Source organism: Pinus tabuliformis, chromosome 3_2 (genome assembly GCF_031772625.1).
Source record: "Pinus tabuliformis cultivar Carrire ecotype Pingquan chromosome 3_2, CPIR1, whole genome shotgun sequence".
Lineage (NCBI taxonomy): Eukaryota > Viridiplantae > Streptophyta > Pinopsida > Pinales > Pinaceae > Pinus > Pinus tabuliformis.
Window position 1 is genome coordinate 587694527 of NC_142302.1, and position 72089 is coordinate 587766615.

General features: G+C 36.3%; 1 protein-coding gene across 1 annotated transcript; it reads left to right on the forward strand.

Annotated features, from left to right (window-relative positions):
* Nucleotides 1-12059: 12059 nt before the first annotated feature.
* Nucleotides 12060-34418, forward strand: LOC149181934 (serine/threonine/tyrosine-protein kinase HT1-like). Its single transcript, XM_089416721.1, has 3 exons — nucleotides 12060-13641; nucleotides 25560-26006; nucleotides 33657-34418. Exons 1-3 carry the CDS (start codon nucleotides 13171-13173, stop codon nucleotides 33903-33905), a joined length of 1167 nt encoding a protein of 388 aa, XP_089272847.1. The 5' UTR covers nucleotides 12060-13170; the 3' UTR covers nucleotides 33906-34418.
* Nucleotides 34419-72089: the final 37671 nt, after the last annotated feature.

A 72089-nucleotide genomic window follows, 5' to 3' on the forward strand; every position in this document is an offset into this window, starting at 1 on the left:
TAGAGAAGTTCCATGACTTGAGAGGGAAGGCCAACAACCTACAAGTTCTTCGTCGTGACTCCAAATGTGTATTCAAGGTATGCTTAATCCTTATCATCTCATAAACAATAGTGGAACATATGTTTAATTCATTAGTGGCAATTATACAATTAAAAATCTGATATAGTGACACTTTGTATTCAACCACCTTAGGGATGGGGAAGGCCAATCTCATCTCAAAATTCTTCTTAAGAAGTGGAAATATGTGAATTCCTTCAATTGGCGGAGTCTGCAGGTTTGTGAGCCTATGCAGTTTTGGGGGTTAGTGGCATCGTATTATTGTAACTTTGTCCTAACAACATCCTTAGTTTGCCTCAAGCCAACGTGGTTTAGGCTCATGGGTATTCTGAACTAGGTTTCTTTGTGTTGGGAAACTCTCCATCCTGCTTTGTCAAGTAAAAGGATAAGACTGCAAGAGGATTGGGTCGTGGTCCAAATGGGCAATTCAAAAAATGCAGAAATCAGGCTTCTCTAGGAAAAGGTAAAGTAATTGCAAGAGGAATTTCTCACTCTGCAATTGAATCATAATCAATATGTCTCAAGCATCACAATAGTCACAAACATCTTAGTGGAGAAAGGGAGCATCATCAATGTAAATGAGGATGAGATGTTTGTTTGCGTCATAAAATTGAAAACCTCCAATCAACATTAGATGGATGACGAACTGATCCAACTCTATCTAGCAACGAATAGCCTACCATAGCTCAGTTAGTCCCAAATGTGGATGTCATAGAATGATCTCACTAAGAAAAAACCAATAAGCAAGACGGTCCCTCTAAATAGACTTCTTACATGTTTCTCTGTAAATGTTGTTCAACTTTACATGTTTTTTTGGCATATATACATGTATAATGAAAGGAGGATATATGGGAAAAAACTTTGAAATTTTGAGGAAAAGGGCTTTATATGATATCAATGTCTTAAAAGTTCTATATGGTTTAGGTCCTAAATTTTATTTGATTCTCTTGACGCAATAGCTTCATTTTTGCACCAAGAAGTGCATTCTACAACCTTGATGAGGGCAATGCGTGATTCCATTCGTGCTCATCATGAAGTTGACAAGTGTCCCTAAAAAATACTCTAAATAAAAAACAATGTTGGCTATAATAAAAACAGAAATAATTATATGTATTTGGTATGTTATAATTAAAAGCATTATAAAACATTAATAATCCCATTTTCATTGTGCTCATTTGGTTCATTGTTAATATTACAACACAATATGAAGGAGATGTGATAACAATATTTCATTTTCACTCTTAGAGTTATAAATAAAATATTTCATTGTCTATGTTAAATAATATAATTTAATATTACAATATAATATGAAACGGATGTGGTAATATTATTTCACTTTCACTCTTAGAGTTATAAATAAAATATTTCAATGTTTGTGTTAAATAACATAATTTTAGATCAACTTCACATATTTAAAGTAATTAAAAGCAAAAAGTTGACCCTAATATAGAACTTAAATAAATTGTTTGAATATCAATATTAACATATATATAGAGAGAGAGAGAGAATAACTGTGTGAATTTAAGTATGGGGGATTTTCGCAGTGCATTATATTAGATATCATTTTTGGGATTCAACTGCGTTAAGTAAGTCATTCAAAGTATGACCATTTCCATGAGAGGTAGTCATAAAGTGACTAATTTCTCATGATTTTTGAATAGTTCACTTAGCACTCATTGCATCGGGTGATGCTCACAGGGGTGAAGAAGTGGGATTGAAACTAGTGAAATGTGGAGAACGAATCACATAGCATCAATCATCACTTCCGGGGCTTGCACCCGGTAACCAGGACTTCCCAGGAGGTCACCCATCCCAGAACTCCTCTGGCTCAAGCGCGCTTAACTGTGGAGTTTTTCCCCACAATCAAGCCCACTTAGCTTGCTACCCCATTTGCAAAACCTTAGCAAGTATTGTGCCTCATGAACCATTCAGGAAGAGATCCCTTGACTCTTTTTGAATTTAAGTATGGGGGATTTTCGCAGTGCATTATATTAGATATCATTTTTGGGATTCAACTGCGTTAAGTAAGTCATTCAAAGTATGACCATTTCCATGAGAGGTAGTCATAAAGTGACTAATTTCTCATGATTTTTGAATAGTTCACTTAGCACTCATTGCATCGGGTGATGCTCACAGGGGTGAAGAAGTGGGATTGAAACTAGTGAAATGTGGAGAACGAATCACATAGCATCAATCATCACTTCCGGGGCTTGCACCCGGTAACCAGGACTTCCCAGGAGGTCACCCATCCCAGAACTCCTCTGGCTCAAGCGCGCTTAACTGTGGAGTTTTTCCCCACAATCAAGCCCACTTAGCTTGCTACCCCATTTGCAAAACCTTAGCAAGTATTGTGCCTCATGAACCATTCAGGAAGAGATCCCTTGACTCTTTTTGAATTTAAGTATGGGGGATTTTCGCAGTGCATTATATTAGATATCATTTTTGGGATTCAACTGCGTTAAGTAAGTCATTCAAAGTATGACCATTTCCATGAGAGGTAGTCATAAAGTGACTAATTTCTCATGATTTTTGAATAGTTCACTTAGCACTCATTGCATCGGGTGATGCTCACAGGGGTGAAGAAGTGGGATTGAAACTAGTGAAATGTGGAGAACGAATCACATAGCATCAATCATCACTTCCGGGGCTTGCACCCGGTAACCAGGACTTCCCAGGAGGTCACCCATCCCAGAACTCCTCTGGCTCAAGCGCGCTTAACTGTGGAGTTTTTCCCCACAATCAAGCCCACTTAGCTTGCTACCCCATTTGCAAAACCTTAGCAAGTATTGTGCCTCATGAACCATTCAGGAAGAGATCCCTTGACTCTTTTTGAATTTAAGTATGGGGGATTTTCGCAGTGCATTATATTAGATATCATTTTTGGGATTCAACTGCGTTAAGTAAGTCATTCAAAGTATGACCATTTCCATGAGAGGTAGTCATAAAGTGACTAATTTCTCATGATTTTTGAATAGTTCACTTAGCACTCATTGCATCGGGTGATGCTCACAGGGGTGAAGAAGTGGGATTGAAACTAGTGAAATGTGGAGAACGAATCACATAGCATCAATCATCACTTCCGGGGCTTGCACCCGGTAACCAGGACTTCCCAGGAGGTCACCCATCCCAGAACTCCTCTGGCTCAAGCGCGCTTAACTGTGGAGTTTTTCCCCACAATCAAGCCCACTTAGCTTGCTACCCCATTTGCAAAACCTTAGCAAGTATTGTGCCTCATGAACCATTCAGGAAGAGATCCCTTGACTCTTTTTGAATTTAAGTATGGGGGATTTTCGCAGTGCATTATATTAGATATCATTTTTGGGATTCAACTGCGTTAAGTAAGTCATTCAAAGTATGACCATTTCCATGAGAGGTAGTCATAAAGTGACTAATTTCTCATGATTTTTGAATAGTTCACTTAGCACTCATTGCATCGGGTGATGCTCACAGGGGTGAAGAAGTGGGATTGAAACTAGTGAAATGTGGAGAACGAATCACATAGCATCAATCATCACTTCCGGGGCTTGCACCCGGTAACCAGGACTTCCCAGGGGGTCACCCATCCCAGAACTCCTCTGGCTCAAGCGCGCTTAACTGTGGAGTTTTTCCCCACAATCAAGCCCACTTAGCTTGCTACCCCATTTGCAAAACCTTAGCAAGTATTGTGCCTCATGAACCATTCAGGGAGAGATCCCTTGACTCTTTTTGAATTTAAGTATGGGGGATTTTCGCAGTGCATTATATTAGATATCATTTTTGGGATTCAACTGCGTTAAGTAAGTCATTCAAAGTATGACCATTTCCATGAGAGGTAGTCATAAAGTGACTAATTTCTCATGATTTTTGAATAGTTCACTTAGCACTCATTGCATCGGGTGATGCTCACAGGGGTGAAGAAGTGGGATTGAAACTGTGTGAATATTGACCCTACTAAAATATTTCAATATTCAAAAGGAAAAGTAATTAAAAGTAAAATAATTTAGTTATGAAAATGTCTAATTCATTCAACTTTTAATATAAAATATTATTATAACAATTATATATATAATATATTAGCCACTAATCTTTAAGTGCCCAAAGGGATCAAATCTCTTGATATGCAAATCTGTTTTCAGAATATATATATATATATATATATATATATATATATATATATATATTAACCACTATTCTGTAAGTGTCGAAAGGGATCAAATCTCTTGATATGCAAATATGTTTTCAAAATATAAAACTTGAATAAAAGTTTTACATCTCAAGAGATTTAATTCATTTTAGTGCTTGATAAATCGGTAGTCATGATAGAAATATAGTGATTAATTTACTTTGCTTGATAAATATGTAGTCATGATAAATCTCTATCATGACTATAGATTTATCAAGCACAAAAAGGGATTAAATCAAACCTTTTTTTTTTTAAGTTTTACACTCTGAAAGGAGATTTGCATATCAAAAGATTTGATCCCTTTCAACACTTGATAAAGATGTGGTTAAAATATATCTATATCGGTCTATATATGAGAGAGCGAGAGTAATCACTATAGATCCGTCTTCACTACATATTTATCAAGCACAGAGAGGGATTAAATCTCTTGAGATGTGAATTTGTTTCAAGTTTTACACTCTGAAAAAATATTTACATATTAAGAGAGAGATTAAATCTCTTGAGATGTAAATTTATTTTCAAATTTTACATTCTGAAAAGAAATTTGCATATCAAAAAATCCCTTTCAGCACTTGATAGATCTATAATTAAAATAGGCTTATACTAACCTATACAAAAAAAATAAATAATAATAATAATAATAATAATTTATTCTCTTACTTTTAAAAATAAATAATAACATAATAACTTACCAAAACTTTCCAAAATTAAAAATAGCCACTGATACTACCCATAATGATAGAGAGCCCCTACCTAGAATAAATCCCATAAAATAATTACTCAAAGATATAATCTTCAAATCCAACCATTTTATAAAAATTTTACTTTCTTATAACTTTATCACTGTAGTCTAACGATTAGACTTTTTTGCCCTGAAAGTTATGGAAATTCCGATCATATTTTAAAAAAATCCAGTAAAAATTATTATCGAGTTCGCTCCAAGGAAGTCTCCATAATTTCCAAAATTTTTGACAAATATTCTGTTAACACCACCGCTTTGTCATTTATGTGTTTTCCAGCCGTTGAAATGGATGCGCTCGTGTCGAACCCCAGACACTTTCGGTTTTCTTGTCTGTTGTTCCTGGCGTGTCATGTGACTGGTCTGCTTCTATTTTTACTTTCTAGTTTGTACATACATACGTACGGCCATCGTGCGGTGCATAATAGGGCTTACTTCTCTATCTGTCTACTCTGCATGATGCCCACTAACCAACATGAAATACATTCACACATTATTTAATTTAAATATTAAATTAAATTGGATAGGCTCATACACGGGGCTTCGGTTACTAAAACGGTTTTGGCCTTATTCTTTGAAAGGAACATGTTTGTCATCATTCTATCAATGAATTTGGCATGAGACATGCATTTTGATAAATAATTAAAATTTAGGAGAGATTATGGTAAAATTAAAAACTGATTTTATTATTAATATTTTTTTTTAAATGGTTATTTTTATTTTCAGTGAAAATGAAATAGGGATAGTGGTCCGTCTCAATGAGTAAACTATTTAAATTAAATATAATTAATTATTACGGAAATTTTACTTTATTTAATAAGTGATAGTTGTTGGTTTAGGTAAATTATTTAAATTAAATCTAATTAATTATTAATGGAAATTTATATGGTTTATTTTGATTCATCTATCAAATAATAGATTAATCAATGTTTTTGTATGTTATTTGTCAATGATTAATCAATGTTTTTGTATGTTATTTGTCAATGATTTACTTTTAAAGGATTATCTGGTTTATATAATTATTTTTGATCAACCATGTAAGCATAATACATTTAAACAATGATCTTTACACTTTTCACATAATTGCTAATTGCGATTTCGCGGTGGGCGCTGATTGCGATTTCGCGGTGGGCACTGATTGCAATTTCGCGGTGGGCGCTGATTGCGATACTATGATAAGGGGCCCGGACCCGAAATGTTATACAATGTGATTAATAAACTCGCTTGGTCCACAAGTTTTGTAGAGTGCTAACCATTGCGCCAAGGGTTTCACGCCGATTGCGATAATGCGACGGGAGTGCCGGACGCGAAGACATTATGTTATATGGTGAATCTTCCTGTTGGGTCCATAGTTATCGTAGGATGTTGTGTCTAGGCATTGGATTTTTCATTGATAAGCTGGAACCACTAATGAACCCATCACCGAGAGTCATGTGTCGTTGAAATGGGTTGCTGGATAGTGGCTTACTATTGCGGAAGGGTGGTTGCCATGAATCCTTCAGGCCCACTCCCGCCTGCTAACCTTGGGTATTATGTTGAAACTGCCTCGATTTTGAGGGATGCCACCATGATCTTATATATATGATTATTGTGTCGGAGAAATGCAAGAGAGGATTGGCCGAATATAGAGATTTTACTGCATACAACAGGCCCTGACCCTGGCAGCAAGCGGAACCTTGCCTTGAGCAGTAGGGAGGTTCCGAGAAGGTTGCAGAAGGCCCGATTATCCAAATTGAGAGTTTGGATAGGTGTTTTTGCACTATTTTTCGCTAGGAGTTTAGTAGTTCTATATGTTTTCAAAGCTGGGCTCCCCATTCCCTGCCCATCTATCAGCTTGGAGGTGTAAGGGTTGAAATTGCTTGTTGTTGTACTTTTATCTCGTTTATGCCACTATTAAAAAGAAAGCCTCCCCACTATTGAGCAGGGCCTGAAGACATAGTCCAAATTGGACGAACTCCATAATCAAATCATTGTGTTATAGTTTTTGTGTTCTTTTGATTATTTCTGCATTGTTTATGTGCTTTTAAGTTCCATGGTCAATTAACTCTATTATATGTAATTTCGATGCATCTGAAAGTAAAATATCTTGGATCAACCATGTGACTCGAATCCATGGTGTGTAAAGAAAAACCCATCGTCGAGTTGTCAAGATTAACTTTTGAATATGGCTTCAAACATATTTATCATCGAATTTGAATTACAAAGGACATAGTCCCATTGTGTGGTATACTCTGTATTAATTTTGATGTTGTCATAGATTAGATAACAACCTTAGGCTTGAATAAAGCCTTCACTGGAATCAACAAAAGTATTGGTTAGAATTGTGTTATCGATTTTTCCAACTTCTTTTCTATAAGCACTGGTTATTTTCCTGATCAAATAGCAATGGTAGTCCATTATGTATGAGGACAATGTGCCAAGAATAATGTAATAGTCATTTACTTAAAAAGGAAACCTTGTATGACCAACGGTACAAGCAATATGACCCCAATTTGGGTCCCTTCCATAAATTACAACCTTAGTGAGTGATGAAGATGTAACTCATTGGAAAATCTTTGCTAAAGTGTTCACACCATATCCCTGAAACCATCCAAATCTAAACAATGATTAATGATAATGGTAAAACTCATAGCAATGTTGACCTGTCTTAAGCATTGAAGAAGGTGGTATAGTTACAATCCGTAAGTGAAATGCAGAAGGGATGCTTAATGGTTTGCGCTGGGGTTGTGCAATTCTCCCAGAGTTGCCACGTTGGAAAGATAGTTTTGATAAAAGTCAAATTTTTGCCCAAATTATAAATTTTTACCAAAATTTATAAAAAAATTGCATATGTTCAGAAGTCTAGTTAGGCAACAAACTGGCATATTTCAAAATTTTTTGTAGCATTTCTTTAACAAGAAAATGTTACAACACATTTCAAAAGATTTGAGCATTCTCCAAAACTAGTATATTTACAGTTAATATAGATCTAGGCTGGTTTAAGTATTAATCATTAATTTTATATTTTTCATTTCATTTTATTTTATTTTTGTTTTTATTAATTTGATCGAGTCAAAATGTGTTATTGATAATTATAATTGTTAAAACATAATTATAATTATTAATTATTTTATTTTTATGTAAATTGATTTTGTCAAAATGTTTAACAAAACATTACATTATAACATCTCTAACATACTGGGTTGGAGAGCGCCTCTTGGCACAATGATCCTTTCACCTTATACATAATTTTTATAGATGTCCACATTTATATAATTTTAGACTTAATAAAATATCTTTATATTTTTATTTTATTTTTTAGTTTATTTACAAAATAAAAGATTAACTAAAAATATGATGATTGTCAATTTCTTACCATGTAATGTTGGAAAGATGAGAGTCATGATGTGATTATGCAAATCAAAATCTTTCATCATAATTTTAAGATTACATATTTTTGGGTTTAGAGGCACTCTACAGTAGTGTTATAAATAAATGTAAACATTTAATGTGGACTCAATATGGGAGTGATAACACCCCATTGTACCAACCAGAAGAGACAACATTAAGTTTAAGCTTTACTAAAAGGCACATGACTACATTAAAGATAATTTGAATAATGACCATAAAAGAATTTGACTTTCTTTTAAACATAATTTCTGATGAAACTACCTTTTGGTTCTAAGGTAAGACCTAAAAGTTCATTTTCATGTTCTCTGAATCCAAGGAAATAGTTTTTTAGAATGAGTAAATGAGACTACCATTATACTCCTAAGCTTAGGACAACTACCCACAATCCTCATTAAACAAATAAATAATGTTTGGCCCCAACCCATATATTGGTTGACAAACACATTATGGGACATACCAGGAAATAGATTAACAACCAAAAACCTAAAAACACCCGTTAATAAAAAACATTTGACATATATATATCAGCATAGATCCATCTTAACTCCCAATCTACCAAGTGCAGAGGGGGATCAAATCTATTTTCACTCTAAAAGAGGTTTGCATCTCAAGAGAACCTCTTTTAGAGTGAAAATAGATTTGATCTCTCTTGGGGCTTATGCTCGTTTAACTTCCCCCTTTAAAGAGACTCCATTCCACATAAATACCATGGGTTCTCATAAACGTGGACCTCAAAAACCAATGATAATCATTTATAAAAATAATAATATATTTTTGCTTTTGTTTTATTTTTATTGTTTATTTTATTTTGACCAAGTTAACATATTTATAAAACATTACATTGCATTACATCTCTACCATACTAGGTTAGAGAATGCCGCTTGACACAATTAATTTTATTATCTTATTTTAGTTTTTTAATTTTAATTTTATACAATTTGATTAAGCCAAAATATTTACAAAACAAAACATTACAACATTTCATCCCTAAAAACTTTTAGCTCATTATCAATTAATTATTTTATTTATAATTAATTTTTTTTTATAAATACTTTTAAATAATTTATCAATTTAAAAAAAATACAAATCTTGTCATTTGAGACCACATGGCAATGTATTCGGAACATAAACTTGCTATAGAGTGCAATCATTGAAAAAACAATGAAAGGACATATATGTAATGAGTAAACAAATCAGCGTTTACAACTAAAATATCCTACTAGTAACATTTCAACTACAACTTAGTTATCAAAGAATGCATTTATAATGTCTCTCATGTTTTCTATATATAATTATATTTTCATGGGTATTATTATAATAAAAATAATTTCCGATTAATAAATAAATAACATTTCTTTTCCCTTATTTAAATTTAATTTAATTAATAATATTAAAATTATATATTATTATATAAAATAATATTTATAATAATATTGATATAATTAATATAATAAAATTTTAAAACATTATGATTGTAATGTTACTAAGAGTATTAATTTTTTTTAATATATTATATTTGGTCGTTAATAAAGGTATGGTTAAAGGAGTGGGAAAGGTTAAAAATAAAAAAAATGGATGTGAGTTTTATTTATATTTATTTTAGCTAATAAAAAATAAAATTAATATTAAAATGAATTTAGACTTTTTTTTTTGGGTAGGTAAGCATTCAGGGGTATTGAACTAGTGACCTATCGCAAAGAGTGCTTTAACATTGCACCCATTCACTGTTAATCCAAAGCCCTATAGGCTAGACTAATCTAATTATTAATAACTAATTATTTTAATTTTTTATTTACACTTTTTGTTAGCATATTTTTCTCTTAAGTATACTAAGATATGGAAATGTGTTTTGGATGAGATAACTCATTCACATATTTTATGCTATAATTTATGGATATTGCTGCAATCTTCATAAATGATTTTTAGATATTTGTGTAGTGAATTTTGATTCTCAAGCTTTGCACAAAAATTATCCAAAAATAATTTCTTGAAAATAGCTCATAGTAACATATTTACCATTAGTCATTTCCCACCATAATTTAAACAAGTTTTTGCATAAAAAATAGATAAGGATAAGATGTAAATAAATATACTTAATAGGAGTTACTTCCCACTATTATTTATTTTTTCCTTAATAATTATGTACGAGTAAAACTCTAAATGTGTATACTTACTAGTAGTTACTACCCACCAAAATTTACGGAAGCTCGTGAGCAAATAATTAATTTATCTACTTCACATCTCAATTTATTAGTTTGAGCCAAAGCAAAACTATTGACTACCATTAGTTTAACACTGACTAATGTAGATTATAATTTTTTATACAACTTTTCTTAAAACATAATTTTTAACTTGAGTGGTAGGGACAAAGGTGCCTTGTATCACTTGTTACCAAAGGCATTGACAAGTGGTGGCTTGTCTTTTAAAAATTATGAAATTAATTGCCATGTAAATATTGTTTAACAATGAAGACTAAACATTATGTTTTGGTCTTTTATACCAAAATTTAATATATATTTTTTTTGAAATAACAAATTTTCATTATTTAAAATATATTTTTAAATATATAAATAGATTTAATACACTCAAAAACCCTAAAAGACTGAAATTCTATAAACTTAATTATTTAAATTCACAAATTCAATGATTTTTAATTAAGTTTTAAATAAAATTAATAAAAAATATATTTATGCACAATAATAAAAGAGAGTAGTTTAAGGAGGCCACAATTTCTCTCGGAAAATAATGGAAATTTCAACAAGATTTTGACAAAATTTGATTGAAATTTTTGGAAATTCAGGTTGCCTCAAGGATTCTTGATGGTGTTGAAGCTTCACCATAAAAAAATTCTAGTTATTTGAAAATTTTCTAGTTGGATTTAGCCAAGAAATTTATGGTATGGGTGAAATTGTGGCCTTGGTAGACAATGGCTAATAAAAATACACTTATTTAAACTACATTTTATTGATGATGATGATTAATTGTCCACTAAGACAAGATTAATTGAGATTCTTTGACATTTTATTTCTATGATAAAAAAGAAGGGAGAGAAGAGTCACCTAGTTTGGCTGACTTAACAAGGCAAGAAGGTTGGTAGTGTGACAAAGATTTTGAAAATTAGAGTGAATGTGAGTAAGAGCTGGACAATCCACGAAAAAATATTTTTCATCGTCAACCCTCTTAATATAGCAAAAGTAACATTCTTTCGTCCTAAATTTCACTTTGAAGTTGATGAAAATTAACCCTAATCTTCACACTGTTCATTTTCTTTTTAGTACTAATCAAAGTGAAAAATAATTTTCAACTTAAAATTGATTAGGGCTTTATAACACGTGTAGTTCTTTATCATTCCACACTTTTCTATATTTAAAAATAATACAAATAATAAATATAATTATAATATTAAAAAAATAAATAATAAATACCATTATTATTATTATTTTTAATAACACAGCACTAAAGAGAGACTATTTCTCCAAAATACAATACAAAATTCAAATTAACAATTTGACTGAGAAACTTAAAATAAATAAATTTAATAAGAATATCCATACTGAAAGATCCTTACAGAAATACCTTACAAGTAAATATTCCGCCAGTATCGCATCATTCAGTCCCGTGACATCGCCAGCAATTTCGTTGTGTTAGCTTTAACTAATAGTTATTGCACATAATATTCATATTTGCTAGCTAATAATATACTGTCACATTGAGTGTATGTTACAGATTTGTTCCAGATTATCATGTTTTCTTTTTGTTTCAACTTTGATTTCAGTCCTTCTTCAGCCCTATCGCCAAGAAACTGGGTCCCTCGGCTCTCGGTCGCATGGAAAGCGAGATCAACCGCTAAATCCCAAACTGCACTGACTGCATTTTAAGGAGGCAAAAAAAAATCTCAGCAATTTTACACAAAGCAGTGCCAATGCTGATGGCCACAGGCTCAAATCCGTTCCAGGCTCATCGAAAATGTCTGGGATTTCCGGGGCGGGAATAAGTTCCGCTGGTCATTTAGTGCGTTCTGGTTCAAATTCGGGAAAAATTGCCGCAGGTTTGTGTCGGTTTGGCTAAGTTTGGCAGTCGGTTGAAGGGACTCTGTAATGGGAGCCATTGGCGCGTTCTATGATCGATTTTCCAACGCAGGACAAGACAGCCTGAGATATCGGACAGTTGTATTGATTTTTTTCGTGTCCAAATGTGGCTGGTTGGGTTGTAGGCCACATTAGATTAAGATTTTTGTTCAGGTTGAATTCCTCATTTTGCAAAAAGGAGCCCGGAATTTACTTTTCCCGCTTTCATAAGATTATGAAGCTTGAATCGTTTTGAAGCTCGTGGTGAGAATGCATGTTGTCTGCTGTGAAGATTTCGAAACCGAGTTAGAGGAGGGTTATATTGAATTTGAAGCTGTTTTCGAGAAACTTCGCACAATTTATGTGACGATTGCGAAGATTCTCAAGCGATTGACGATTCTGAAGCTTTTTGCTAATGCGTTTGGATGTGCCTGTGAAGATGTTTAAAACTTTGAAGATTTAAACTACACTGTTACATATCCAGTATTTGGTGAGGGGAGATAGTTGCGCTTGGCTAAATTCTCCAGCAAAATGGAAAAATAGAAGATTTTAGGTTATGTTCGGGGCAAATATCAGGATTTTAACCTCAGATAGCAGTGCTTTATTGTGTATGATAGAAGCTTTTCAATCTCTTGAAATGTCTTAACGGGGAGCAGTTTCTGCATTTTGTTTCGCTTGAAGCTTTGCTGTTTTTTCTGGCAATTTTCGATATTCAGTGACGGTCCTGTCCCCCGAGGTCCCGGAGGTTCGGCACAATGAAGAATGTTTTCAAGCATTGTGATCGCAAAATAAGCTCAAAGCAAGTTAAAATTGAGGATAAGAGCAATTTCTCGTCAGTTCCAACTGATCATTCAAGTGGCAGATTGAATGGCACTCGGTCTCTTCCTTTACCCGTTGACAATGAAACCCTGGATGATATCAATTTTGCAAAGAAAGAGTATAGAAGAGTGTCTTCTTGGTCTCATTATTTGGATTTCATTGGAGGAGAGCAGGCTATTGGAGATGGTGAAGAATGGATGATTGATATGTCTCAGTTGCTCATAGGCACCAAGTTTGCTTCTGGGACCTACAGCCGACTATATCACGGAATTTACAAACAGAGGCCTGTGGCTGTTAAGGTGATGAGGCAACCGGATGAGGATGACGCTGTTGCTACTTCATTAGAGAAGCAATTTACAGCGGAAGTCAAATTGCTATTTCGGCTAAGGCATCCGAACATCATAGATGTAAGTTTTCTGCATATCCGCAAACATTCTCTTTTTAGCTTTTAGATTAAACATTTCATTGTCTCCCCGAACAGCAGGGTTTTGGCTTAGATAAACAATTGTTCAGTAGATATATAGAAGAAGAAGGGCTAAAATTGAATATGTAGCCCTACTTCTTAGTTTTAAGGTTCTAATTGTTGAATCAGAGCCCTGATAGTATTGAACATCAAATAAATTGCCCTGATGTTAATAGATTTATTTTACATATAAAAATGATGATTTTGGTTGTGGTTTGGGGATGGAAGGAATTTACAATCAACTTAAAGCACCAGGGACGAAAGTGACGAAATCCATCCTCGGTATGTTCACCCCATATCTAAGGAGATAGGTTACATGCACCGTTCGTCACCGGGGATACCGGGAAGGGTCTCACTGGCCAATTAGATCTGCGACATCCCGAGCACGAGCTACTGTGCAAGGACAACGAACGGCTGCTTGGCTTAATGATTAAACATGCAAAAATCATAAACTCAAAATCACTATGCCAGAGGTACACGTCTAGGATCCAAAGCATAGATAACATTGGTTTTGTCGTTTTGATTAGGGGAAAAAAAGAAAAAAAGCCTCGACTAGAGCTTGCAAAAATTTGTCTCTTTTCAACGCAATTTCTCATTCTCAGATGTCGAAGACAATCGATCCGATCACCATATTCCACTTAGTTTTCTAAAGCAAAATTTTCAGAAGCCCATTAACAAAATGTGTCACAATTATTTCCATGGTTACAACTTGAGTTGAAAGAAATTGAATACCCAATCAATAAGTGCGATAAAAGTTCTTCTCTACGTTGTTTTTTGTTCGTGCAATCTTTGGGTTAATTGGTTGAAGGAAATGGGATATATTACAAAATCTACCATAACGATGCTATATCAGATGTCTTCAGTTGCCGTAAGCTTTGATTCTGCAAGCTTTGATGTCTTTAGTTGCCGTAAGCTTTGATTCACAATTGAAGCTCATTACAAGATGCACCATAAAAGGTTGTTTCTCTTGTTTTATTTGGAATGATAAATTTTGTTGTGTTGATTAAAGCAGTGTTGAAAAATCTGGCATGGGCAAAAAACCAGCAAAGGTCCAGAAAACATCTTCTTGGAAACATCGGTGGAAAAATTGGCAAACTGCTGTTGATATTAAAAAATACAAAATATATTCATTTTTTTCCAAATCAGGAAAAATCGGCAAAAAAATGGAAAAAATTGGAAAAATTCACCAAAGGAAAAAATCGTGATTTTTTCAACGCTGGATTAAAGTATATCAATTGTCAACTAGATGCCTTCTGCATACTGTACGTTTTGAACGTTTTGATTGTATTCAGATAACATGTTGAATTCATCACAAACTACATAATGTGTTGTTTTTCGTGGCCATAATTCTTTGTTCTATTGATTGCATTGAGAGTAGCAAGGTGCCTCTATAACCTAGAATGATAGAGATGGTGTCATGTGAGAAATGTTTACATTATTATATGTCCTTAAAAAAATACTATTTATAACAAATAATAATAGTAGTACTATATGTTAGATAAATATACATTTGTGAAGCACGGGTTCACGAACTAGGGGGTTTGAAAACTAGGGGGTGGGGTTCACGAACCCGTCTCGGGTTCTCGTCTCCACGTATCGGGCGCTGGAGCGGGTACTTCCTAGATGAACCCATACGAACCGGGTTCTTCCGGTAGTCAATAATTTTTCCCTAGGTTCGTTTGCTTAAATGAGTTCACCAAACCTCGAAAATGGGTCCGTGAACTCCGAAAATGGGTGCGTGACAGCTTTTTACGTGGCGCCGAGCAAGAAAAATTAAATCCTTTCTTAGTAAAACATTTCAAATTTAAAGTTCTGAGGTCTTAAAGTCCCATCATTTCGAAATAAGTACAGGTTTTTGTAATTTCTTTGCCATGATTTTTATCAAAATTCCTATCACAGTAAAACATTTCAAATCTAAAGTTCTGAGGTCTTAAAGTCCTAGCATTTCAAAAGTACAAGTTTTTTAATTTCTTTGCCATGAATTAGTTTCTAGATTTTATTTCTTAATGATAATTAGTAATGCATGCCTCTAATTGAGATACGACATCCTTTTATAGAAATACCATTAAGTACAAGTCATCTTAAGAAGGATACATGCATTTAAAAAAACATAGAAATACCATTAAGTATAAGTCATTTGAAGGATATATGCACTTAAAAAACTACTTTTTGCTATCTTAAGCATTCACTAATTTCCTTGCGTTTCTTCCGCTGATCTGAAATTGATTGGAGGTGAGGCTCTCTTGGCTCTTAGAGAGCCTCACCTTTTAGCTGCATCTTCCAAAAACTCGACTCATAAACAAATGAATCAAACACAATCACACAAGATATTTTAGAACACAACCACACAAGATATTTGAGAACTTGCCTCCTTTGTTGTGAGTTGTCAAATAGGAAAAACTAAATACATTATTTAGATATTGCCTTTCTTGATATAAGTTGCCTAGGACTAGATGTTTTCTTCCTCATTAGATGTTACCATTATGAGCCAAGCAACCTGGCTACCCACTTCCTCCTGTTTTAGATGGAAAGCGTCCCTTGCTTTCCGCCTCCCTGTTTAAGTGCGAAGTCATGGCTGAAATGATTTTTGGATGCTGCTTGAGTTGATGTGATGTGATGCTGACTGTTGATAACAAAGCAACATAGCTTGGGGGGGGGGAGGTCCCACCTCCAAATGAACCCGAGGCGAATGCTGCTGTGCTGATTGTTGATGAAATAACGGGTGCCTACATAGCTTGGGGTGGGAGGGCACTTCTCCAAAGGAACCCAAGACAGATGTTGTTATGCAGAAACTGATGTGCCTACTAAAGCGGGGTGAAAGGGCACGTCTCCAAAGGGAATTTGCTCCGAATGCTGCTCCTGATATAAAAACTCATGGGTTCTGGATAGGGTGCGGAACCAGGCCACACCAGAGATATACTTGAACTAAATGTGTTGCAAACTTGTAACAAAAGTGGCCATGGGTGTTGTAGATGTTGTCATGAGGCAGATAAATTGAGACTAAAGGACCTGTAGTGGCTGGAAAATAGGAAGGATGCTAATAACAAAACTTTAGAGCAACAAACTTTAGAAAAGAAAAAAATGCAGCATGGAAAATGTGGCAGCCGCATGAAAAGAGTGCATTAAATAAACAAGCATTTAAAAAAATAAAAAAATAGATCAAGCCTCAAGGAGCAACTTGCTCTGATACCAATGGATCTGCAATTGATTGGAGGTGGGGCTCTTAGAGAGCCTCACCTCTCAGCTGCATCTTCCAAAAACTAGACTCAGAAACAAATGAATCAAACACAATCACACAAGATAAGATAAAAGACTAACATTCACTTGTATTATCATGAGGATTGATAGCCTTTTAAAGAGATTACAAATACATATTTTAGAACTTGCCTCCTTTGTTGTGAGTTGTCAAACAGGAAAAAAATTAGATACATTATTTAGATAATTGCCTTTCTTGATATAAGTTGCCTAGGACTAGATGTTTCCTTCCTCATTAGATGTTACCATTATGAGCCAGGCAGCATGGCTGCCTATCCGCCCTGATAAATTTCTCCACTATGTCAATACCCATATAATATAAATGTTTCATCGCACTCAACACAAAACTTCGATACTAAGTTATTTATGTATTCAATAGTATCCATATGTGAGGAATTTGGTTTTGTGGTTTAAAGTTCTTTAAACAGATATATTAATTTTATAATCTACTTTGGTTTTTATTTTGAAGGGAGTTATTGTCTTCATTTCAATGTGTAAATTGCAATTTCCACTTGATATCAAATTTGAAATTTCAAAGTGAATGCTCATGTTTAAGTCTTTAAATGATTTTTTTTTGTAAGTTGGAAGATTTCAAAATTCATATATATTATAATTTATAAAATATATAAATTATAATATACCCCTGACGAACCCATGTATCTTGTTTCAAAAAGTGACACACCCGTCCTCGAACCCACGTTTCCTGGCAACATAGATATAGATACAAAGTAAAATAAAAAACTTTCTAGATATATGAAACAGAGAGATTTGATCGCAAATAAAAATATCTTAACAATAATCAAAATTGTAATTTTACATATCCATCTGAGTTTTGTGAAGTTGAGTGATGCTACAACCAGCCTATATCCATATGGATTCTTAAATGATCAAGAAATTTACACGTCAAGAGATTTGATCCCTTTCAGAGCTTGATAGATCTAGAGCGAAGATAGATTTCTAGGAATCAAATATGATGGAAAAGGATCTTCTTTCAACTCGAAAATTGTTGAAGCCTGAAGACCATTGACATTTAGCTTGTTATTGCTAGATTGAGGTTAGGATTTTCTTCTAATTTCTGCTTGGACTAATCAAATGCGTTCTCCTTTATAAAAAATCTTTCTTAGTTGGCACCTTCTTTGACAAAAAAAGTTTCATTATAACATTTTCTTAGTGACAAAATATCATCCCATTGATTACAAATAAAATGGCCTTTTGTTGGGCATTGATGCCTTAAAATTCGATCCCTGCATACTGATAATGAGATTGAAATAAGTTGGAAAAGCGTGATGTGATATGCTCTTTTATAGTTTGTCTGCTTGCTCCTTGATTACCAAGCTTCTCCATGTGTCTTCCTCATTGTAGATTGCCGAAAGCTAGAGATCTGAAGGATTTCTGGCATGCATTAAACATCTTCTCCCTCAAATTTTTGTCACCATTCCCTCGCACATTAGAAGAACTGCAAACAAGCTAGTCAACAGGTTAGCTAATGAGGGTTGTAGTAATTGTCTGTTGATAAACCAATCCTCTTGGTCTTCTCTCCCTCTACCTTGAAGCAAGAATGCCAAGAGATTTCTACAATACCAAAGCCCCTATGCGGGTGTTATTGCTGAAATAATGGAGGTAGGGCTTTATATGATGGGCCCCCCCATTGCCCCACCCCCTCACACACCACACCACCCTAGTACATTAATGAGCCCTTGCCACCCAAGGAGGGTGGTAGAGGCACTTTGGCACATCTTAATGTTAAGCTTTGTCAGATGCAGCGCATGCGCTGCAAGCAACATCATGCTCCTCCTCCTTGGCAATTTGATTGCCCTTCTTCTGTTCTTTCGACGCTTGCTTCAAATGCTTTCTTCGTTTACCATGACCTTTGATTATTGTATTGTTGCTTGCATGTGGGGGTCCTCTTTCGCCCCTCTGTTTTTTCCTCCACCTATAGCGGCGTTTTGCGATGAAGATGGACTTGCCCCAATGTCACACGGTTCGGGTTCAACAATGATTGGCTTCGGTTTGAGTTCGAATTTTTTGATGAGGTTTGCTATTAGGTTCGTCTATATATATAAACATATATTAATTTAAAATGAATCATAGGATAAAATAGTAACAAATCAACATTAATAAACATAAAATATGCTATCACAAACATGGAAACTGCAAGGATAAATTACAAGCTTGAGTTGTGACATGAAGTTATGAGTTTTGATCTATGGACTTGGTCATTGGCTAACCTCATCGAACCTCAAAACATTTTTGAGGTTCGCCAAAATTCGAACCTCAAGGTTAAAGTTCGACGAACCTTGTGACATAGACCTGCCCTGAGTCCATTGATTGTGCAACCCTCCTGATGTGATCTTCTGGTTAAGTTCTTTCACCACTAGCTTTTGCAACTTCCAATTTAGCTCTAGTTAGGCCTCAACAAAGTCTTACTGCCTTTGGCAGCCATGACGTGCCAGCGCGCTTGTTGCCACCATGGAGGGAGAGGTTGAGGAGCATTGGGTGGTTTCAGAGATCGACTACGAGCATAGTCTTTAGCTCGCAGCTTTCATGAGCACCACCCCACATATTCAGGAGGAAATTTGATTGGTCGAGGCAGAAATTCAGCAGGAAAAGTAGGAGATTTTGGACTTGGATGTCATGGCAGGTATTGCTCCTCGGGTTCCTGATACGGGCGACTCCCTTGGAAGACAAAATCATTATCTTAATACTGTGAACCTTTATTGGCATGTTAAGTTGCTTTTGGGCAAGATTCTTGTGGATAGAAGATAGACCCAGGTGAACCTCATGCACTGTTTGGATGAGCTTAGGGATCTCATGTTAGATGTGGAAGGACGGTTGGCCATGCTAGATATGGGATCTCCACCCAGCTCACCAATTTCTTGGCCATGCAAGGTCGAGGAACAACCCATCAACTGCAACACCTCACTCTCCTCCTGCAGCTCAGGTTTCTCATCTTTCATGGTTTTATTTCTTGGGTTTCTATGTTTTCCCACCAGGGCTGATGGCACTTTATTTTTAGAGTTTATGTTTAGTTTTCTTAGCTTGTTTTCTCAGACTCTGAGGAATTCAAATGGCGCACCTTTTGTTTTTTGTTGCTGGTTTCCCTTATGGTGGGGCAGCAGTTTTACTGTGAACTTTCAGTCTCAGACTGTAAGCTATGTTTCAATTATGCTGCCCTAGACTCTCTATTCTTCTGTCTATGGTCTGGTTTCCCATGTGGCAGGCCAGAGACAGTAAGACAAGTATTGTAGTTGTAATTATTTGATATTTTCATTGCAAAAATTAACTTACAAAAAGATAATAATCTGTTTGTTTGCTCCAAGGTTTGGTTCTATTGTTGAGATATGATCCAGTAGAGACCTGCAATTACTATTAGAAGGAAAATAAGCCACAACTATTGAAGCGAGAGAATAATACAGAAGAACAAGGTAGAAGATTTGCAGAGTTTGTTGGGTAAAACCTGCTTGGAGTTGGGTCCCCAAGTTTAAAAGAAAAGTTGTAACCTGAGGCAGCTTTCTTGTCACATTAAACTTTTGGTCAGTTAGAGCTTGAGTCAAATTGTTATGGCCAATTTATTGATGTAATGTCTTTATTGCAATAAGAGTGTCCATGTGACTGTCCACATTAGACATACAGTGGATTTCACTGCACACCACACAAATCAGGTTGTGGGCTTGCCATTAAACTTCTCATCAAGTGACTTTTAAATATATCCTTGGTTTTGTTCTATCCAAAGTAGACTTCAAAAGTGGACTTACGAGTGGAAGTGTGGACAACCCTGTTATAGGACTGCTGTATATAATTAAATTTTCATCCCATGTCTTTGGATGCTTTTGATTATATCCTCTCATAAGCTGAACCAAAGTCCTATTCCCTACCTCTGTCCTGTCCATCAATTTGTGGGTGAAGGAAGTGGATCTCTTCAATTTAGTATCCAACTCCCACAACAAAGTTCAAAATATATCTACTATTGAGAAATCTAATATCTCTACTAGAAAGGATGCTTCTCGGAACCCAATGTGCATCGAAACCATTTCAAAGAACAAGCATGCAATGTCTTGTCCTCTGACGGTCTTTTCATAATCCATCAGAACACACATCATATTGAATCTCTTGAGAGTCATGCCCTCTCCATGTCCTTGGCAGAACTCCATGGATATTCTGTCTCATGGCCATGTAGGCATCAAAATTGACTCTATAGTCTTTGCTTCATGTTGCTGTTGCTAGATTTGCTTGTACAATGCAATATACACATTTTCATAAACTTAGCTACTTGTTCTTATATCTTGGCCAATAAACATACCTCTACAAGTTAGGCAGTCTTCCCAACATGAAAATGCCCAACTACCTTTGAGGTATGAGCCTCCCTTATTAGTTATTAGTGGTACTCTTTCTTCGTTTGGTACAAAGTGCTTCTCCATCTTGTAAAGAAATCCATCTTGGAGATGATAATCAAGACGTGCATGCTCCTATTGACACTACAGTTGCTGATACACCTTTTGAATTCCTCATCTTCTACAAACCCCCTCTTTGTATTCTTCATTGGTGAATGGCTCCATGTGCATAGTGTCTCCCAAAGCTATGACTTTTTGTGTTGGCTAGATTGGCAAACTTGTTGGTAATGCCCTTATATTTAATCACTAAATGAAATTGTTGCAGAAATCCCATCCATTTAAAATGCCTTTCTTGCTGAAGCTTACTTTGAGTCTGCAGCTATTGCAGTGGCTGGTGTTTTGTATGGATAATGGTTTTCTTACCTCACAGAAAATGTTTCCACTTCTTTATTGCTTGCACCATGCCATGGAGCTCCTTACCATATGTAGGGTAATTCAATTCTTCTCCATGAAATAGTTCCAAATGGTAGCAGACCATCCTGCCCCCTTACATTAACATTGCACCCATAGCATACCCAGTAGCATCGATTTTCACTTCAAATGACTTTTGCAAGTTAAGTAGTGTTAGGACAGGGGCTTGACTAGTCATCTGCTTCAATTCTGCAATTTTCTTTTTTGCTGATTCTTACCCCACTGCAAACTTTTACCATTGGTTGTCATAGCATGAAGTGGTTTTGCCACAACTGAAATTGATGCTATGAACTTTCCTAGATATTGGGCAGCTCCTACAAAACTCCAAACTTTTGTGACATTAATAGGAGTGGGCCATTTAAGGGTGGCCTCTGTTTTTGTAGGACCTACCTTGAACTTACCTTCACCAACCACATGCCCCAAATACCAGTGATTGCATAGCAAACTCACATTTACAATGGTGGTAATCATACTTTCTAGCTTCTCTATTTTTCTTCCTAGTTATTGCTACTCCTTGTTTACTACCATTATGTTGCCTGTTCTCGTCATTTCTTCTCACATGCAACACTCGTCATCTTCTCTAAAACCTTCCTCTCATTCAGTTTTCTCTCCCAGAGTTCAACCTTTTGGTCAAGCCTCATACCATTGATGCTAGCGGGTTGTTGTGTCCCAAGTCTTCACCTCTTCACTTGCATGATGCATCTAATGGCCTCATAGAACAATGCTAAGCATCAAACATTCAGTGATTCATTCACACACAACAATATAGAAGTAGTTACATGGAGTTTATGGCTCTCTTTATACTTGAATCCCTATCCGACTTAATTGGCTAACGTTCTAATTTTTATCCTTTTTATTTATGCTCATGACTGACTCATCTTCCATTCTGGCTCTCTAGATTCTCATTTTGACTCTCTAGGTCAATCTCCCTATCCTGCTTCTCTTCTTCTTCCATCCATACTAAGATTTTCTGTCCCTATCATGCCATTTTGTGTGTTCTGCCCTCTTGATCATCTTTTATGTGCCTTCAGACTATATAACTGTTGTGTTGAATGCTTGATGTCATGCACGTGTTCTTCCCTCACATGTTGTGTGCTTTCTTTCTTTGTGCCAAAATTGTGCATTGCACCATTATGTTACACTTGTGCAGCTGTGCTATTCCATGATCCATCCATTCTTCCTTCTGTCGCACTTTTCTTGTACACACTTAGATCCTTTTGGAATGCTCTGGCATCAAGTTGATTCAGGATTCTATGCAGCAACTCCATTATTCTTGATTAAAAGCTTCCCATTGATATGAATGTTTGGAGCTGGGGCTTTGATATACTCAGCTCTTCCCATATTCTTGGCCACTCAATAGTCAATACTACAGCTAACTCTTTAGAAGCTCCATTGAGCCTCTGTATCTGCACTCAAACTGACCACCAATCCCTTCTTTGCAGCTTTGGAATCCAAAAATTTGGCAGAGGTAAAAGGAGGCTACTCTTTTTCTGAATTGGGTGCCAAGCCTGCAACTCCATCAAAATTTGCATTTAAAGAATACACCACATTCCTCCCAGATTGATTAAGATCTTTACAATCCAGTGCCAGAAACTCCAACAGAGAACAATCTTGAGATTGAATCTCTCTGGAGAAACTTCAATCTTCATCTTCAGCTGCTCGTGTGTTTGAATGCCCTCTGTCTGCAATTGTAACAACCCCATCAAGATATCGTGTTAGGTGTTGGCTGTGATGAATGCGGTTTGCTGTGTCCGGCACCCATCTCCACGCAGTCCATATGGCTGTGGGTCCTTGAACGAAATAACTGAAGTTTTGAACTCTGTGCAAAAATATAATATAAACTCTAGAATTCCCTGATAAACACTTTGCCTTCCCAAAATTGCTCAATCATGAACAGACTCAAAGTGTGTAATAAATTATACCTTTCACAAAAACCCTCTGATTGAGCCTCGCTGCAATTTGAGAAACGCGATCTGAGTAATGAGATTTGAGAAATACAATCTGAGAAACACGATCTGAGTAATTCCAATCTTTTCGCCAACAGAAATGTGATCTGAGAAATGCGACCTTAGAAATGCACTTTGAGAAATGTTATCCATTTCATTCCTAGGTGCTTTTTTTTGTTCATTTCAAAACCTGTTGTAAACATGCGAGATTGGGTTTCAAAAAAAAGTTGCCATGCTCAGACTTGACGAAAGACAGCTGGCCAGGACTCGACAAGACTCGGTCACTCAGGAAATATTCAGCGAATACAAAAACAATTCAAAATATTGTCTTGGTGAGTCTAGCAAGTCTTGGTGAGTTTAGCAAGTCTTGGCGAGTCTGGCCAAGTCTTGGTGAGTGGTGACTTCAGGGCTGAGTATGAGGTGAGTACCCAGCCCAGCTAATAATCGGTAAGACTCAGCAAGACTCACGAGTCTTGGCTGACTCAAACTACACTGGTTTCAAAACCAGCAGATGTACAGAAATTTTGTTGGGATCATACTGCTGTAGCTCTTTGAATCTTTTATAGAGAATGTAGTATAATGTAAATGGATTCAGTATTCACATTCCAACCTGTCCGCAGTTAGTTACTTGCCATTTAAGATTTTCAACTGCTTATTGTCTTTACAGGTTTGCCTAAACGACTTGTTCTCCGGTGATCACTTAAATTCATATGAAAATATCTGAAGTCCATGTACATTTTGCATTGTAAAGGCCTAATTTGAGATGCTTTTTCTGGTTATCTTAAAATCATTGACAAGAAGATCTACCTTCTTCCAAAGGAAAGCCTTGAAGGGAAACCCCTGGGCACTTCCCAGCATTTCAAAGATAGAACCAAGTGTAAACCCATTGGTACTGATCACAGTGCTTCACCCAGTAGGGACATTGAGTGAGGCACACAAGAAATGCAGTCAGCCCAGATGATCGACCTTGAGACTCCCTGCATGATCTTTGAGCTAGCCCAGTGCACTGCAGGAAGCTCTGTTGTTAAAATATTTCCAGCAGTTCTGTTTTCATTGCATTTTTTAATTCAATGGATATGAAAATTTGAATTACATCAACATAAATAGCAACGCTACATTTTAGATATTTATCTTTTACAAATTGGTGCTTCAGAGAACATTGGTTGGATTGCGCTAACATAACGTGGCATAAAGTCTATATCAGGCATTTTCTCTTGGATAAAGAGTTTTTGCTTACAACTAATACTGAATGCTGCCAATAAACGTAAAGGCTATTTTATATCTCTAAACTAGTTGTGAGCTTTTAATATCTATCAATTCAAAAGGTAGCAGTTTGGTTCTAGAATGTAGAAACTTGGGTTGTCTGATAAAGTTAATTTCTGATGTCTCTTGTTCTTAGTAGGACTCCCCTGATAATTCTCTGTTGGCTATTCATCAGTTTCCAATTGACTGTCAACTTTTCTTTCTTGTAAAATTTGTGTGTGTGGTTTTTTCATGTTCTATTCATCAGTTTCCAATTGACTGTTGACTTTTCTTTCTTGTAAAATTTGTACGTGTGATTTTTTCATGTCACTTTGAAGTTAAAACTTGCTTCTTTCCTCTCAAAATTGAGGTTCATTTTTCACCATTTGAAGACATTGCAATTAATGACTTTGTTGAATTAGTGTTTTGCTTTTCAAATTTGTACTTTTGGTTCTGATTTGTCGACTGCCTGGGTGTCATTTCTCTTTTGTTCTGGCTATTGATTGTGTAATTAATAACTTTCACATGACACAAGCAGTAAACCTGTGGAATGGTCAAAGCAGATAGCAATTTTATTTCAACATGTTAACTGACCGTGACGCAACTGGATTTTACAGTTTGTTGCAGCATGCAAGAAGCCTCCTGTATTTTGCATCATCACTGAATATTTGCCTGGAGGTTCATTGAGGACATACCTTCATAAGCAGGAGCCGCATTCAGTTCCACTGAAACTTGTTTTGAAGATGGCCCTTGATATTGCTCGGGGAATGAAATATCTTCATTCTCAAGGTATAATGCATAGGGATCTGAAATCAGAGAATCTCCTCTTGGGTGATGACATGTGCGTGAAAGTGGCTGATTTTGGGGTGTCATGTTTTGAGTCCCAATGTGACAGCTTTATGGGTACTTACCGCTGGATGGCACCAGAGATGATCAAGGAAAAGCCATATACAAGAAAAGTTGATGTGTACAGCTTTGGAATTGTTCTTTGGGAGCTCTTGACAGCGCTGATCCCATTTCAAGATATGACCCCAGTACAAGCTGCTTTTGCAGTATCACATAAGGTATGGACTTGGTGAAAATAAATATTCGAACCCTCATGAAAATTACCTTTTGCATAAGTTAGTGTTTGGTCCAGATGGGGAAAAAGTGCTTTCTTTATTTGTGGCCACATGAATGCCAATGTAAACAGTTCTATAGATCTGGGTTTGCTAATGGCACCTGATCTTCTTGTGAGGTGATTGAGGTCTGTAGTGGCAATCTGCATATACCTTGCATAGTAATTGAAGATAGGTCTATATCCTGCATCCAACAATGTAGCAACACCTTGAGTTGTCAAATTGACCTTTTCTTGTTTCCTAAGTTTTATATGATGAACTGTAATTTTTAATGGTTAGGTCCGTCTTGCCCACTGGGTGTAGAACAGTTGGTGAATGAGTATGCTGTTAAGGCATTCCTTGTGTGATGGTCACCAATTTGAAACCCCGAGGGTAGTCTCACTCCCCTAACCTTCAAAACAAAAGGAAAAAGAAAAGAAAAACAATTAGGTCCTTCTCAAATTGCTAGCTTTGCAATCCATGACAGATACTGAACCAGCATAGGTATAAATCTTAAGTGATTCTTCTAGTGAACATATGACAGATATACCCTTTCTAAAAAACGTTGGTAACTGTGACTAATATGTACCTGCAAGCTTCAAATCCTGATGCTCTGACTACTGACATGACTTATGAAAAAAAGGGGGATTTCAGTTTCTACTTAAAAACAATATGCCCACATGACCATAAACAGGAAATGGGAAATGAAATTCAAAATGTAAACTGAACAAGAAATGGGTCTAGACTCTAGAGTGTTTTGGGGGTGAGCAGTGTGAATCCGTGCTCCATCCCAGCTTGTATTTGTATTATAAACTGGTTAATAATGTACTAAATATACTATCAAGATGGGAGTGGAACAAGGACAGGGATGGTAATTGAAACAGAAACGTGTCTGCTGGTCAGGCTTCTGGTAGCATAGTGATATATAATATCTCAAAAAACAATGAATAAAACAGGAATTGAATAAAAATAGAAGTTTGTCTATAATCCTAATGACTATTTCACTTTTGGTACACTGGCGGGCTAACTGCATTACATGCCTTTATGAAGTCTTGAAAATTAATTAAGATATACACTGGTGAACCCTATCTGAGAATCTGAGATATGAATAATTTGTTATTCCAAAGGAACATCCCCCTCCCCGACCCATTTCATTTTTATTGCTTGTTGAGGCTGGTTCAATATGGGAGGGTGGTGAATCTGTTCCTGAATGTTTTCCCTCTACCTAGTTGACGGTTTAACTATTTGACTGTCCAAAGTAACGTGTTCAATCATCAATGACCCTTTGAGTAATTGAGTTCAAGCAAAGGATCTACCTTTTTGTTTGGCACTAGCGAAATGGAGTTTCTCTCAAGTTACATTATATTAACAAGGATGGTTCTAACAAATATTTGACATTTTGTGTTAACATTCAGAATGTAGTATAGTGAAACACCTTTGTAACTGCATGTGGTGAAATGGATCCCAATATGGGCTTGATCACTTTGTATGGATTTTCCCTGGATATGTGGGTATGGCGGTATGCTGGATATGGGTATGGATCCTTTAAAACCTGGTATGTGGATGGGAGATTTAATGTTTCAATTAAAACTTTAAACCCTGAACTTTAGAAGTTTGAAATTAAAATTTTCAAGAATGAAAGGAACAGAACTACAACTTTTATGAACCGAAACAAAAATATCTGTTTTCAACACCATGTAATAATTCGAGTCAAGGCCCAATTGTGAAGACAAAAGTTTTAGTGACTCCTTACCGGAAAGAAACAAAAGCACAGTGATAAGAAAGAAGCATGACATGAACAGAGAAGAAGGTTATTCGTCGAGATCACGATGAATGGATCCTTTAGGACCCTCATTTATAGCACATACTCTTTCATAGTAAAACATGAAGTATGCTACATTAAATGCTATTCTACGTGCATAAAGAAAACATGCGATTGCAAGATCGTTTTTTTCTGTGTTCCTTGCTAAACAATGTTGAAGGGAACAGCTTGTGTCTTTTAGTGGGATACTAGGAGGTTGCATTCTTGAAGAAGAGCTCACATGCACAGTACAAGAAGTATCTTCAAGTTCTCCAGCAAGATCAAGTTTTCAACAAAAGAAGAATGAGAAGGCATGTTTCCAGTAGTGTCACATTTTTAATCCATCATCAACTTCATTGATGTATGGTCAACTTTAGTGCTTAGAACTGGTGTAGAGCTCGGTGAAGGATGCAACAAAGGGTTGTCCAAAGAAAAGCCCCCAACTGCGATTCCTTGGAGGAGCAGCAGGGCGAAGGAGTTTCTCTTTAGAGGCCTGAAGCTAGGCTAAAGAGTGGGATGAAGCATGAGCCTTCTTTACCATAGCTAAAACCAAAATCTTGGTGTTACTGATGAAAAAGGAGGGAGGGTATCTAGAGGAATGGCACAACTGAGCATTCGGCAGTAATTTGGGTACAGATGCCATCATAATAAATTAATCTAATGTCGGTGAATGATTGCAGACCTTCCTCAAAATGATGGGCCTTGAAGCGAACATGGCGGTTATGCTAAGTTGTTAATGTGGTGGTGTGGACCCCACCCTCCATCAATATAGGGAAAGGCCAGACCATTTTGATGGGATTATGCCACGCATTGTCATAACTTGACCCCTACCTCCAGGTGGCCCCTGGCTATTTCAAGGTGCCAGAAAGTACTTGATATTGGAACCTTGGTAGTGGAAACAAATCATTTGGGTCAAGTCAAAATTGCTTCAATAGACAAAACAAGAAGGTGGATTTGGGTAAATGCAAAGCAATATGAGGGCATTTTAAGGCGTAAGGTTGCTCGCCTTAAATGGGGACAAATGAGAATAAAACCGATCAAGATCAAGAAAAAGAAAAAGAAAATAAATAAGAGAAACAAAAATAAAGAAGAATCAATCATTTACAGTCCCACATCTACACCTCTTACTTGGTCATCAGATCTATATGTCCAAGAACTGATGAAGGTCAGAACAAAGCTGGAGATTTTGGAAGCCAGAGAACAAGAAAGAGACCGCAAAATTTCAGAAATCACAGTTGCAAACCAATGTCTAATGGAAGGTAATAGAATTTTAAAAGAATAGGTAACAATGTTATAGGAGGCTCTAGAGATAGGAAAACAAGAATGACAAAACATGAAAGAACTATTAACAACAAACAGAGATGTGACAATTTCTAAACAAACTCGGGTATCTCAGCAAACAAACATTTCCAAAGAGAAGGCAAAAATGAACAGTGGGAAAGATAGTCCTAAAGAAATCAAAGTTAGAGCTGAAGACACTAATGATTACATAAGGACAAAGGAAGAAGAAGATGCAAGTGATCACAGAACACATGAAATAGAACAAAAAGAAAGACAGGACAGAAAAACAAACTTTATTATCAGCGGAATAAGAGATTATGGAAAGAATGAAAGTACTCTTAATTTGACAAGAGACTTTCTGAAAGCTAAACTACATTGGAAAGGGCAAATTTGCCAAGCAAGAAGGGTTGGGAGGATATGTGAAGAGAGGCCTTGACCCATAAAAGTCACCATGGCAAGCGCACAAGAAAAACAACAACTTTTGGGCAGAAAGAAACTCTTGAAAGGCTCATACTTCTTCCTCGATAAAGATTTAACCAAAAAACAACAAGAGGAGAGAAGGGATGAAGTGGAGAAAATTAGAACATCAAGAAATGAAGGGAAAAGGGCATGGTTGTACAATGGGAAAGCCGTTATTGCGGTGTTTGGGCCTCTAGGCAAATCAGGGTAGCAAGCTGACAGTAAAGAAAAAACAGAGAATTCAATAATAGAGACGAAAACAACAAGAGTAGCATGGACAAAAAGGGGTGAAGACTCAAATTTGAGTCTTATGTGCCAAACTGTGTAGCAGTGAAATCCTACCCAGGTCTACCTAAGTTTAGTTTGTTGGAATTGTAGAGGTTACCCTTGGAGGAGGGGACCTGGGTTAGGGCCTATTGCAAAAGGTAGAGACATAATTTGTCTCACGGAAACTCATGAACATGATGGTTGCAAAACTCCTGTGTTTGATGGTTATTTGAAGTTGGCAGTTTGGAACAAGGTAGCAGAAAATGGCAAAGGGTATGGGGGAATACTAGTTTTAGTGAAAGAAAAAGAAGGCTGTCACATTCAGTTAATTAAAGAAGATGCAAATAAACAATATCTATGGTTGAAAATATCAGAGAATGAGAATCACATAAGAATTGCAGCATGCTATTTTGCCCCTCAAGTCTTGAAAACTTACAAAAATAAGGGGCTTGACAACAAGGATCCATATGCAGCTTTAAAACAAGATATTGTCGTGTACTCTCAGCAGGGAGAAGTTCTTTTAGTGGGAGATTTCAATGCTAGAACAACAAATAATCAAGCTAGCATCCTTTGTTGCAAAGAGGATAACAATCCTATTTGGTTCACTAAAGAGGAGAATCCCCAATGGGTGAGGTGTTCAGAAGATGACAAAGTTAGCAATCATTTTGGAGATGAGTTGCTTACACTGTGTGGGGCTTTCAACTTAATTATTTGCAATGGTCTAGATAGATGGAAAAGGTCTGGGAACTTCACTTGCAACACATACAATGGGGCAAGTGTCATTGACTATGTGATGTGTTCACAAAGCTTAATAGAAAAGATAGACGAAGTTAGTATTGGAGAGCACATTTGGGACTTAAATTCAGACCATAACCCAATTTTTATAAGGTTATCATGGTTAGAAGAAAGACAACATAGGAGGAAAACCCAATGCTCTCGAAAATCACTATCAAGGGGCAAAATTCTTCTAACACAAGAAAATGGTACTATCTTCAAGACAATGTTAGAGATTAATTCAGAAGGATAAAACTGGTTTCAAACGCTTCAGCAGCCATGAGTTAACAAATATAATCCAAAGTGCACTTGAGAAGTGCAAAAGAGCAAAAAATAGGAAATCAGAATCAAATTGCTTTCTTGTAAATGCTTGGTTTGATGAAGAATGCAAAATGGCAAGAAGAACCTTGAAAAAGGTAGGAAAAGAGAAGATGAATGTAAAGTTATATAAGCAGATACTAAAAAGGAAAAAAGATGAGTTCATGCAAACAAGGAGAGAAGAGTTAATATATTTAAGCAAGAATAATCCAAAGCTTTTCTGGTAGGAACTGCAACCAAGGAAGAATCAAATTGAAAATAATATTACAGCCAATCGATGGTTTGAATATGCAAGACAACTCTATGAGAAAGAATTTGAGGCGGAGTCCCCCTCTAGGATCAACACAAATCCGAAGCTCTTCACATTACAGGAGGTGGAGAATGGAATTAAGACGCTGAAAATAGGAAAGGCAAAGGACTTGGTTGAACTTCAAGCAAAGTATCTAAAATGGGGAATGAACGCTCTTGCACCACACATCATGAAAATATTCAACAACATCATTCAACAAGGATTCCCAAGAGATTGGACAATTAGCCTAGCAATACCCCTTTTTAAAAGTGGAGACATTAATAATCCATCCAACTATAGAACAATTATGATCAATCCTTTGTTTGCAAAGCTTTTCCGCAGCACGGTAGAAGACATAATTAGCAAGTGGGCAGAAGTAAAAGAAAAGAGGCCAAGAGGACAAGCGGGTTTTAGGCCGAAAAATTCTACAGTGGATCATGGCATCACATTGAAACACATTGTTGAAAAGGTTTGGGAGGACAAAGAATAAGTATTTTGCTGCTTTGTTGACTTCAAAAAAGCATTTGACATGGTTCCTATGGATAAGTTGTGGCGTAGAATGGAAGAACTTGAAATCCCTGTGCATTATAGAGTCGTTGTCCATAGACTTTATGAAGAAGTGAAAGTCAAAATTAGAACCTCAGCAGGTATTTCAGAGAGCTTTAGAAGTGACATTGGAGTCAAGCAAGGTTGCTCTCTATCCCCCACTCTTTTTGGTCTATATATTGATAAATTGGAAGAGTGGCTAAATCTGCAAGGTGGAGATGGTGTTCGGTTGGGGGAGTTTGTGATAAAGCTTCTTTTATACGCTGATGATATTGTATTGATTTCTAAATCGGCCCATGGATTGCAAATGCACTTATATGTCCTTGAACATTTTTGTAGAGCAGTGGGGATGCAAGTCAATACTAGCAAGACCAAAATAATGATTTTTTCTAATAAAAGGAAGCAGAGCCAGCATACTTTCTTCTTTGAAGACAACATTCTTGAAGAAGTAAAGGAGTACAAGTACCTTGGGATTGATTTCAACAACAAACTCAATTGGGAGGACTGCAGAAAGAAGAGAATTTTAGGAGGGTGGAAAGCATTATACACTCTTCAAAACAGATGTAGAGAGGCAGAGTTATGCGATTGGAAAACGATTATAGTGCTTTTTGGATTCCTAGTTTGTCTAGTGATGCTATATGGGTGTGAATTGTGGGCTAGCAGCGTTCCCGTCTCAAAATGGAAACAAATTGAGAAAATCCAAAAATGCTTGATCATGAGCAAGTTCAAAATAAAAAGTCCGGTACCATATAAGATAATGTTGAGTGGAACATGAGCAACTTCCATTGAAGCAATTGCTATGGTGCGGCTCATAAGATACCTAAAAAGAATTGAACAAATGAGAGTAGGTAGATGGCCTAATGTTATCTTTAATGAAGGCATTAGTGAAAGAAAGAAAACATGGATGAAACAAAACTACACATGGATGCCAAAATGGAATATCTACCTCAATGCCTATTCCACAAATAGCAAGGAGCTAAAGGATTTTGTTATGGAGAAGTTTCGTAAAAAGTTATGGGGAAAAGGGTTGGGTAGAAAGAAGAAATATGACATTGAGGAATTCAACCCTACCTGTGATTTACAACAAAAAGAGCTCATTGGAGCTAGCATTTCATGGAGGGCAAAGGTTTTTATTGCTCAATTAAGGACCAACTCACATCAACTTCGGTGTGAAACAGGACGGTGGAAAAGGCCTAAAGAAGCTTGGGAAGAAAGGGTGTGTACATTTTGCACGTTCGGAAAAACATTTCATTTTGGAATGTGATGCATTCAAAGACATCAGAGAAAGTTATGAGAACATGTTAGCATCAGTTTCTTGGCATTGTCTTTTTAGCGAGAGGATTGTTGGAAGGTTGGGTCAGCTCATCATCAATTTGAATCAGAAAAGGACCGAATTGCAAAGAGTGAAAAACAAGGAACTAATGGTCTCATAGACTATTTTTAGTCTCGTGGACCTTAAAATATCATTTCATTTCATTATTGTGTGATATTCCTTGCTCCTCACTGTCAGTTCCCTGCATGTTAGGCTGCCTGGTCTTCTCGTATTAATGAAAATATTTTTATTAAAAGCTGTGCTCATAGTTCAAATTTTGAATATAACTGTTCTGGTTGTTGAAGTTAATACGTATTTAATATATTTGTTGGATGAACCAAAACTGTTTTCTGACCTCTGAAATATTTTTTAAATTACTTTTGGAAGTGAAGATATTGCCAGATTGTTTGCAAAAGAAAAATGTTAAGGCGTTTCATTTTAGCGAATAAGAAAGAAACGTAAGAAGTCAATCGTCATTTTTGCATATATTGATGTATTACATGCTGGCTCGATTTATCAATGACCATAGACTTGCTGATGTAAGAGAAATTATGGTTGAAATGGGCGCAGAATGCCAGGCCACCTTTGCCGACTGCTTGCCCTGCTGCATTTGTTCACCTTATCAAGCGATGCTGGGCAACAAATCCAGACAAGCGACCAGATTTTGACCATATTGTATCACTTCTAGAACAATACCGTGATTCTCTTAGAGAAGATCCTGAATTCCTTTTGCATTACAAGCCTACAGAGCGGCACAAACTATTTCGATTCTTCAAGAGTTGTGTTCCTATTGGTGGCTCAAGTTTTTTACGGACATAGGGACCGCCAACTGAATAGAAATGTTCACCATCTGGTGAAGCATATAGTCATTTTATATTTGTAGAGCCTGTGAATTGAAAACTGTTGATTGTATGATCTACTAAAGATTGTTCATTTTTGCTTTGTATCATAACTCTTTTGGAGGACTGTGCTCAATATGTGCACTTTAAGGAGGCACCCAACTATGTATGCATGTTATAATTCTTTTTTCGATTTGTAAAAACATGGTTGACGTACAAAGCCAATCAAGTGGGCCTTATTCGGTTGTTACCCAGTCATGATACTAAGTTTGTCACTTGACAAGGAGTGCACACTTGGGCGGCGGATTTTTATCCTTGATTTTGTCCCGAAGCACAGATTCATATTATGGGCATATGAAATTATGTATATTCAGATTAACTCTGGATCATGATTTTGTGCTATCAAGTGCAATATGAATGCTTAAAGCTCTGTACTGAATTCATATCCATTTGATTTGATAGCTTAGAACCGAAGGTTCTTGCTTGCGCCTGACTTTCCAGTATCTATTGCGTATCGCAATTCTGGAAGTTGTCATTAATATTAATTATTGATTTAGTTTTATATTCTTGCGTCTATAGTCTCGACGCAACTTTTGTAAATCTGAAAAGAGTTTGAATGCAATATTGTTGAAAACACAAAACAAAAAACGTTGAAGGCACATTTATTGTAATTGTTTATTGTTTAGATATGGTTTGCTTTTATTTTCATGGTTAGCTATTCTACATAATCCGTGGTTTCCCCCGCTTTATTCTCTATTGCTCTTCTTTTCATTACCTTCGAAGTTTGCTCATGTCTGAAACTCGAACGTTCAACGACCAAGGAAAGAATCCTTTTCCTATTTACTAAATAGCACTGCCCGGGCAAAATAATTTTGCTATTTCTTTTTCAAAATCCAGTCAGTTTACAACCTAGTGTCTAATTTCATTCTTTTTATGCTTACAACCTCAAAACTGATTTGGATCAATTTATAGATAGGGTATATATATCTTATCATACTATCCAAGGCAAGGATTTTAGGGGAGTTACATGTTGAACGAGGGGACTCATATTTTACGTATGCGATGTCCTCTCTGTTGTTTTCAGGTTTGCCTGTCCTGCACTATCTTTTTATGCCCTTTATAACAAGATGTCCCGACTCCCAGGCATGAAGTATGTTTATAGGAACAAGAAATCAGTATCATAGCCACTTGAAATCAAAGGATTATTTCTGTTAGCATTCTCACTTTTAGAGAGAAAAATTAAGGCTTACACGTATGTCCGTTAAGATTTGCGTTCTAATGTGCATGAAGATGATTACTATGGAAACGGGAAACTGTTGGCACCGCAAGTCTTGCAAAATGGTTATTTCTATGTTGGCTGTTTTAATTCTATGTTGGTCATTTCTGATAATTCTTTTAAGCATATTCTAAATATGTTATGTTCATATATTTTCTACCATTTTTGGTCAAAATTTCGTTAAAAATTCAGAATAGTTGAAATTGTAAATATTAATTAAGATTTCACCCTGTAGATGCTCTTTTTAATTGTTAAGATTAAAATTTCAGAACCTTGGTGCTTTTTATTTTTATTTTTTATAATTGTGATACTGTTGACACTCTGGAAGATGAACAATTTTATATTAAATTATTGTTGAGATACATTCTACAACTTCGAATGAGAGAAATGTATAATTTGTTTCATTCTCAATTTCGAGTTGACACTTATTCCTTTTAAAATAAAAATAAAATATATACTCTAAATAAAAAAAATGTTGGTTATAGTAATAGAAACAGAGATGAAAATACATATCTAGTTAGTTTTAATTAAAAATATTATAAAACATCAATAATCTCAATCTTACTATACTCGCAAAAATAAAATATTTCAATGTTTAAGTAACATAACTTAGATAGATGAAATAATTAAAAGTGCAAACAAATCACATATTAGTCTTTATATATATGCATGTATGTTGAACATAGTAAAATAGTTCAATGTCTCAAAAGAAGTAATTAAAAATAAAATACTTAACTGACTTCTTAATAAGAGAAAAATGTGTAATTTGATATGTGATATTTAAAAAATAGTAATAATATATATATATTTTTTTAATATTCCTCACAAATAAAATATTTCACAATGTAAAGTTAAGTTATATATATATATATATATATATATATATATATATATATATATATTTTTTTTTTTTTTTTTTCCATGTGGTTCATGGACCTTGGAGATTGGTGATTGCGATGTCCATGAAATATTTGTACCCAGAAGGGATCACATCCCACAACTCAACCACTGAGCTTAACCTTGAGAGTGTCAAGAGAATTGAACTTGTCACCTCTCAAGAACAAAGGTGTTTAAACTTTTATCGACTGGGTCCCATCATAGGTTCAAAGGCCGAGAGTATTATAACTGTAAAAACTATTGACATTGCAAATTGATTTTTTCATAGTTTCACCATTGACCAGACGGATGATACCAACCTCACCTCACCATGCATTGCGCAATCTATAGCAGAGTCACACGCAGGAGCATTAAGGCGATGGTTCTCACATAGGAACGAGATGACAAGATGATGATGACACTCCATCATTAAACATCTGCTTTTGTACTTACCCACAACTGAGGTTAATGCCCTCTTAAGCTCAATATTAAATTGATGGTATGCTTGATGGAGAAAAGGTACTTCGCCATCCAAGTGTCGAGCTATACCGTGTAAACCAATCATTTCATTGGAAAGGCCTATCATTGTTACCCACGGTTGGGGACAATATTTCAATTTTAATTATGTACATATATGAATATTATATAAAGTAATGTACGTATTATATAAAGTAATTGAAAAAAATAAATTTTTTTTATTAAAACATTTTAAACAGTTTATTTTACATTTGGCTTTTTAAGATCTACTTTTAAATTAATTTTGTCCAAAATCAAACATAGATTGGTTGGAATAGCAAGTTTAAATTGTTTACTCTATACAATAAATACAACATTTTGAAATTCATTTCCCAATACGAACAAAAAAAAGTTTTTCAAAGTTTACCAAATAATGGAGAGCTTGGATAACTTTTACATTTATGGGGCTTGGAAGAAGTGAGCTATAAATATTACTTTCAAGATTAGTGACTATTTGTGGTATCTAAAGATGAGAGGAATGACTATAATTAATTATTATTGCAACCTTCATTTCAAAATAAGTGGCTAAGTTTTCCATGTTTAGCACAATGAAGGGAAGTGGATTACTGTTCAAAATAAAAGTAGATTAGATTTTCACCTAGTCACAGATTTCAAAATGATCCATGCATACTTGGTTGTGAAAATGGTAGAGTTTGATAAAAGCAGTTTTTTTAACTTTGGTTTGAATAATTAACTTTGGTCCCAAATTATTCAATTGACATAATGTTTCATCATAGCAGTCTCTGCAAGATGCTGCGGTGCTGTCGGGGTATTCTAGTAATGGCTAATTGTTCAATAGGTTTTGCTGCTATAAATCTTTTAATCTTTTGAGGCACACACTGCCAAATTTAGACTATTTGAGCCGAAATGATATAGTTCACAGGAGCACAATTTGGTATTTATACCAAAACTGTTTTATTTTTCCTTTTTTCTTTCTTTTTAATTTATTTATTAATTTTGTGTGTGTTAGTTGGATATCATATTTTTATAGGAAATAGTGGATACTATGCCTTAAGTATGTCCTAAAATTGCTTTTGTTTGGCTAAAAGCTTTAATGACAACATGTGATAGGAGTGAAACCCTGCCCCCTTAGGGACCACCAATGAGTAATTCCAAGTGGTGTGGTTTTCCTTAAATATTGGTGATGAGTCAACCTGCATTAACAGATAGCAACCTGTGATACTATAACCACTGTTAATTCCACTACTGAATTACGAAAGATTTTCCCACTGTGTTAACAAAAAAGAAAAGCAACTGTGGATACTTGGGCTGTATTTTTCCTAGCAACTAGCAATTTGTATTTTCTTGGTGTTTGAGCCACATAAATTTGGTCAAAATGAAAGAAATCGATGTCCTTACCAAATTCAAAATTTGATTGCTCATCAAGCATGTTGAATTTGAAACAATGTTTCTTGAAGTTGACTCGTATCATAAGTAGAAGACCTTCATTTAGGGTGAAATCAGCCCATAACTGTTAGTTTTTGTAGCATCAGACACGTGTTCTAGTCTCAATTTGTGTATAAGAGACTAAGGAATATGAAATCTCCAAAACCTAGAAAAGGTTTAGGGAGAAAACACCTAGAGACCACCCAATTAAATTAATTAATCGATAATTAAAAATATGCCCAAATCTAACTTAGGGAAATCAATTAATTAAAAAAAATAATTGAGGATCATCGAGAAAGTTCTAGATACTCACATGGATCGAGTCTAAGATGATCTTAGCCTTTGATGAGGATCTAATAATGACTGTTGAAGCTCCAATGAGGAGAGACAAAAGGCGAGGGAGTTATCATCTAGGCAGTGCGAATTTTCCAGTGCATAGTGATTCAATGATGGAAGAATTCGAGCTAGTGGAGGAGCATCAGTGATTGAGGGGCAACAAATAATTCAGAATGAAGACTCTAGTGAGATTTCCAACATTTCCAGAGGCAGTTAGTTGGAGTGTGGGAGGAAACATCTACTTCCCAGAGAGGTTGTGCAAGGGCCGCGCAGAGCTTCCATTGAGGCAGTTTGATTCAGCGGATCAGGAGGTTGATTCAGTTGCTGAAGTTCGTTGAATGGTGATTTTGCATTGATACATTCGCTGAACCTATTATGATGACGTGCACCTACAACATAATAATGAATGCTGTGATTTAATGAAGCAGAATTGTATGAAATTATACATGGAATTGTTACGAATTCAAAGGATCAAGTGAGGTATAAGAGCATTGGAAGCTAGTGCATATTGGCTGATTCAAAAGGGAGACATGAAGTAATTTTGGATTTTAACTATAAGACTTATCTATGAGATTTGGGCATTAAGGGCTTGTGAAAGTCAAATGTTAAAACATGGATCAATATTTCTGTGAGTCACACCTGTAGTAGGAGGAGGAGTAATATGTTGTATAAATGTTGAAGTATTTCAAGTCAGCAACCATCCTTATGATTTGTTGCTTGGACTTATCTGAGATCCTGTGTGAATATAACATTGATTCAGGAAACTTGACAGATGACATATATAACAAGACTCTTGATCTACATGACTATGATAGTTGTGACAGTGAGATCAAATGCAGATGTGACAGTGACCCTATTCCATAACCTTGTTGTATCTAAGGCAATTACCCTTGACATTAAATTTTGCAGTTTATTATTGACACATGACACAATGATCTTTGTGAAACACAATTCCTGATACATTGTGATGACAAAGCCTTCAATTCGAAGAGTGACATGATAGTAACATTGACATTAACAATAAGGATGTGTGGTAGACCATTTGACAATGTACACATTTCCTGCTACACCAGTGTTATTTTTGTGATGTACAGAGCGGGGACTAAGCCCCAGGCCCTAGTCTCATGCATTGCCCACACGACCATAGTTGGACACACTTGAGGGCTTTGGCGATGGGGGCAGGTAGATAGCCCTGGCCCCCTTCCACATCAATGCCCATGCGACCTTATCCCAGTAACAAATACTTCGATGGATGGAATCTGAGCATTCTCTCCAAAACCATATTTCTTTAGCTCAAACAAATTCACCTTGAAGTCTCTCTTTGTTGAAACCAAACTTGATTTTCCACTTGGAAATCATAAGCAACTCGATGCTTGCAATGCATTGCTTTGTACTTTGCTTTGTTGTCCTTAACCTGCACTTGTACTCTTATATGAACTGGTTGCATTTGTCCAATGACATGCTTAAATTTGTCCACATTACTATGGCCATCTATTTCACAATCTTTACCAAAGATCAAATTAAAAAACAAGCTTCACATCCAAATACTTGTATAGGTGAGTGCTTGACACAACTGAGACATGCTAGATGAAATACAAATGCTCATACCAAAAGTTCGAAACAAATGGAATCATCATCAAGCCAAAATATCATTACATGCCAAAGAAAACAACTCGTTGCAGATAAGTGATTTGCACATTACTTCACTTTACAAAGTACCCAAACGGGAATATACAATAAGTAATTACAATTTACAAAGCAAGCTAAGTGTACATAATAGTCTACCCATTCTTTTCCTAACCAGGCTTATGGGTTCTCTTTCTACACCTGCTATTCTTCGAAGGCTGCTTCGGGAGCTGCATCAATTTCCACTTTGCCACATGTCGCTTTTCTTGCAAGGTATTGCATGACTTCTTTGTCCTTCTTGGGACGAAGTTCCGGATGGAGTTTCCAACACTTTTCAATCCAATGCCCATTCATGCTACAATGGGTACAAAAATGCTTATGCTTTCCCATCGACAAGGAAGTCTTCATAACAAAGAGAGGTTCCTCATGCGTTGCCCCAAGGATTTGATCCATTCTTTTGACCATTGCCTTACGTTGCTTGCATTCAACCACACAATGGTCAGATGCATAAAAAAGTGTGTAAGGAAACATTTTCCATAAATGATAAAATTCACCAACTTTTTTGAATTCCCATGACACTTATACCTATCCTTGGGATGTGACTTTGTCGAGAAGAACTAGGAATTTGCATGTCCCTTGGAATGTTCATCTCTCTTCGGAGACAATTTGTCATTATCACTACCATCGTGGTGTGACATATCATCACTTGATGATTTCTTTACCTCAATAATTTTAGAGCACCCTCCAATTTTTCGATGGCCATAACTCAATCCTTCATATTGTGGGCATTCCTTCACCTCGATAGGATTGATTATACCTTGGCCATTGACGCCGAGGCCTCTTCTATCATAACTCATCTGAGTTAAAAGCTTCATACCAATACCCTTGGTATGATTTTCAAAGGTTTCAAAATATGTGTTATCAACATTAGCTGAAGGATTGGCCTATCACCCATCTTTTCTGTTCCAGATGCTGATGAGGAAGTGGGTGATGACTCTAGGCAACCAGTTTTACCAACTAACACATAGGGAGAATCTTTCAGACGCCGACGATGAAGTGGATGATGACTCTAGCCAACCACTTTTACCAACTGACACATAGGGAGAATCTTTCAGATGTTGACAAAAATTGCAAGCATAATTCTCAACATAGGGTCCATATCTTGTGTTCAGACCATGCCCACAAATTGGCTTCATCTTGGAGGAATTATTTGTTTCTTCCGGGACAAAAAACTCACCAGTCTGTTCCTCCACTACATGCTGCAACTGTAGGTGAATTTTCCTTTTCTCCTTCTCTGTAATTTCATGAAATATCCTTAGCTTGACATTCTCCATTTGAAGAGATAGATTAATCTCCTCCAAATCTTGGAGTATTTCACGCTTCAATCTTTTTCCCATACTTGCAATCCGGTTGTAACTTGCTCTGATACCACTTGCTCTGAAAATGGGAGAAAAACTCTCTGATCGTCCTCTGACACTTTGCAAGTTAAACAAAATGGGTCTTCATAGATAAAATTAGTTTCAAAACCTCTTCAAGATGATGATTTAAATTTCACATGAACTTAAAATAGAAACAAATTCATATGCAACTCATGATGATAAACATGAAGAGAAGAAGCCAACATTTGATAATGGAGTTCACCCCTCCCGGGATACGTCTTTGGGCCCTGCCCCAATGGCTAGGCCTACTATATTGATTTCAGCAGTAAATGATTACATTACAAATTGTTGACACAAAAGTGGCTTGTTTCTCCTACAAGAAAACATTCTCCTACAAAGAATTCTCACTCAAAAATATGAATCCCTACAACAAATCAATACTGTCAACAAAATAAGGACACTCTCACAACAGGTCCTTGTACTCCACCTAAAATCAAAAGCACATAAACATACAACAACTCCACACTAAAGTGTTAAAAAGAGATTTTCTCATGAGCACATTGAGAAAACACTGAAAATAAATGCTCTACTGAAGTAACAACTATTGCAGATGAAACTGGAAGGCTGGAAAACCTTTGATTAAGCTATCTCCATGCTAAAAAATGCCTTCAACTTGCTGCAAAAATCTGTTTGTCTCTAGAACTAGAGGACTTGACTTTGCAAAAATTCAATCATACAATGCTCAAATAAGAAAATTGAGGATGCCATTGAGTCTAGGACACTAAAAAACCCCATCTATGCTCTTCTTGAGCTCAAAAAGGTTTAAGACCGAGCAAGATATGCTTCTCCAAGCCTAGCTATGCTATTTGTCCTACAAATTGGAAAAATATGCTAACTGCGCGACGATTTCGCCCTTTACACAGTCCGCTGAGTGACAATTTCTCCTGGTGCCACCAAGATTCCTGCCATAAAAGGTGCATTTTGTCGCCTGTTTAAATTCGCCAATAACCCTTATGCGCCAAATTAGGGTCATACTGTTTCCATGTGGTCAGGGGCCCAGGCTAACCACCTACCCCCACCGATCAAGATCCTTCTCTGTTGGGATAAGGTCACATGTGGTGTGATATGGCCGCGGGTTGGGCCAACTACCTACCCCCTCTAGTTTCGCTCTTGCTTTGGGATAAGGTCGCATGGGCATTGATGTGGCCGAGGGTTGGAGCTAATCGCGCCCCCCCCCCCCCCCCCCCCCCCTCCCCTCCCCACGGCGTGAGCCCTCAACTATGTCCGCATATGGTCATGTAGGCAATGCATGAGACCAAGGCCTGGGGCTTAGTCCTCGCCCTCTCTGCCATGGTGCTATGCTAGTGTTCCTGTAATGAGCAGCAAGACCAAGGGCTAGAGCTTCCTGCTCGCCCCTTTCCCTTTTGCCTACGGACATATGGGGGTAACGTGACTAGGGGCTAGGGCTCACTGCCCGACCCCTCCTCCTAAACGTCAAATTCACATCTCTTTAAATATAACCGACGAACTATATTGGCTAAGAACCAATCATATGGCACAATGGTAAGACGTTGGATTGCTGTGTGGGAGGTCTAGGGGTTGAACCGTGTCTAGGCCCTTGGGTCCATTATAATTATTTTATCCAATCATAGAAGGCCACACAACATCCTTTGATTGGGCCACATGGCAGCCTCTTATTGGGCCACCTCAAACCAAAACTGACTAACCAAAATGAGCTCCTTGCTCCTGTACGAACCTTCCATGTGTCGAGACCAGATTGGTCCACCGTTATCCATACCCTAAACAGTTAGTTGATGATGTCCGCTGTACGGACTACCCAATCAACAACCCAGTCAATTCCCAGTTGTTGACTTTTTAGCTATTGGTCAAAATATTCAGAATGCCATAACTTCTTTATATGACGTCAGATTGAGGCGATTCAAGCATCGTTGGAATCAAGACGACGAACACTATGACTTAACGCTGGTTTTGGGAGATTCCAAACACTTTAATTTTTGAGCCTATTTTTGATCTTCGGATCAGTGGTAGTTGTGGGAAAATTGATGGATTGTAAAGGAGACTGAAGGCTCCTTCATACTTAGTCTACATATCTTCAGACTTGGGAGTCTTGCACTTCCTTCCAGGCTTTCCTAGTAATTTGTTGTTGTAAGTATACCATACATAACATATCAAAGCTTATTGTTGAGCCAAATTTTTTGTACTGTCCATTGATGTGATGATTATGTTTTATGCTCTGAATTATCTGAATGATCAAGGAAGATTAACTAACCAATTGAAAAAGGAGGAAATACTTATTCACCCCCCTCTCAGTATTTCCAATAATTGGTATTAGAGCAAGTCCTTTTTAAAGGCTTAACCACTTAAAGGTAGATCCACAACATTAAGAAAAGTTTGCATGATGACTATTGATTTGAAAGAGCATGTTGATTCCCTCAAGGAACAATTTTGAGTAATGACATTTGATAGGGACAAGACTTCACAGATGTATAATATTCTTTACAAAGAACATGAAGACCTGAAGGATTTGAAGGAAAAGTATTAAGATAGTTGGAGATTTTCCATACTTTATATCAAGCAACTTGAAATTCAAATCAGAGAACTAGAAACATCAAGAAGGGTTCAAGAACTTGATGAAGCAAAGAAGGAATTGGAGCATCTCAAAAGCATGTTGGAAGAGGCAAACAAGAGTGAAAGAACATTGATAAACAAACTCAAAGAAAAGGAAAAAGAAAAGCCAAATAAATGGAACAATTAGGATAAAGGGAAGAATATCACCTCCTTGAAGAGGGAACTTGAAGAAGCCAAAAGGGTTGAGGATGTCTTAAAAGGACAGATAAAGTAGAAGGAAGAAGACTGCATAAGCCATGAGTAGGAAATCGTCACCTTGAGAGTTGAAGTGAAAAAACTGAAACAAAAACTGAGAAGTTCACAGGTCTTAGAAGACATTATCAATTTCCATAGGTCACCACTCATCAAGACAAGTCTTGGATATATTATTAAGTCTTCATGCTCTAATAATGAAGGGAAACCACATGTCAAAGAAGAAGAGAAGTCTCACCCCAATGACAAAGAGCAACCACATGAAGAGAAATCTCATCCCAAAGATGATGATCAACCACATATCAAGGAAGAGAAGTCTCAGGAGAGGAAGCTTCATGCTAAAAATGCAGAGAAGCCCAAAGTTAAAGTCTTGCACAAATAAACCAACACTGAAAGTTGGAATACCTCAAGAAGTCAAGATGATCCATTTAAGACGCCAATTCATAGCAGACCATTCAGAATTGGAAAACAACAAAGCCTTGGAAATGGCACCTTCGACAGATCTTCACCCCACGCACCGAGGTATGCTAGGATATTTCATGGATATTCTTACACATGTTCTAATGATGGTCATAAATATAGATATTGCAGGATTATGGATAGAGGGTTTTATCAAAACCGTAGAGGCATGTTCACTGGAAGACAAAAAATAGTCATACCCTTGATAACAAAAATTACCACACTTTCGCTCCACTTCTCAGATCAAATGTTGAGTGCTACCTATGCCATAATCTTGTCCATTTTGCATGAGATTGCATTAGACAAAATTTGATGTCTAAAATGGGTCTTCTAAGGAATATATATTTTTTTTTTATAGACAAAAACGGTTATTTTATTTATTAAGCGCCAGCAATAATGCAATTGGAGAATACATCGTTTTCCTGGAGAATCCAGCGATTACACAACCCTGTTAGAAACGGATCCAATAGCGCTGCCCTTTCGGATTTGTAGCCGTTCTCTGGTGGCTGGATGGGCCGGTGGCAATAGCTCTCCCCATAGCCGCAGTCGGATTCGACAATCTCAGAACTCCTCAAATCGTTCTTCTTATTGATCCTTTGGATGCCCTTACAGCAGAGAGAAAACGCAAGGCGACGAATCAGCAGCAAATCCAGCGAGCTCTTTTTAGGGGATGTTGCAGAAACAGTCGATCTGGTTGACTGACATCGAACATTTGCTTCGCAAAACGCCATGGTTGGCTTCCATATCTGCTTGGGAGTTTAAATTCCTGAGGATGTGATAGAAGGAGATCTTGTGAAATTTGGGCAAAATAGATCTAATTCTCCTGAGGATGGTTGATAATTGGAGCTGCGAAGGATTCTTTTTGGAATGCAGAGCCTGAATAATAATTCTGGAGTCCCCGAAGACTGATATGGAACGGACGTTGCCTTTGATCGCTTGTGAGAGCCCCTGCCACAGAGCCAGAGCCTCCGCTCTGTTGTTGGATTCCTTGCCTAATCCCCAGGCAAACCTTAACTGCTCAGAGCCATCCGGGCACAATAGAACTCCGCCTCCTCCTGCGAAACCGGGATTGCCTTTGGAGGCCCCATCAAAAAACAGGCAATGCTCATTCAGAGCCGACCTCCATTTTATGAACTCTTGCTCCTCCAGCCTGATTTCCCAATTAGAGGGAACGTTGATAGCGATGGCAGCACAATCTTTATGATTTGGGACCAAACAGTTCAGCCAGAGTTCCTCTTCTCTATTCAGGGCTTTCCCAGATTTTTTGGCAGTGTTGGCATCCAGAGTTTCTCCTAAAAGAGCTTTAATTTTGGTGATGACTTTGAGCGGGTTGCAGCTTTCATTTCTGAAAAGTCTGTTATTCCTTTCTAGCCACAGCTTCCAACAAACGAACTTGGGGATCCAGAGCCAGCAGTTTTTGAGAAGGATATTTTTGGAGAGACCATACGGCGACAATTTGCTCCAGGACTGGAAAAGGTTTTGGATGTTCCTCGGGAGTTCGAAGTTATCAGCATTTAGCATGAGGACTCCCCTCCAGACTTCTGATGCAAAGGGGCATGTTAAGAACAAGTGATCAGCTGTTTCTTCCTCTGACTTACACAGATTACACCAGGATGGTCCTTCCATTCCGCGCCTACGGAGATTATCTCGAGTGAGAATACTATTATGAGCTAATGTCCAGCAGAAGAAATCAATTTTGGGAAGAGAGGGGGAGTCCCAAATAAAATGCCATTGAGCCGGGTTTGGGGGAACATTCGGGATGGCCGTGATGCTTTTGTATCCTTCAGCAGCGGAATACGAGCCTGTGACAGATCCCCACCCTCGTTTGTCTTTTGCTGAAGCTTTTACAGGGGCTTTCCCTTGTAGCTTATCCAATAGAACAGAGGCTTCACCCTCCAGCCACTGAGGGACCTCCCCCAAATGCCAGCTTTCCCAAAGACCATCCTCCGACCAAGAGGAGATATCCCAAAGAGTGTTCAGGTTGCGATCTTGAAGCCAGTCTCTGATATTAGAAATTTCTTCCTCCTGATTCATCGGTTGGTCACCTAGAATAGGATCATCCCAAATTCTTATTTTTCGCCCATTACCTGGAATCCAATACAGATTACGACTAAAATGATCCCAAGCTTTGATGCAGAGATTAAAGACAGGAGAACCTTTGGTGGAGCGAGGCGGATGGTCCAGACATCTGAGGCGCTTCCCATGGAAATATTTTCTCCACAGGACCTTCTTGCTCCAGCTAATTTTCCCAGAGACAATGTCCCAGAGCAGCTTGGTTCCCAAGGCCAGATTTTGAGTAGCCAGATCGCGGATTTGTAATCCTCCTTCCATAAATGGCTTTTTAATAGTATCCCATTTAACAAGGTGCAGCCTTCTTTCGTTGTTTTTCCCCCCTTCCCACAGGAAGCGTCTGAGCAGAACTTCCATCTTGTTGATGAAGGTTTTAGGGGCCAAGAGGATAGAGTGCTGATATAACGGAAGACTTGAGAGGACCGCTTTCATCAAAATGATCTTCCCTGCGTTATTCAGCCATGAAGCTCCCCAGGCATGAATTCTGTTTTTGATCTTGTCCAGCAAGGGCGTCTAATGGGCAACTTTGGAAATGATCCTGAAGATAGGAATCCCCAGATATTGGAAGGAGTCTCAATCCCAAGACCCTTCCATTTGGAGAATCCTTGCAATATCAGATAGTTCCCTGGCCGAGCAATTCCAACTATATATTGTGCTTTTAGTATAATTGATCTTGTTGCCCGAAACTTCTCTGTAGCTGTCCAGCTCCTTCTTGAAGGATTTTGCAGAGTTTATGCTTGCCCCACCCAACAAAAGCGTATCATCAGCAAATTGGGCATGGTTTATGTCTTTGACCTGATGAACCATACGGAGTCCAGGAAGGATTTGAGACTGGAGATTATGATCCAGTTGGAAGCTGAGAACCGAGGCTTGGATCGCGTAGAGGAGCGGGGACAAAGGGCAACCTTGTCTGAGGCCCCTAGAGGCTTGGAAGAAATCTGAAGGACGCCCATTAACTAAAGGCGCAATCCAAGGAGAGGCAATGCAGGCTTTTATCCAGTTAGTGATAGCTGGAGAAAAGCCCATTTTTTCCATAACCATAAACAGGAATTCATGCTTTACCCTGTCAAACGCATTTGCCAGGTCAAGCTTAATCACCATACCTTTTTCCTTTCGGTGATAGCTTGAATGAACAGCTTCTTGCACCAGCACTATATTATCAAGAATTTTCCTCCCTTTGATGAAACCACCTTGATTTTCCGGAATAATGGCAGGAAGGATTTTTTTGAGGCGGTTGGCTATAATTTTGGTTATAAGCTTGTAGCTGGAGTTGCACAACGAGATTGGCCTGAATCTACTGAAATTAGCTGCTCCTTTCTCCTTTGGTATCAAGGCCAGAAACGCTGAATTGATGCCGCCTCCGATCTTGGCACAAGATTGGGTTTTCTTAACCATTCTCAGAAGATCAAAACTGATTATATCCCAACAGGAAAGGTAGAATCTAACAGGGAACCCATCCGGACCCAGAGCTTTGTCCGGTTCCATACTGTCCAAGGCGCTTCTGAGTTCATTCATGCTGATAGGGGCCATCAGCATAGCGTTGGTAGGATCTTGGACACAATGAGGAATCATATTCATCGGATAGATCTGGGGATCCAAAGGTGGTTCTTCCGGGGCTGAGTAAAGATCTTTAAAGTAATTGTGAGCTGCCCGCTTTATTTCTTCGAAGTCTTTGACCACCACATCTTGATGGTGAATTTCTTTAACTGATTTGAATTGCTTGCGGGCTTCAGCGTGCTTGTGGAAAAAGCTGGTATTTTTGTCCCCAGCTTGTAACCAGAGAGCTCTGGATTTCTGCCGCCAGAATTCTTCTTCTTCCCTGCTTGCTTTGTGAAAATCTTTTTGCAGGTCAATTTCTCTCTGAAGAAGGTCTTGGGTGACTTCAGTGTTTTCCAACGACATTTGGTGGATTGCTAGATTGTCCATGGCCGCTTTTCTATTGGAGGAGGGGGATTTCAGCGTTCTTGCCCAGTCCTTGAGTCTTCTTTTGAGCCTCCTCAGCTTTTCTTCCCATACATAGAAGGGGGAACCTTGAACCGGTCTATTCCAGGCTTCAGAAACCATCTCTTGGAACCCCTCATGCTGAAGCCATAATGAGCTGAATCTGAAGGGAATGGGCCCAAGATTTTCCTCCGTGGAGAGCTCAAGAATAATGGGTTTGTGATCCGAAGTGCTGTTTGGAAAAATCTTGGACGAAGCCATGAGACCACAGGTCAGGAAAGAGGATTGAACCAGAAAACGGTCTAACCGAGCTGCGATATGATTTGGACCCACTCTTTTGTTGGACCATGTGAACTTCCCGGATGAGGGCTTGATATCCTCTAGATCCCATCCCAATATGAGATCTTCAACCCATTCTCTTGCTGGGTCCCTGACCGGGGTCCCTCCCCTTTTCTCATTTGCAGCAAGAGTAACATTCATATCCCCAGCTATGATAATGTTTTCAGGGTTGTTCAGAGAGAGATAGGACGAAATTGAATCCCAGCATAGTTTTTTATCAGAAGGGAGAACAGGAGCATAAATATTGAACAAACTTACTTGATGACCGGAGTCTTTGTGGAGGAGCTTCGTGAATATCCAGTGGGTGGAGTTCTCTTTTTGAAGCAGGTCATATATAGTGCTGTCCCAGAAGGTAGCGATTCCATCGGAGGCGCCTCTTGCACTGACAGCACAACCAATACCTTTTCGCCAGAAGGATTTGCTGGTATTAAGGAGGAAATTTTCCTCCATCTTTGTCTCCTGGATTAGTAGGATTTCAGGCGAGTACATTCTGACTATATCTTTGAGGGCATCTTCTTTTAGCTTGTTGCCTAATCCTCTGCAGTTCCAAGAGACGTACTTCATTATTTATTGGCTTGGGGGACTGTGGCTCCTTTTGGAGCCGAGCCATGCTTGCGCCCAGACCTTGTATTCATCATTCCCTTGAGAGTTTTTTGGGATCCTTGAAGAACATCCCTATAGGTTTTCTCCTCTCTTAGTTTCTTCTTGGATTTTCGCCCCCTGGATGACTTGATAGGGGTGACTTGAGAGCTGTCTGACTCATCGGTTCTTCCTTCTGAGTCCTCATCCGATTCGGAGGCCAGGCTTATGTGATCTTCATTATCTTTGTTTCCTTCAATGCCTCCTGAGGCTGGGGGGGTGATTGTTTCAGTACCTGTTTCTTTTGCTTCCTTCATTGGGTTTTCAGTTGCTTCTTGAGTCTCGATGGTTTCTGCGTTCCCACCAGAGGAGGTTCCCACTTTTGGATCTTCATTGTTCTTCAGATTGGACTTCGGCTTCTCCCCTGAACCAGAATTTTTATTTTCTGTTGGTCTTGGGATGGCCTTTCCCCTTTTGATTTCTTTCCATCCCTCCTCGTCTTCCTTAGTCCCGACTTGGGATTTGGGGCAATTCCGTTGGAAGTGTCCGTGTTCATGACATGTTCTGCACTTGAACGGAAGTTGTTCGTAGTCCAGCTTTTGATAGTGCTGCCACTCTCCCACTGTGATTTTAATCGCTTCGGGAAGCCCAGCCTCTAAGTCAACCTCCACACAAATTCTTGCACAAGTGTATTGGCCTTTAGTGTCTGCTTTGTCAATGAATCTGCCCAGACCGTTCCCAATCTTTTGCAATGACTGATAGCTCCAGCAGTGGATCGGAAGGTTGGGGAGCCTAACCCAGACTGGAACTTCCTTCGGAACATCTACTGAGGGATCAAAGTCCGGGGTCCATTTATTGAGGTACAGACCCTGGTTTCCCATGAAATACGGTCCATTCCTGAAAACCAGATCCCGGTCTTCTTTGGTGGTGAACTCGAAAATGAAGAAACCTCTCCCTACCGGATAACAGATCACACTGTTCTTCAACTGAGGCCTCCAGTTGCGTTGAATCCAATCGTCCGTGATTTTAGTAGAAGGCCAGCGCCCCATGAATTGCCCGACCAATCCTCTATCGGCAAGGGCAAGAGCAATTTTGATCGGCTGATCTTCTTGCAGGGCTATCTCTGGCACTTCCTTGAGTTTCTTAATGAATTTAGGGATGTCTGGGGCTGGGCGTTTCTTTCCTTTCTGCTTTAATAATCGCCGAAAGGCTTCTTCAGAGGATAGCGGAGGGGTGGGAGAGGATTCCCCACCCCCAGGATCACCCATGGCTGCCTCACAGGAGCGCAACCTGGAATCTCAGATGCCCCTGCGCCCTTTCAACGCCAAGAAAACAATCTACGGTGCTCAGAAAAGCACCCAGCTAACTCACCGCTACAGAGAGAAACGGATCCAGGGAGGAAGCCGGATTAGCCGCAGAGGGCCGAGGCCGCCGTCACGAACCCTAGCAGAGCTCCGCCTCCAGTTGCATACGCCGTCGACCCTCTATCTTGTCCCAAATTTGTTACTATTCGGGTCTTCTAAGGAATATTATAAAATAATAGTGGAAATAATAAAATAAGATTAGATCACCTCATTAAGTTTTGGAGGGAGAAAAAGAAAAAACTATTTTTTTCAACTTATCTCCCTACGATTTTACTCAAATTTCGAGCAGGAGCACTCGTTGGATGTGAAATTTAATTTTGCATCCAAAGAGTACCCATGTTTCATACTTTTGATGAACCTTACTACACGAAAAATATGAAATACATGAAAAAACATGATTGCAATCATGTTTTTTATGTATTTCACATTTTTTGTTTAGTAGGGTCCATCAAAAGTATGCAACATGGGAACTCCTTGGATGCAAAAATAAATTCTACATCCAAGGAGTTCTCTTGCTTGAAATTTGAGTAAAATTGTAGGGAGATAAAATGAAAATACCAGCTGAAAAAGTAGTTTTTAAAACCTTTTTTACTCCAAAACTGTTGAATCACCCCCATGGTTGACATCATCATATTGAATCCTGTTGGTTCTTATAAATTTGATTTTTGTTGTACATTTTTGTTTCAAGGCCCATTTTTTACCTCAAAATTTCTCTAACGTAAATCGAGCTTGAAGTGGACCCCTTAGAACTAGGAAGAAAGGATTGAAAAATGCTATCTGTGTCACAACATTGGTCATTTTGCATGATATTGTAGAAGCGGTTTGACGTGGACCCCATAGAATCAGGAAGGAAGTTCATTCACTAGGTAGGAAGACAAGACCACCAAGGTTTGGTAGAGAAAACAAGTTTCTCCATGATCTCTCACACGATTGGTAAATGCATAAAGATAGGGGGAGTTTGTAGGAGAAACATATTGTTAAAGGGGAGCATCAACGCGTGATCTAATAAAACAAGAAAGTTGTTGACATGGGGAGTCTGTCATGGGGAGTTAGATTATAGGTCCGCAGGATCAAGCAGATTGTCAAGGGGAGTCACCCTTTTCCATTAATGTCAAAGGGGGAGAGAAACTTGGAGGAATCAAGGGGGAGATAGAGATGCAAGACACAACATACCTTTTCTTACTAGGCATGTTTACATCAATGACAAATGAGGAGATTGTTGAGTATGTTGTCATTGATATCAAAGAAGGAGAAGATGCAATAGGTACAAGATGGTTTTGAATGCAGATGTCATCATTGATGTTGGGTTTTGGAAGCCATTGATGTGATGGGTTCACAAGATGATGCAACGTAACTATGAAACCCGAGTTGGAGCATAAACCATAATGAAAGGGATGAAACCCTAACCGTAGGGTTTGGAACCCTTGTGCAACTAATGATGATGCAGTTTGATGTTCTTGGCTCATGGATGTGGTTGACATTACAGGTGGAGGATGAAACTCTAGCTATTGGTTGAAACCCTAGTCCTAGGGTTTGAATTCCCTAGATGATGGGGACACCCCACCTTTGATTGGAGTTTTGAAGCTGTAATTTATTGATTTTTTGTTGAAAACCTCTTTAGATGGATTCTCCTCATCATGCCGATTCTAGTGTATGTGGGGTGTCATGTGGACCTTCATGATTTGCGACATATGCCCTGTCAAAGTTGTGCACCCAATTTGTGGCTCAGGGGTTGCTGATGTGGTAAGATTGTGTGTCATAAAAGGATTGAATGATGATGTAGCAGTGTTGGAAAAAATATTGATCTATCGTTGAAGGACTCTTGAGGGGTCATTATTCAATTATATTAGACCAAGGCTCCTTAATTCTATGGTCTAGGACAAAGGATATTTTATTAAAGTCTATCCTTGAGGGATAAAAAAGAAACACTATTATTTTAAAGTTTATCCTTGGGGGATAAAAAAGAAACGTTATTATAATTTAATTGTCCAAAATATAAAATAAAAGGACAAAATTATTTTGGAACAAAATGGCCGCTAGTAAGTTGGCCTTGATTTAGGGTTTGACATTTAATTTTAAAATCAAATATTTCCCTCAATATTGAAGTTAGCTACCCTCTCAAAACTGTATAAACACACCCTCACTCTTCCTCAAATACATCGATTTAATCCAAGTTTCCCTCATTGTATTAAGGAATTCATGAAGATTATTTCTCTTTTGTATCCGTGGCTCGTGCATAGTTTTGAGTATTTATTGATGAAGGTCAGAAAGCATCTGAGTTTTGGCTTGTTGTTTGGGTTTGTGGTTTCAGACTTAAGGGATTTCACTTATTTTCATGGTTTAATTTTTTGGGATTCATTGCTCTCTTTTACATATGGGTTTCACTGGGGCTTATTTCTTTGCGTGATCAGTGTTCTGAAAAACTCCTATCCTCTATTATTCTTGCGGCCTTTGTACCAAGGAATTTCTTTGAGCATATTTACTTGAATCATCACAGTTCAGAGCTCTATTCACCCAATATTTTTGAACCTATGGCATAACTGTTGGATAACCTTTCATTTCAGGTGCTCTATGACCAGTCAAGAAATGACAAAGGAATTGAAAGAATGATACTTGTGACTTAGCCTTGAAACAATTCGACTCTATGGAAAAGTCATGGGAGGCCTTATTTTGGGCATAAGGTCTCGCTTGTTTTACAGAAAGCACTTCAAACATGACTTTCTCATATATTTGCTTGATTTGTCGGGGTTAGATATTTCTCCAGAAGTTGCTTGCAACCAATAACAATTCGGTCTACGACCTTGAGTTATTGGAGGTTGAATATTTGGAAAGGTTTTCGCTTTCTTTTGGTGGACCTGTGATATCAAGCTCTTGTGGTTTGTTGTCTTCTTAATTGGGAATACGTTCAAACACAACATTGAGTAGACCTGTTAGTTTGCCTTAAGAATTAGCATTTTCGATCATCAATTTTTCTTTTGGCTAGATCCACGTTTCAGATGTTCAAGTTGAAATTTTGATTGAAACAAATTGCTGTTATCACTGTGAAAGTTTAACCTAAGAAGTCTGTTGAAGGGTGATTATGCACTGATACATTTGTTACTGTTATGATGACATGCACCTACAACATAATAAACAAAGTTACTAATCAAACGAGAATTATTACCTTCAAATCAGAACTCTAGCAAAAAAACCCCAAAAAACAGGTTGAAAACGAAGTGTTGATGCGAGAAAAACAATTTTCAAACATGACATTAAAGATAAAATATCACACCTTTGAAAAACATTAAAATTCCAACGATTTTTAGGCATGGCACTAAATTTAAAATATCACATCTTTGAAAAACCTTGAAATTCCAACAATTTTCAGGCATGGCGCTAAAGAAAAAATACTTATAACTATTTTCAACTATAACATTAAAGATAAATATCACGACTTAGAAAAACATTAAAATCTTGACAATTTTTCAACCATGGAATTAAAACCAAAGATTATGACTACAAAAGAATCTTAAGTTTTCGAAATATTTCAAACATGACATTATGAAATTGTTTTATGACTAAAAAAACTTTAAAAATGAACACTTGAATGAAATAGCTATTATACCAAGAGTAACTTATTTTTTAAATGCTAAATGTATAGCAATTTTAAAATCTTACCCTGACAACTTGATATGTTCCAACAAAAATTTAGAAATCAACTATCAAATTGACACGAAACATAGGTGAACTCGAGCTATTGTAATAAATACTTACAGATCAACCATGAAATTGACACATTATGTGGGCACACTCGATTCATTATAATGAAAATCTTAAAATCAACTACCAAATTACACATAATGGGAATGCGTTGCTAGATGAGCAATGACACAAACCTTGCATATAATAATAATAATAATAGATAAATATATAAATAAATAAAAGAGAAAATTACAAAAGAAAACAAAAATTCACATATTGAAAAAACATAAAAACAATTTAAAAAACACAAAAAATTCAAAAAATAATTACAAGTAATAAAACACACTTTATTTTAAACATGACCAAAAAATAAAAAATAAAAAAATAAAAAATATCTAAACTATAAAAATGTAAAAAAAATGAAAATTAACAAAATAAAATAAAATAATATATATATATATATATATATATATATATATATATATATATATATATCTATATATATATATATATATATATATATATATATATATAAAGTAAAAAAGTAAAAACTAGATAATTAAAAAAATATTAAAAAATTAAAAAAAACAAGAAAAATAGGCCCAGGGGTGGTAGGGTCAATTCCGGGAATGACCGTGCCACCACTGCGCCAATTGGGCTGTGGGGGTGGTCGGGTAGGGAGGTGCATGCCCTGCCACCCCTAGGCCAGTTGGGCAGTGGGGGTGGGCCAGGAGGGAGGTGGATGCCCTACCACCCCTAGGCCAGTTAGACCATGGGTGTAAGGTCCTCGAGTTCTAACCGAGCGCAGGCACACGGGCGCACACGTGGACAGGGCACGCGGTTGGAGTGTACACGGGCGTGCGGTTGGAGTGTACACGGGCGCGGGCGCGCGGTGAACGAGCATGGGTGCGCGGTGCACAACCCGGGCGGGCTATGCGATGGAGGGCGCGCACGACCGAACGCGGGTGGAGCGCGGGCAGAAGTGCGACGAGAAGGCGAGCTGCGTGCGACGATGGAAAAATGACTAAGGCAAAAGTGCGACGGTGACTTATACCCAACAAGCGTGGAGGAGTATGGGCGAGGCCGACTTGCAAGTGCGGGCGGGCCGACACATACATGGGCGCATGTAAGGGTGTGATAGCATTGTTTTGGGGGTCGGCTGGAGAGCCATCACCCACGGTGGAACCACAATGAAACGCATATATATTGTGTGCGTTGGAACTTCATTTGCAACGAATCAAGTCAAACAAGACAACTTCACATAGAGCTCAGGAGTAAAAGGAAGTGCGCAGATTTAAAGGGAATGTGCATAGCTCATGCGCATTGTTCAAGAGCGCATTCTTGGTGATACTTAGAGCCGGTCGAGGGTTGGGCAAGGTGTGCCCAGGGTTTTCTCAAGTGAAGATTTGTGCCGGGATTGACGAGGGTGTCTTGGTGGCTCGGGTGAGCCCACCCTTCGTGCAAAGCGCGCACATGGTTATTGTAAAACGCTGATTTGCCTATATTGTAAAAGAAGCTAAGTATTGGCTTGGAGTTTGCCAAGCATTACTTGTGATGATTGTATTATTAAAAGAAGATTGATTATTATATATTGTTGGTAAGACTCATTGTTTAGGGAGTTGCCCCTCCCTTTATACTGTGCAATTGTTGTTCTCTTTTATAATTGCTGTGGATAATGAATGAGTATGGGTGTTCATTGGTATAAAGGATAAACATAATTTTACTTGGTTGCGAAACACAAACTAAGTAAGGATAAGTGAATTAGGCGTAGTCCATGAATGTTAATATTGGTGAAAAGAAAGCGTTTGGTGGTGCCGCACCTCGCTATAAGCGGTTGAAAGACTACCACAGGTGTAGGGGCGTGACAATGGGGATGGGCGCAGAACGAGTTGCATGCAACCCTATTGGAGCCCCCTCCTCACCTGCCCTCACAACCCAACTGACCCAGGGGTTTCAGGGCCGATTTCATTTTTTTAATTCATTTTTTTTTTTTTTTAACATATTTTTTTGTTTGTTTTTGGGTAATTTTTATTTTTTTTGCCTTAAATTATGTGTTTTTTTTTGAAATATTTTCCCTTTTTCAAATTTATTTTTTGATATTTTTAATTTTTTGTTTAAATTTTTTATTTTTACCTGTTAATTTTTAATTTTTTACATTTTATATATATATATATTTTTATATTTGATTTTTTTTTTTTGGTCATGTTTTTTATTTTATTCTTACGTTTTATTAAAAACATAAAAATCACCAACTTTTTAAAAAAAATATCCACACTTAATACATTAGAAAATTTAAAATGTAAAAAATAAACCTTCTAAACAAAAAGGGTTGATGTTGCATCAACACTTTTCAAAATCAAGAAGAAAATCACTAACATTTAAAAAAAAATGTTCATACTTGATACATGAGAAAATTTAAAGTGTCAAAAACATACTCCAAAAAAAATGTGTATTCTGAATAACCACTTTTAAAAATTGGATGATTTTTTTGCTACTTCAAAATAACGGGTAATCGATAATTTTCTCATTTGATATCTAACTATGTTAATAATGAACGCTATGATTTAATGATACATAACTGTATGAAATTATGTGTGGAAATGTTATGAAGTCAGAGGATCAAGTGAGGTGTAAGAACATTGGAAGCTAGTGCATATTGGTTGAGCTAGAATGGAGACATGAAGTAATTTTGGATCTTTTAACTATAAGACTTATCTTTGAGATTTGGGCATTAAGGGCTTGTGAAATTAAAATCTTAAAACATGGATCAATATTTCTGTGAGTCACACATAGAACAGAAGAAGTAATATGTTGTATAAATGGTTAAGTATTTCAAGTCTGCAACCAACCTTATCATTGGTTACTTGGACTTATCTGAGATCTTGTGTGAACATAACATTGATCCAAGACAACTGGCAGAAAACATATATAACACTACTATTGATCCACATTAATATGATAGTTGTGACAATGGGATCAAATGAAGATGTGACAATGACCCTATTCCATAACCTTGCTATATCTAAGGAAGTTACCCTTGACATTAACTTTGGCAGTTTATTATTGACATATGAGACAATGATCTTTGTGAAGCACAATTCATGATATATTGTGATGACAATACCTTCAATGTGAAGAGTGACATGATAGTAACATTAACATTGAAAATAAGGATGTGTGGTAGACCATTTGATGGTTCATAGAGATTTCCTGTTACACTAGTGTTATTCCTGTGACAACAATACTATTCTTGTTCCAACAATATTATTCCCGTGATATGCTTGACTTGGCACTTCTTGTGGAAGATAGTTGTTGATGTTTTCAGAAACATTGGTAGTAGAGGAAGTGATAGTGAGAGTAAACAACAACAATGACTCCAGCAGAGCAGTGTGCAACAATAGTGACAATGAGAAACAAAGGCAGTAGTGGTTACAACAGTGGGCAACGATAGTAGTAGTAGTGGGAAGTGGTTGAAGTGGGAAGTGTAATGACAAGGATAACAACAATAGCAACCGAAGTTGGGACTAATGGAAGTAGCAACAAAAGCAATGAAGTGGTAGCAACAAAACACAGAGTATGAAGAGTGCAACAATGGTTGTGGTAGCCATGGGAAAATTGATGGATTGTAAAAGACACTGAAGACTCTTGCAAACTTAGTCTGCATATATCTAGACTTGGGAGTCTTGCACTTCCTTCTAGGCTTCCTAGGTAAATTTTTGTTGTATGTACACCATATATAACATATTTGAGCTTGTTGTTGAGCCAAATTTTGTGTACAGTCCATAGATGTGATGTTTATGTTTTATGCTTTGAATAATATGAATGCTGAAGGAAGATTAACTAACCAATTGAAAATGAAGGAAATATTAATTCATCCCCCTCTTAGTATTTCCAGCAAGCATTGCATAGAGCTTGCACAAGGGTTTTCAGGGAGGTGGGTTGAGTGGCCAGAAAGAGGCCAAATTTCTTGTGGAGAGGAAAATTTCCCTTAGAAATTTTTGCTAATATTTCTCTCAAGAGGGATTGGCTAGTTTAGGCGCCTAGTTCTACTCTTTTGGATTTTTTGCATAATAAAATAAACCCTCATTTGTTGCATCGTTTTTCAATTCGGGGTTTTTGTGGGGACGTTAGCCCAAAATAATTGTGTTAATTGTGTGCATCTATTTTCTCAATTCACGATTTATTTTGACAACATATTTATTTTTTTGTGAAGAATTGAAATGTGATTTATTTGATATTAATCAGAAAATTAATAAACTGTTAATCAGTTAGGAGAATAAATTCTAGTAGTTGTAGTTCAAGGAATTTTCAAAATAACTATATTTTTTGAAGTTAAATATAGAACAAGCGCTGATAACAAAGTATGCTTCTTAACTATTTCAAACCAAGGGGTAAGGAGTTTTTAATAAATTTCACCTGTTTAATAGTGGATATTTCTCATTTGTTTGTTCATGCCAGTTGGAATTTTGCAGGTTTGCTACATTTCTCTTTGGTTCATGGAGTCGAAGTTCCTCATTTCCATCGAGGAAGAGAATGTTAGACACCGTCTCCTTAACTTTGTATAATGTCATTAAACAAAAAAATAAGGTCTCTCAATAAAACATCCACTTCGAGTACGATACCACAGTCTTCAATTTGATCACCATCCAAAACCAACTTGCCTCTCAACAACACATCCACTTGGAGTAAGCTGTCACGGTCTTCAATTTCATTGCATTTAAAAACCAACTCGCCCTTTATGTGGATCGAACCTCTGCTAATGGTTGCAGAGGCCAAAAGGTGGGATAGATGAACTGAAGGATGAAGTTTAGGACATAAATGAATTAATCTAAGGATTACACGAGCTTTATAACAAATGTTAGGGAGACTCTATTTCTCTATTGAACAAGCTACCTCGCATATAAGTGCACTTGTTTGTTTTTATAATTGTGTAGTGTTTTATACATCTCCTCATTAAGGAAGGAAGTGGTAAGAAATATAAGGTAAGGGGAAGAGTAAGTAGTGGTAAGTAATAATTTCTAAGGGGTAACAAAAGGGAAGATTTTTAATTCTTTTTATATTCATACTATTTAAAAAATGCCTAGTTTTAATAAAAGAAAGAAAGCACAATGTAATTAATAAATGTTTTAACTTTTTATGGGTATTTTTCTTTTTGGTTATTTTTGCTTGAAATTAAGTTCGAATTTTATAATATACAAAATTCTAGTGCTTTTGGCATAATTTTTTGGAACTAAATCTATTTATGTATTCAAAAACCCATTTTAAGTAACAAGAAATCACAATCTCACTTGAATTGTATTGTTAGATTCTAGACAAAAAGATCAAAACGATTAATTTTTTTTTTGTTGGCCAAAAGAAAAAAATTATTATCATCAATAAAATCCAGAGTACAAAAATAAGCTGCATGACCCCCTTAGCTTTACTACATTTAGAGGGGAGAGAAAGGGGTGCCATATATAACAAAAGATGCAACCATACAACCATTATTTCCGATAGGCTTACTAGCCTTACATAACATAAATATGACAAAAAATACCAAGAACCTGAGATAATCATGTCATGGAGGGTGGTGAGGCAGAATTCTAGGAGGACTTGTAGGGAAAATGACCCACTCATGCATATGGAAATCGAAGTGTTCCACTCGGGCCTCTAAATCATGCAGACAGTCATTGAGGTGTCTCTGGTATTCATAATGGTTCTCTCTCATGATGTCTAGGTTAGCCTCGAAGCCTATTAGTTAATCTGCAATGAATTCCAGCGATGCTGGAGCCTCCACTCTACCTGAAAAATGCTCGCAAGCTTGAGTGCCCTCATCCACCCGTTCTTCACTGACCGCATCCTCCGAAGCTGAGCTCAAACCACTATTTTTTCATCCAACATGGCCATGATTCCCACCTCCACGACGGGGATGCCCACACTGGTGGGGCATGACTAGCCACTCCCAAATACCTCCAAAAAGAATGACCAAAGAGGATACAATCTCCTAGGAGGAAACAACAACTTGCACATGCCCGAGCAACCACGAACAATGCCACACTCGCCCTGCTTTGGCCTTACGGATATGATCAAGCCAGGCCACCTAACAAATTTTCACAATTACCACTTCGTTGAAGCCCCTAGATGGCCCTATTCTACTATTAGTCCTCATCCATAAAAGGGGAAGGTTAGCCACAATTCTCTTCCCAAAAGCACACAACCACACTCCTAACGACTCACTCAATACCTCAAAATACTAAACTAGGATACAGATAAAAAGGAAATTATAAACTGCCCCACTACCAGAAACATCTCATCCTTCGTGGAATTTGCTAGAGGGACTTAGTAGAAGCTAGTGCCACCACACTCCCTAATTGTCTATAAGAAAATTGTCTTCAGAAAGAAAGTGTCGCCACACACAGGTCCACTCCCTCCATAGGGCAGTGGACAATGTTGACTTACTAACCACCACCGGCAACAACATCACAGGGGAAGACCATCACCAAAGTTATACAATAACTTGGAGACCACTAAGTACCCACTAGCCTAGAGCAACCCTCCTTCAATGACAACCGGGGTTCCACTATGCATAACCAACCTTAATGCACCAGAGAGCAGAGAAACCTCCAAATGAACAAGGATCCCATATATATGCACCAAAACCCATCAAAGAATCCATAGTACCAGAGTCCCAACACTCCGCTGAAGTCTAGCTACCCATAGCCTTGTGAAGCTCGCTTGGCCTTTAACACTCTTGTTTACCACCCTACATGCTGATTTCATCACACAAGATACAATAACCATTACATTGTCAATGCTACATAATATAACAACTAGAGGCAGGTCTAGAGAGTTCAACTGACCGTTGACCCGTCGCATCACCTTATGCTTCATAATTCCTTCACCTACTGCGTGCCTCATGAGGCGAGCTCCGAGGTGCTCCGACCAAGCGTTTGTACACGCCCATCAAGGTAAGATAAAAACACTTATTAGTTAAATTGGTTATTTTAAAAAATGATAAAATATTGAATAAATAAAAATTATAATGTTGGTCTTTATATATATATATATATATATATATATATATATATATATATATATATATGGGGAGAACTCTAAGGTGGTCCGACCAAGCGTTTGTACACGCCCATTGGGGTAAGATAAAAACACTTATTAGTTAAATTAGTTATTTTAAAAAATGATAAAATATTGAATAAATAAAAAATTATAATGTTGGTCATTATTTATAGCTTAAAAATAAAGAAGAATATATATATATATATATATATATATATATATATATATATATATATATATATATATATATATTTGTAAATTGTGAAACATGAAGAATATTACTATGTTAGATTTATTGCCCAAGAAATGAGGAAGATTTGCAAAAAAAATATAGAAAGTTATATGTGATTTATTAAATATTATCTGTAATTTGTAAAACATTATAAGTATCAATTTAACATTATTTTTTATTCCCCAAGTTTTGTAATTTGTGATTAAGGTTTATAATGCTAAGCATGATCAACATGGATATTTTGATATACTTCTTTTGATGTAAATATGTATTTTTATTTAACATATTGCTAAATATTGAGGAAGGGAGTAACCAACATTGATTATGATGCTCGAGAGAGTTGTAACGAGGATTTGGGATGCTTCTATTAATCTAAAATTTATATCCTATTCCTCCCATTTTCCTAAAACTTTAGATTTAGTAGTTGAACCACCAACAGGTATCAATTATGAAAAAAAATACAAGGAAAATACCTTTTAGCGGAGGTTATAACGAATGTTTTTGGTGCTATAAAATTGACAAAACTTGTAAAAAAAAACATCTGCTAAAAAATCCGTTTGTGATAGTGAATGTTTTAGTATATATTGTAATGAAAATTCAACACAACTAAAAAAATATGGGCGGTAGGAGGTTTTAGCTTATGTTTTATTTTTGTAGTGTGCTTCATGGAACAAGTAACAACAATGTGCTACATATATAAACACACCGAGTTGCATACATAACTAAAAGCATTGAGGCGTTGAATGTAAAGAACACTGGTGCATAATACATACCGCGACGGTGATAATAGATAAACAAATTCCTTAGGGAATTCTTGTAAGGAATGACACTGAGGCATGCAAAAAATAATGATGTGCTGGTGCTTTTATCTAATCTTGCAGCACTGATGCATATCATTTGTATAAACGAACTAGTGCGTTAGTTATATAAAAGGACTGGCGTTGTTAGTTTTCATAATACATCGGGCTTGGAAAAAATATTTTTTTAGGATCGGGGTGTTAGTTCTATGAAAGAAATGGTGAGTTAATAATTACAATGCATCGAGGCGTTAATTGCAAACAATATCAGTGCTTGAAGAAATAAATGTCCCGATGTTGTCTTTTTCTTAAAAGGCATCGGTCATCCAAAAAGATGCTGTTACGGTATTTTATATAACATAACACATCGATGCGTTTTTATGTTATAGATGCACCAATTTTTTTTATGATATTTTCTCTTTTTTGGAAACATCGACCCGTGACAATGCAATTATTGTAATTTTTTAAATATGTTATTCATCGAAAAATTGACTTATATCTTATAAAAATATTCATATAAATTAAATTTTATTAGTGCATTTGTATATTATGTTTGGATTAATTTGTTATATTATCAGATTTCACATCTCTTCATTATAATATTTAATTATCTATACATTTAATCAGTGGTGTAACATTTCACAACAACATTGGATAACACAATAGAATAAATTAAAATGTATGTTATTATATCTCAATAAGAGGCTCTTTATCATACAAAATATGATTGTTATTGGTAACCCCTTGTCTTTCAATTGAGACACTATGTCCATTACATTAAACAAAATGTCTGATTTTCACAGACAATTATTTTAAAAAATACAACAGGTTGCATTGATATCCAAATAGATCATCATTATTCATTAGAATTGTTGTCAGTGCTCGAGCTACTTTCGTGACTTGGGTTATTTGGAGGAATGTTTTGTTGATTGCATCGATTGTTTTCGTTTTCTTCAAGTTCCATGTGCAAACATAAAAATAAAGTGTAATGAGTGTATCTAAATTGGTGAGAATAATGGAAATTGAAAAAAATAATATACATCAATGTAAATCAAATAACAATGTACCATAGAAAAAAGTGACTCATAAATTGTGCACATGGTTTTAAAACCAAGTCTCATGCCTTGTTGCAACAAGTCTTCTGTTGACGTAGTTCCATACTATGTTTCCTACATGTTTTATACCCCATTATAAATCATAGATTTAATATAAAGGATTTTTTGTTCCATTAGTTATAAATATAGAGAATTAAAACAACATAGCTACTTACAAATTCCACAATTAATTTTTTATACGCCAACATATACTCACAATCCTTATTTAACCCAATGTCAATTAATTTTTCCGATGACTATTTTTTGTATGTCAGCACCTATTTGAAGACATTCAAGGATGGTTGTTGTAAACAACTTAAAATATAAAAAAATGAAACCTTGATTTGTTATAAGGAAATATTAACAATTACTAACAAACTTTGAAGTCAACCATTTTCTTGCTTGTCGTCCTATTTTATGTGCTGAATGGGTTCCATTTTGTTTTTTTTTTTCAAGAAAATACTTGAAAATTAATATTTAATGCTAAATTATTTTTTTATATGTACAAATTAATCACAATTACATGCATTTGAAGCATGTTGTTGTTGAGATCGCTCTTCCTGTGATGTAATTATGTCCATTTCTTTGACCATCTCCTTGTACATTTTTTTGGACATTCCTACTGGCATGTTTCGCATACCAACTCGTTGATCATTTGTCATTTTCATAATCTTCTTGAAAACAAAATAAACTATTTTTATATTGATATATGAAAACTAAATATAACAAAACTGATATTAATAAATGAATGTTTTGTAGTAATATATACATATAATTATAGAAAATCATTTTAATTAGGAATATTACCTTTTGAATATTTTTTCTTTTGTTCTATGTTTTTTCTATTGCAAGTCTGACATGTCTCATTGACCATTGCTCTAGAAACACTTCTTGTAGTTTAGATATACTTTGGTTCTTAGAATCATTTGATTGATATTTGTATTATAAATGGAAAGTACGTCTATACGTTTGTTCCACTAGATCCCTCATAGTTTTATAAAACTTCTCCCCCTTTTCATTAACCTCTAGCATCGCTCCAAATGAGCTAAGGACAAATTCATCGTCATTTACATGTTTTATAATTTTCTTTTTCTTAAAATGACATTGATCTTTTCCTTCATTGTTTCTTCTTGTAGAATATTAAACATATATGAATTAATAGATTGTTTGAAACATGTTATCTAATATTCTTAAGAATATTATTAATAAAAATAAAAAAAAAACCTCATATTGAATAATATTTTTTCATTCACCCAATTCATCCTTCTACATTTTTTATATCAGGATTTTATGCTCTTTTGCACTTAGGTTAGAAATAATCTTATCAACCTTTTTCATTTTTGGCTCTGCATGACACACACCAACCAATAGATATTAGTTAAACTTACATATAGTTCAAACATATTAATTTTGTAAAGAATTTACAAAGAACTTGACTTCTCTATTTTTTTTGATGTGCTATCATTGTGTCAATTAATATTTTTGTTACTGGACACCTTCTTAGGCTTTTTTTTAATCTATATACAACATGTATCATTCAATATAGAGGACATTAAATATATTTTACAAATAAATCAAATAATTTTGAGTGAAAAAGAGCTATGGTAACCAGTTCGTTTATCTGAATAAACACAATGGTGCATTTGTCCCATTAAATGCACTAGGCATTAATTTGTTCAACACCGTCATGGAAAATGATTTTCTTAAAAAATAATTTTAGATTGTGATGGTGAGATTTGTAAGGCTAAACACACCACAATGATTCAACAATGCTATTTGGAAGAGGCATGTTAGTGTGTTACATTATATAAGGCGTACGGCGGAACATATATCCGTCTATTAAAAAAATGAACATGGCTGACAAGGTTTGGATTTAATGCAATAAGCGATTCCCCTACTTTACATGTCAAACACCCTATATATAGTAAGTATGCAAACCCATTAAATATAAAGTTCCTAAAATGGAAAGCCCTAATTGTGAAGTGGTAGAGGAAGTTAAACCCTAAGGTGAAATTTTGTAGGAAGAAGCAAGGCTTAAGGTAAGTATTGGATTTTATTGTTTTTTTTTTCTAAATTTTAATTAAATTTAAATAGGAACATAGGTTGTAAAAATTTTTACTAGTAAAATCAGTAGTAAATTTTTAATTATACAAGGTTTTTAATTTACTATATATATATATATATATATATTTTATGAATTGTGAATAAATGTAACATAAATTGTAAAAATTTAAAATTTGTGCTCTCCAAGGTTTTGAGTGAATCACCATACCTTTAAAATTCGGATCTTTCTTCGATTCAAAAATATTTTTTTGCTCTACAATGCTCCCAGTATATCTCTATTGTAAATGATTTCTCTTTTAATTAAACCCTAACATAAATTATAATTTTTTTATTAGTAAAACAAATAATAAAATTCAAAACGTTTACTATGCATGGTTTTGAGTGAATTACCATACCTTTCAGCGTCTAATCTTTTGAATAGTTCTGCTGCTCCAAAGTATTCTGTTGCTGCACAATGCTCCTGGTATGTCTCTCTTGAAAATCACTCCCCTGAAATTTTGGGAAAAATAATGAAATAGTTAATAAATTTTTACGATTTAAAATACTTTATGAAATTAGATTTTGAAAAATCAATTACCGCTAGTTTTTTATTTAAAATAAAAATAACAATTACATTTTTTTTTTCAATTTATCTGAACATCGGTGCGTTCAATAGTCAAGCGCACCAGTTTGTTTAAAAGAAAAGCACACCGACATTGCCAAGGCGCCAAATTTTTTCAACGTGCCGACATGATACAATTATTTATTTATTTATTTTTTCAAAATCCCAAAATGGTGCGATTAATTGTTTTAACGCAACAATGCAGTTTTTATTTAAAAGCATTGATGTTGTAATTGTTATAAGAACATCGAGATGGTTGAATTCATTTTTGTTTTCTAAAATCCAGAAATAGGGGCGTAATGGTGTTGTTTTTTGAAATGCATCGGTGCGTTTTTGTATAAGAGCACCAATATGATAACATATTATTTTTTTAGAATGTTGGAAACTGGTGCAAGTATTATTTAAACGACCCGATGTTGGTATTATTTAAACACATCGGTGCACTTTGTTCTGATAAGTGCACTGATCGGGTTTAAAAGCTATTTGAAAATTTATTTTCACATAAAATGGCATATTAATCTCAAATTATCCTTTAGGATGCATCCACATGAATTACAGTAGTTCATGGTATACATTTTATGCTTAAATTTGTGTTATTATTGAAAATGGCTTGAAAAATAAATTAAAATTCATATTGTGGTTATATGGTTCTCAAGATTAATTTTAGATATGCACACAAAATTTTATTTTTGATTTTTCTGAAATGCAGGGAAAAATATCAATAATATCAAATGATCGATTTTTCAAATTCCATATCGTTCCATATTGTTGATCAAATTCCTTCACAAAGTTCTCCCTTTCCATCTCCAGTAAGTTCAAATTTTATTTATATTTCAATTATCTAATTGTTTTTTTTAATCCATGTCAATTTGAATAAAAATGTATCCAAATTTGTAGGATCTTGATTCATAATCAAGTTCAGATGCAGAAAATATTCCTCCATTTCAAAAACATTGGAAACTCTTATCAGGAGTAGCATATCACAAGTATTTGGTATATGAAAATGGACAACCTCTTCACCCTCCCAATTGGAACATGACATCTTATAGCAATAATCCCGGATCAACGGTGGTATGAATTGTTTAGTATAATGTAATTTTAACAAATCACTTGCATTGACATGCTTACTAATATCATTGATATTGTGCTAATGACATTCAATATTTTTGAAATTAGGATTTCAATGATGAAGAGTGACCCACCTACCATCTTCCAGTGCACCCCACTACAACATCAACTTGAGAGAAGGTGGCATTAAGATTAAGACTTATAGAGGAAGCATACGAAAAATGCTTGAATCAACCGTACTATTCAATTACCACTACATCCATATTCACCAATTAGGAATGACTGCAACAATATTAATTCTTCATCACAAGTTGACAATGGAAGTAATCAAATAGCGATGATTACTTACAGTATAGGACTACCATGGAGGGAATGTTGTTATATGCATTCCATAATAATGATCTATGGGATGATGCTCATATCAATAATACCTTATTCGATATCTTGAAATTTGCTTCCACCAACCCTCTCTTTGGACCTAGAGGCAAGTCAAAGTATACTCAGCTAGGGACAACGATGTTGTTGTACAAATTGAAGACAAAGATTGGCATGTCGAATGCATGTTTCTTGACAATATTGAGGTAATTAACCTGCATGATCATTCAAGTCCCTTATATTTTGAGAAATCTTGTCACACAATCAACATTAAAAATCACTGATTTTATGAACGTTAAATATTGAAATTGTACAATTATATTCCCCACTAAGTGCAAGTTATTCAATGATAAGGTTCTTCTAAGTGATAATGTCTTGTTGGTTAGCGGCGAAGAGGAAAATCAATTGTTGAAAATGTTGGGTGTTGAGTATATATCTTATCATGCATGTCCGAACGATTGTATTATATATAGAAGAGAATATGCAAACCATGAGATATGTCTGAAATGTGGGGATGAAAGGTACCATAATTAAAAAAAGGGTAAATCACATGGTCCTCATCATAATATATTGAGACATATGCCTATAATCCCAAGGATTCAAAGTCTCTTTCATTGCAAATAATTAGCTATGTTGCAGGGATGACATGCTTCACACAGAAGTGAGTGAGGAGTTATGTGAATCCCAACAGATTGAATAGCCATGAAGCATATAGAGGATACATGTCCTAAAAAATTCAAGGATGAAGTCCGAAGTCTACGACTCAGCATAGCCATGGATAGCATCAACCCATATTCCCTCCATTACACCAACTATTCTATTTGGCATATAGTGGTGTTCAATAACATTATCTCCCCATGGTTGTTCGTGAAGAATGGACACCTTATGTTGGCTCTCATAGTCCCTGGTAGAAGACAAGTGAAGAATATGAATGTCTACTTACAACCATTGGTAGATGAATTCAAGGAATTATGGGAAGGGATACATGTTTACAATGTATCAAGACCCATCACAATAGAGATGAGTTTTACGTTGTATGGCATATGTGCTTACACCATACATGTTTCTCCAGGATTAGAAGTTTGCTATGGTAAATTAATTTTTTATTGATTTGTTTATATACATAACAATATTTCTTCACATATTAATTTAATTCGCTACAATTGTTCTGATCTTCATGGTCACTAATGTGCTGACCTTTATACAATAATTTCATAGGTCTTGTAACAAAATGGTAATATGGATGTAAATGTTGTGGACCTTCTCTGAAGGCTAGGTGGTCCAACCAAATATGAAAGCTAGTGTATGACTGCTCTAGGGTATTCCTCCCATAAGAACACCCTTAGAGAAGAGAAGCATATGCTTTCAATGGTAAACCAGAGAGAACCTAAAGGCCTGCAATAATGACACCAACTGAATGACTTAGAGCATATGAGAGAGAAGGAGAAGGAGCTTGCAGAAATGTTCAATTGAAATGGAGAGCCTATGCTCGATGATCCAAAATTCTTCATCACCTATGTTGAGAAATTTCCCATTGGGATGAAAAGGAAATCTGTCTTTTATCATCTCCCATATTGGGAGCATCTTAATATTGCCTACTTACTAGATCCCATGCATTTATTTAAATATGTTTCATATTCTTTATGGAGGCACATATCATCGAAAGAAAGTGACACATTGGTTGTTAGTAGAGATACTATTTCTTCCAAAACTAAAAAGAAACATTGGCCAAGGCAAGAAACTAGAGGAGAGGCTGGTCCCTCTTGGTCTTTCAAAGAAGCTGATTTCCCATGGATTTTAAAGAAAGATGATATTTCTTTGGTAACAAAAGTTATAATGAGTGTGAGGGTGCCTTCTTTATATGGGTCTTCATTACAACATTGATTCACTCTGGAAGACCATTTTTTGGAGGTTGAAATCACATGACCATTTGAGCCTTCTAAGAGTACATATGTCAAAAACATGATTTTATTATTTTATTATTTTTATGTAATGGGATATTTTATAATTAATTTTTGTATAATGTACTATTTACTATGCAATGTCATTATCCTTGGCTCATTAGTGGGTGTGTGAAACATGATGTCTCCCAAGACCTACGACGTGAAATATATAAACTACCTGCATTTTTATGTTGGATCACATCAAAGGAGATTCATATGGCTAGAATTCCATGATGGCGTCAAAAGATAACTAAGATTGTTTGTATGATTGAGAAGGAACTGTTGAAAAGTTTCAAGGACTTGCAGGTTCATCTTCTAATTCACCTAGTAGATGAGGTTGAATTAGTTGGGGTAGTTTCTTATTGTTGGGTGTTCTTCTTAGAGACGTACATGAAGAAATTGAAAGGTTTTGTTCGACAAAGGGAAAATAGCGAGGAGTATATGGTAGAGGGATATACATGATATGAGTCTTTCTATTATTCCATTGAGTACATCAAGCAGATCGACAACACACCAGGTGCAACGATTTTGGATGAAGAAAAAAGAGAATGGTAGCTTCTCAAAACGAATGGAAAGAGGCACATGATAAAGAGTAAGTGTAGGTTTATCACTTGTTAAATTACTACACAATAAATATTCACACTGAACTTCATATTAATGCATGTTTTGATCTCATACATACTATATATATATATATATATATATATATATATATATATATATATATATATATATATATATATGTTAGTTTGATTTCATCAACGAATTCAGAAATTAAAGCTGTCAACAAATTCATTATTTATAATATGGAAGCGACACAATCATGGGTCGCATTGTACAAACAAAAGAGGAGGAAATTAGACAGTGATAAGAAAGAATTCAAGCGGTTGAATGGTAGAAGCATGCCTTATTCTGATCATTTAAAAGAAAATATACCAATGACACGCCCTAACTGTTGGGTTGCTGATCTAGTTAGAGAGAAATATGGTGCATCTGGTCGTGACTCGACGTGTGCTAAACATAGGTATTAGGTTCAACAACTCAGTAACTATAATTTCTTTCTATACAATTTTAACTTCATAGGACACCTTTGAATTGTAACATCTATATATATTTTATATTTTTAATTATGTTTGGGTTATTAGACACACGACATTGTGATTTTTTAACTTTTTTTATAGGTGCATATGTCCCCATCTATGTGGGCGTATGGACATCATTTTCACATGGAGGTTGCTGATGATGGATGCATGACACAAGAATATGGAGCGGAAGTCGAGTTTGACCAATCTAGTTGTGCTAGCCATTGCGATCAAAGCCTAATGTAGGGTATGCTAGGTTACATTGAAAATATATAAGAGATCATTCCAGTGGACTTCTCTTCGTTCCAATGTGTTATTTTTAGGTGCAAGTGGTGGGACACCTTTGATTGGAATAATGTAAAGGAATATTGCACTAGTGAGTTGATATCTATCAACTCTAAAAATATGTGGCATGAAACTAGGGAGCCTTATTTTTCCCAAAACACTGCAACTAGGTGTTTTTTTACCCAAATGTGTTGGATAGGGATTGGTGGTTTGTATTAAGACATGACCATAGATTAAAACATATTTTTGAGAAAAATAATGTTATCACGCTAATGGAGGAAGATAATTACGGCAATGACAATGGAGAGTGATATGTACTTGTGTTATTTCATCATTTATACTATTATTGTATGTTTTTGTTTTCTTTATTTCACTAATTATATTGTTTTTTATTCATCTTGTTGGAATTTTATAATATAATTGGTAACATTCACAAACATTTTTACATGTTTTTTACAGTGGAAACATTTTTACACTTAAAACTAAGTATTTCCAATTGTGTACAATATCTATGATAATAAGGATTCAAGGTCACAATCCTTCTCAAATTGGAAAATGAGAAGAAAATAGTGAATTTAGAAATAACATTGAAGATTTAGTCTCGATTTAGATACTTATTGGTTTATTAATTAGTTCACATGTTTTTCTTCTTGTTTAGTTCAAAATCAATATAAATCATCATGTAGTGATAACTCTATGAGGACTTTAACAATGAAAAAAATGTGTATTAATATGTAAGATTAAATTCTTTACATGAGAGGTAAAGTCATGTTTACTATATTTAAATTACAGTTCTTGCAACATTATGTAAACTAAAAGGAGGTTTTATGCATGTATAAAATGTTGATTACATTTTTTTATGGACCATAAGAGAAACAAATGGGCTTACATGGATGCATGA

Coding starts and splice junctions, on each gene's coding strand:
- LOC149181934 (XM_089416721.1), top strand. CDS start 13,171: ATGAAGAATGTTTTCAAGCATTGTGATCGCAAAATAAGCTCAAAGCAA. Junction 13,642..25,559: donor GGCATCCGAACATCATAGAT/GTAAGTTTTCTG, acceptor TGGATTTTACAG/TTTGTTGCAGCATGCAAGAA. Junction 26,007..33,656: donor CTTTTGCAGTATCACATAAG/GTATGGACTTGG, acceptor AAATGGGCGCAG/AATGCCAGGCCACCTTTGCC.